Source organism: Phaseolus vulgaris, chromosome 3, assembly GCF_000499845.2.
Source record: "Phaseolus vulgaris cultivar G19833 chromosome 3, P. vulgaris v2.0, whole genome shotgun sequence".
NCBI lineage: Eukaryota > Viridiplantae > Streptophyta > Magnoliopsida > Fabales > Fabaceae > Phaseolus > Phaseolus vulgaris.
Window position 1 is genome coordinate 3,620,209 of NC_023757.2, and position 52,654 is coordinate 3,672,862.

The window sequence follows — 52,654 nt, forward strand, 5'->3', positions numbered from 1 at the left end:
CTAATTAAACTCACCAATGCTTAGATCAATAGCTTATAAATTTTTTTAGAAAATGCATATGGATTTAAAATCTTGTTCAAAATTTCCATTTCTAGTGCCTTACTTGAGAATGCACCATTATTTGAAACATGCGTGCCACATCAGTGATGTCAGTGGCAGTTGTTGCAATCTTCACAATGTCTGCTCCCGTTGCTTGTATTCTTGCTACAAGGTTACCAAGATCCTCAATTGAAGGAGTAAGCTGATAGTTGTGAGATGAAACAATGACCTTGGTTTTATTGAATGTCTTCCCACGTATAGAGTCATAGAATGCATGCGCTACCTTTAGAGATATCACAAAAGCAGGAAATGTTTCATTAAGTTTCATTGTTCAGACATTATATAGAAAATAATACGAAGACAGTATCTGGCATTCATCAAATGGGGAAAGTTTTAAATGGAGAAGAAAAACAAATTATTTTCCTTCAGGTCAACTATGTGATATTTCCAGACACTAATTTGATTATTCATATATTAGAAGTTCAAGCAGTTCACATCTGCAGTTGAGTTTGCTCAATGTCAGATGTCATCTTTCCGTTAGAATCATGCAAAGACTTCTATTTAACATAAAACAAGAGAAAACAATGAAAAGGCATCTTTGGGATTGAGAGATACATATATTTTCTTCAGCATAATGCACTGAACTAGTAATCTAAGACTGTATATCATAAGAACAGGATATGATGGTATATATAACAAACTACACATTACGCAATTACAAGTACACTGCAGTCATTTATATTTCATACTTCACAGCATAATATATTGGCAAAACTAATACTAGAATCAGACAAATTTGGTGTAGTAGCATTATCATATGAACAGAACCTATCCAAGGATTTGTTCGGTTCAAGAGAACTCCCAAAATATTTCTAAATATATTTTGGCTTATATTTTCAAGTGCATACAGTACAGTAAAGTTGTCAGTGGCTTTATATCGACAAAGGGAACACAACCTGAAGTTCAACGTCAATATAATCAGCTCCCAACTCCATGGCTAACCGTAGTGCATCCAACCGTTTGTTTTCATCACCGTCATACATTCCACCTTCCCACTTGGGCCTTAGAAAAGATACTGAATTTCATCATTCACAACGCTTAAATCTCCCAATTAAATCACACCATAGCTAATGGTCAACAAATTCAAATTTAAGCACACAACAATAGTAGAGAACAGCAGATGACACCTAAGAGAGATTACACAATATAGCTACATAGAGTATAGCGATAGTATTGCTATTTATAGATTTATAATAAGAAAATTTTTCACTTTTAGATTTAAAGTGGAGGAATTTCTTAGATCAAAGACAATTGACAATGTCAAGTATATTATCTCTTAATTAGACTGACAAAATTAAGAGAAATTACCATAGCCTTCAAGAGGAGAACTAAGTTAGACGTTATGATGATTCAAAATTCGAAGAGCTTCACTCTTCCAAGTTTAAAAGAAAGTAAAAAAAAAAAAAAAAAAAAAATATTTGTTAAAACAGTTACCTGTTTAGAAAAAACAATAAACAACCTTTTAGTATCAAATCATGTGTCTCTCATTAATCATAAGAAAAATGTAAATAATACGAAAATTTATAATAAATATTTGATGTTAAATTTGTTATACATAATATTTATAATAAATTTTTTGCTATTAAATTATAACATATTAAATATTATATTTCAAAAACATTAACAAGTTTTATGATATTTTATCACATCACTTAAATATTTTTTATTTCATACAAAACAATACTTAATAAGTTCTGTCACTAAAATTGGTCATATATTCTAAATTTTTGCTATTGAAGTGAATTAGCATTTAAACTCGTAAATGCATGGAATAACTTTTTTATATACATACAAAATATAAATATTTAATCATATAAATTGAAATAACTTTATCATACTCTTTCTTCTGACAGCATTTTATTATATTCTAATAATGAATCAAATTAATATAAAAATAAAAAATAATTTGATTTAAATTTAAAATAATATTATAATATAACAATAATATATTAAGAATATGAAGATTTGTTAGGACTTAATGTTGAAGATCCCATATCCACTAAAGATTAGAGTCTTTCATAGTATATAAGTGGGTACAAACCTCATTCCATAAACCGATTTTATGAGGTTAAGTTAGGCTTAAAACTCACTTCTTAACATGGTATCAGAGTCATTTTGAGCCTATCCTAGCGAGTATTTGTTGGGTTAAAACCCACTTCTTAACACTTAAAAAATCATCTTAATTTAAAAATTACAGTAACTATATTTAATAAAAACTTTTTTTTATATAATAACAAAGAGGATATGAAATTTTGGTGAACACATTTTTGTCTTCTGCTTATCCCGATAATTTATTTATTAAATTATTATTTTATCCCTATAGACACTTTTTAAACTTATATTTTTAAAACATTGATTCAAGATTCGATGGTTAAATCGAAATCGAGCCAGGATCAAACTAATATTAAAAAAATTATTTTAATAATAAAAAATGTACAAAATAGTATGATAAAATACAATTTCATAATCTAAAATAAAACAAAAATTTAGAGAATTATAACATTTAAAATAAAAAATTAAATAAAATATGCTATAATAATATACATGATAGAAATTTTAAGTTAATAATATGTATAATAAAAATAGAAAATGATAGACATTTTAGGTTAATTTTTATTCTTTTAAGAAAAAATTAAAATTATGATTTACTATTTTTTTTTCATCTAGCTTAACTTGTTTTTATCAAATTTTCAATTCATTAATTAGTTATTTTTTTTACCGAACTTTTGAATTATTTAAACCAATTAATTGATGAGTTTATCAGATTTTCGGTTCGACTAGTGAGTTTGGTCCCGTTTTCACAGCATAGCTTTAAATCACTCATTAAATTAATAACATTCTAGAAGCCACCCATTTCTATTATTTTACTTTTTTATGTTTAAAATACATAATAATAATAATTATTATTATTACAAAAAATTATGAGATATAAGTTCAAATTTGAGTGCACAATATAACTATACACTTATCATATTACTAACAATAGAGGTACACAATATAAATTTTAAATGATTATTTGTTTTTAGATGAAAAAAACTAACTTCTAAGTAAGAAAAAGAAAATACTCATATTTTTCGTGAAGGGAATGCGTGTGCCGATAAAGTTGACTAATTTAAGATTTATTCACAGAGAATCTTTTCATTGGTATAATACATTATCATCTAGTTTGTTCTTAAAATTCTTTAGGAATAAGTATAATATATCTATGTATTTTTTTTAATATATAGATTTTGGTCTAGTCCTCTATAATTTTGTATTTTTGTATTTTTTTTAATAATACTTTTTTTATGCAATAACAAATGATTGTTGTAACTTGAGATGTCAATATAGTTGAGATGTCAATATAGTTGAGATGTCAAGTTGCATAGTGATCGCCCGTCATGAAAACTTTTATTTAAAAAAAAACTTAAAATAAAAAGGTTGGAAATAGTTATAAACTTCAATTTTTAAGGAATTTTTTTTTTGTAAATATAAGCTATTTTCTCCAGTCCACAACTTATTTTACAAACATTTTTTTTTTCTTTTCTAAAAAGTAGCTTAAATATGAGATTTTAGCTTTTCCAAACAAGCTCTACCTAGATAAATTTAGAAGGCTAAATGACAACATAAATACTATTGAGACGTTTGTGCTCACTTATTTATATTTCTCTTACTTAAATATAAATAAATAAATTAAAAATATTTAAAAATAATTTTCATCTTGTTGCACGTTCACATTTCGTTTTAAATAGTTTCCTATATAGTTATTATTACAATAAAATTTAGTTCTTATATACGAAATAAATAATATTTTAATAATAACATATAAATCCAAATTGTATTTTAATAACTATAAACACATTCAAGACTAAATTACATCTTATTAATAATAACAACAACAACCTATTGGATAAAATTGTATTTTAATCATTAAAATTATCACCTCAAATTTTTGTATCAAACTAATTTGACCTATATTTAAAATTTTAAATATAATGATTTAATATTATATATATATATATATTATGTTATGTTAATTTCTTTTTACAGTCATAAATCTATGAATTGAACTAACCTATAATAAGCTGAAAGAATCAAGTAAAAAATAATCTTCATTCACACTTCTGATGATGAATAATTATTTTGAAAAGTTTTATTTAAATTTTAGGATTAAACTGAATTTGATGAAGCTTTTAATAACAAATTCATCATTCTGCCTTTTATCTTAGGATTAATCTGAACATTCTTGTTCGTTTAGGGTTAAGACTGTGAATCCGGTGAACTCTCCGCGCAGCCGAACAGTCTAAAAGAAGTTTGTTGAACAGTAATCGGCGCTATTATTCCGGCCGCCAAAAGCGCCGGCGAGTAATAACAAAGCATGGAAGAAACAATAGAGATAAGAATTGCAAACCTGTAAGTGAACAACAAAGGCAAAACGCGATGTTGAATGAGAGCGGTGAGATCTTGATAGGGATCAATGTTGCTCAAAGAGTCCAATCGAATTTCGGCAACGTCGGCACCTTCAGCCTTGGCTTTCTGCACGTCAATCTTCATTTTCTCAATTGTTTCCCCCATTATCGGGACGCAAATTAGGGTTGCGTTCTTGGTACCCGCCGATGGAGCGGTGAACTGGAGAAGAACAAGCAGATATCAAAATTGAAATTGAAAGAAGCGTTGGTTGGAAGAGAAACAGAAATGAAAATGGAGGAGTTACCATACCAGAACGTTGGGAGAGTCCATTGGAGAGAAGAGGATGAGTCTTTTGGGAAGGTTGGTGGCGATTTTGATGAGAAAATGAAAAGGTATATGTGTAGGGTAGTTGAAGTGTTTTGGTTGGTGGTAGGAGGAATAAAATAATATATTGGAATTGAATAATATTTTTTAAAATTTAAAAAAATTAAAATATATTAGTTGAGTTGTTTGGTTTAGCTTTTCTTCTTTGGGTCTCTCTTCTTCAACGTCCTCACAGCACAGGTTTGCGATAACCTTATCATGCAGGTAATCTCTTAACTTTTCATTGTTTGGTTCTTCCTCAACCCCAAAATTGGATCCATTTATTAGTTTCAAGAAACTCTCTACCTGGGTTTTGTAGACAAATTTGTATCACTCTGCCTAATTCATGTTATTTAAAGATCAGTTTAACTTGTTCATCTTCTAGCTTGTTATGCCAGAACTGAAACAAATTGATAACAGATTTGTATGTCATTACATATACAGAATTGAGAATGCTTGGTTGAGTGTTCTGTGGATTGGTTCCCTAGTAAACAATTTGGAGCCTCTTTAGGAGTATCTATGATACCCTGCATCATGAACATTTTTTAGTTGAGTTATATATATCATTATGCTTCAATTTTTTTAATTTCAAGGATTTTGGTGGCATTTATAACGTGTTGTTGCAAGTATTGATTGAGGTTTTGCTTATTGTGGTGTATTTCTGCATTGGGATTTGAAAAGGAAAGAATTTCAATCCAAGGAAGTTGAATTGACAGGAAGGGAAAGCTCTGCAATGGGATTTCTTCTTGGCTCTTTGATATTTGAGTTCCCTTAGTTGATATTTGCTGAGATTCGAGCACTTCCCTTCTCAGAGGTCTTTCTTTTAAATCAATTGATGGGTTATTCATGCAATTGTGGAACTCTTGCTGGTGTTGACAAATTTTGATGATATGTTCAGTCCCTGTAATTTTTTTGCTTATGCTTTGAACCATTCATAAGAACAATGGCATTCATATGCATGCATGGTTTTTCCTCGTGGTAAATGGATTTGGAAGCAATGTGTACAAAATCTAAGCATCTAAAATATTTTATTCCACTTGTCTTGAAATTTGAGTTTTGTTGATAAAGATGATTCGTTGTATGTTTCAAAATGTTTAGGAGAAGAAGGTTGATAAGGAGTCTTGTAATAGTTACCTTGTTCAAGGGAAGTTATTTCATTTTATTGATTTGTCCTCCCATAAGAAGTAGTGAGATAATGATCTCTTATAGAAATTTATACAGTGAAGTTGTAGTTCCACCATTAGTAACTTGATGGACAAATTCCTCCATAATTGTATAGTCATAAAATTCCACTATATCTTGTTTTTCTTTATTCAACTTATTTAAGAATATTGTCATGATGAGTTCCACGCCTTCTTCCACCTCACATTTTATTTTATTAGGACAATTTTTGTCCATATGACATTTTTCCCTTGTCTTAACTTTTGAAGTTGAAGGATTAGATATTGGAGATCCCACCTCGATTAGAGATGAAAATATTTTATAAGTCTAATTCAACTCCATAAAACCGGCTCATGGAATGAGGTTTGCATCCACTTATATATATTATGAAAGAGTCTAATCTCTAGTCGATGTGGATCTCCAACATTAGATATTTTTATAATATATATGATGGAACAAATATCTCCTTCAGGCAGGCATGCTTTTAAGACATTTAAAGTGACTATTTCTTATATTTTGTCTCTACCACATTATTTAATATTGTGATTCCACCAAATTAAAGCATAACCTTCAAAGTTTCTTCAAAGTTTGAGTAGCAATTTTAACATATTAAGTTTACTAAATCTATGGAAAGAAAATATGTTACACTTCTCTCTCCCATTCTATATATATTTTCTATTCTATATACATTTTGAGATTCAAAATACCATCAAATTTTAAAATTTTTACATTGTGTTTTTATATTTTCGCAATGGTCTTGCTTTTCTTGTTCTTGTTCTTTTCTCCAAAGCGATCTTCATCTACTATAGTAGGAGGGGGTTTATGAGTACATTATCATATTTTTATCTTCTCTCTCTATCATTCTTATCTTTATTTGGAGGTTTATCTTTCTCCCCTTTATCTTTCTTCCTCTTCTTATATTTCTCTTCTTTCAAGCTCCATTCTTTGTCTTTTTTTAGAGATCCTGCTTTATTGTATTCGTCTAGTTCCATTTGGAAGTTTTTTATTTGGAGATTCATTTCGATCTTCTTGGGGTTTTTTCTGGGAGAACTTGAGTATTGGTTAAAGTAACAAATTTCTCACCACTCTCCTAAGTATTTCCATTCAAAAGTATTTAGGCTTTTTCACTCCAAACAAAACAAAGTTTTGAAGGTTGTTGGGGTACTCAATGATTCAAAAAAAGTTCTAAAAATATGGTAAACTTTTTAAAGATATCAAATCATGCAAGCATACCATTAAATAAAATAGGAGACAAATCACCAAGCATTTACAATTTTTTTTTAAAATAGACAAAACTACAAGATAAAACTCAAAAAGAAGTTTTAAAGAAAAACTAAAAAAGGTAAAGAAAGGAAGTTAAACCAAAAGAGACATTATATAAGACATATAACTCAAAATAAAGCAAAGAAAAATTGTAAGAATACATGTAAAATGGGGTAAAACTAAGCAACTATTCCTTCCACAAGATCCATCTCTAAATACACTAATGAACATTAATCAAAACAAATAAATTATTAGAGACAAAACTTAAAAAATGTAAAGAATCAATTTGAGAATTCCAAGAAAATTAAATTATAAATTTATGTTCAAGATATTAGGAAAATTAAACTTTAAGACCTTTGTTTCCAATACTTTCAACTACTTCTGCGTAAATTTTGCTTTTGCTTTTAGGCTGGCCTTAGCATTTTCAGATTTTCATGTCCTTTAGTAACATTTGAATCTAAATATTTGTAAATCTCAAATCAATAACATTTTTATAAGTAACTTTCCAAAGAGATTTTAGCACTTTTATAATTTAGAAAACTAAAAGAACAAAATACATGCACTCAAAACAAGAAAATGTAGACTCAAAACTAGATTCCATACCATGACAACAATATGTTTCAACTAATATAAAATTGAAAGAGTACGAAAGCTTGATTAATGGATTAACATGAAAACAAAATCAATAACATGTATAAAACAACTAAACTATAAGAAATCATATCACATGTGAAAATGGGTTTGGAAGACAAAGGAAAATTCCATTTAAAAAAGTACTTATTGGATTGGCAAAGAGATAATTATGTGGGTTAGACAAGTGAAAGCAATTTCTAACAACCTCTTTTTTTATTAATTTGCCTTTGTTTATCTTTATTTTTAATTATTATTTTGAATCCTTGTTCTCTTATTAAAAACCTAAAATTCCTATTTTGCTCATATTTTTATTTATTGTTTAAAATGTTTCCTTTTTATTCTTTTATTACAAAAATCTTATAACTAATTTTTTTTATTAAATAATTATATATAGTAAGTTTATGAGGATTTGATACTTGGACTTCTAATCTGAAAGAAAATGGAAAACACAACAAGGGAGGGTTGAATTGTATTTTAAAAACCTTTTATACTTTTTTCGCAAATATCGTTTGTGTAGTTAGACAATAGGTTTAGAATTTGGTCAAACGAAACAATAAGAAATTTTACAAACTTAGTTTGAAAAACTTCACATTCTTAAGTTAGTTATAGGAAAACAACATGCTATGTACAAAAAGATGAATGAAAAAGTTTACGCACTATTTTTGTATTGGTTTGTCTGATAACACATACTACATTTAGTTCTTGATCAACCAGTCAAGTTTCACTAAGCAAACTATCACTACAAAGTGCAAACAAGTATTCTTGCAACAAGTCACTTCTGGCTGAACCTAAGTATTCTTTCAACAAGTCATTCCTGTCCCAACTCAAGTCTTCTTTCAACATGTCACTCCTAGCTCAACCTAAGTATTCTTTTCACAAGCCACTATTGGTTCAAGGCAACTAAATTTCTTCGTGATCAATAGATCACAAGGTTTACTCACTAGAGATACATTTACAAGGTTAAGCTTTCTCTCCTAGTTTACTAATGGTTGAACATAAACTATTTTCTGGTTGTTGAGTAACTTTAAACTCTCATTGTTGGTGTCTTTCTTCTTCTGCTATCATTTGGTGAGCTCTTACATTGAGAAGCATTAAATGCATAGCATGGAGCATTAAATTCTCTTTTCTTCTTTACGCAACCTCTCTAATAGTTGACATTACTTATCTTCCTCGGTAGTAGATCCTTTTACGCCAAAAAATGGTTAAAAGTGCACATCCTACAGGATAGACAACATTGAAACTAATCGTGTTAGAGAAGTTGGTGGTCATTTCAGCTTTAGCTCTTAGGAAAAACATAGAAGACATTCTTTGTTTCTTCATACTTAAGCATTAAAGTATTATTTATATGTGTCAATTTGAAGTCTTAGCATGTACTTATCGTCTGAATAATCTTCAATCAACTTATCAGATGAAGTAGAACTTCACTCTATCGTTTGTTAGACGAAGTATATGCATTTGTAGTCTTATTATTCTTCGAATGAAGCACATGCATTTGTGATCTAATCAACGTTTGTTAGATGCAACTACTTCAAGTATTTCAAGCTCCTAACTTGTTGTGTTTAAGCACATACTCAAAACAATTAGGGTGTTGTATTTTTTGCTTTAACAATAAGCATATAAACATTTATTGAAGTACGAGATTAACTTAGATTGTGTGAGTGTCGTCTGATGTTTTATGTGTGTTTCATTTGATCTTATATACACCTTATCGGACTTAAGAAAAACAACATACTATTGTACTATCTGTTAGACGAAACACTTGCGTCTTACATGATCTGTTGTTTGTACAAAGCTATCGTCTTATAGAAAAGTATAATTGTGTTTTACACTTAGTTATTTTTAGCATTTAATCAAAATCCTAAGGTGTTGAAATTTTTCCTTAACAACTGTTTTTTCATCTTTTTTAGGGCTTCTTATTTATTTTTCTCTCTCATTTTATTTTATTTTTTTATGTTTTTTCTTTCCTTTCTTGCTATCTTTTTTCCCTCATTCTATTTTGATCCTCACAAACCTTTTTGGGTGATAAAGGAATAAGAGTGACTTTGTGGTCTTGATGAACAAATGTGTATTTGTTGGTGTGACCATCATGTTGAGTTTTTTTTCAAACTATCACGGCCTTCCAAGTTACATGTGACTAGCCTCCATAGGAACTACATCACAAATGAACTTGTCTTCATACGTCCCAATAGAGAGTACAATCTCTACTTGCTTGTCAACCTTCAACTCTTCTTCCTTACTTAACCATTGCAGTTTATATGGTCTAGGAGGAGGTTTAGTCTCTAAGTTCATTTTTGTCACTAATCTGGTTCTAACCATATTTGTTCAACTCCCTTCATCTATGATCAATGAATACACATTTCCTCCAATACAACACCTAGAATGGAATATGTTCTCTCTTTGGCTACCCTCAATTCCCTTAGCCACTTCTAAAGATCCTCCTAAAAATGAATAAGTATCCATCTGACATCTCTACCTCCTTATTCTCACTCTTTTCTCTACTAGATGATTCAAAATTGGAAGATTCACTTATGATGTCACAATTCTCCTTAAATAGCACAATCAGTGGACATTATAAAGTTATGCCCTTTTCCCAAGAACTTGAAACATTTTATCTCATTACTTCTAGTTTTCTTTGGTTTATCAAGATACATGAAATAATTATTTTGACTGATGTCACCCCTTTAATTTTGTCACCCCTATGATATATGTATTTGTCTCTTCTTCTTTTTCTTTTTATTCTTCTTCTTCCATGCCTTTTATCTTCATCTTGATTAATTTCATTATTATTCATTTGATTCTCTAGTTGTTCAATTATTTCAAAAAGTTCTTTATTGTTTTCTCTCATTATTATTATCATTATTTTCATTTGTGTGTTCATAGCATCAATTAGTAACCTTTGAGCTCCATCAAGTTGAGGATTATCACCACCATTTTTTCTTCCCATACTTTAAATCAAATTGACCACTCTTCTCACATGTTTACATTCATGGTTCCACTCCTCGTTACAATCAAATTGGTTTTTTCTATAATGAAGCACTCTTGCCTTTTTGCACTTTTTCTCCACATAGGTTTCTTATAAGAATCAAACAAACTATAATCAATAATTCCTTTTAAAAGTAACACTGACAAAGTTTAAAACATAATTATAGAACCCAACACAAGAGAAGTAGTAAAGAACAATTTCACAACCAATAAACAAGTAAGACAAACTTGAATTCTTTGTGAAAATGAAATATATATATATATATATATATATATATATAATATACATACAACAACAAAGACACAATTGATAATGTAAAAAAACAAGACACAATTTGAACAAGAAGATTTAGTTATTTCAAGAACTTGATTATCACAAGCAACTAATCTTCTAAACCAATTTCCAACACTTTGTGTCTCTTGATCTTCCTTTTTCTTTTTTAAGAATAATTTTTATTTAGACTTGATTTAAATTTAAGCACCACAAGAATTAAAAAATCTTAATAAGATCAAATGTTTTATGGAAGAACCTAAAAGAAAAGTTCTCTCATATCAAGTTTGAAGTTAGAGGTTCAAATATTATTGAAGACATTTTGATATATTTTATACCCCTTTTATAAAGAAAACACTACAAGAAAAACATAAAATAAAAACCAACTTTAGAAACAAAAAATAATTAGTTGCTATACTAATAAATTTAGAGACCATTTTAAAAACTAAAAAAAAAAAAAATTCTTTCTAAATTAGTTTATATTATTGTTAAATGGTTTCTAAATTGGTATCTAATTAGCAATCAATGTTTTAACTACCAATTATTTAGTTTCTTAATTTATGAACAAATAGGCTATTTTAGCTCTTAATCTGGTAAAGGATCTAAAACCTGTATTTAGTTTTGGGTCTGGACTTCATGTTGTAAATGTAATTTAATATGATGTTGAACTCATTTTATCTTAATACATATAATAATACATCTTTTCTATATTATTATAATTTTAATATGGTGTTAACATAATACTTTTGAGTTAAATTACATTTATCTATTTGGAGTTAACATTTATACATTTTGTTTATGACAGAGGAGTTAAGCCTTTCATTTAGTTTCCAAATTTAAAGAATATGTTCTGAAGGATTTTTTAACTTTAAATAGCTGTCAAGCTAAAAGATTATATTCATCAACTAAATTTAAATTTAATTGAAATTTTTTCCCTATTACCGTATATTCATCAAATAAATTTAAATATATTTGAAAAATTTCCGTAACTTAAAGAAACTTATAAAAAAGAAATCAAAATGGTGAAATGACTTTTTCTTGAATGGATAACTCTTACATCTAACTTTTTTAAGAAAATAAAGTTTTAATAATTTTAATATTTTATTAACTTTTAAAATAATCATTCTAATCAAGACTGGGAATCAAATTATTTTTTTCGATACTGAAATCTATTTAAGAAACTAACAAGTCTCAGTATTTGTTTTCATACAAAGAAGTTAAAATTTAATCATATGAAAATTTTCTGTTGAAAATATTTACTTCAAATTTATAAAAAAAAATGAACCTATTATGATTTAATAGGAAAAGAATACTATAAAAAATAATTTAAACTTGATATATATCATTAAAAAAATTAACAAACAGAAACTAATTTTAAACAAAGAAAATAATTAATTAATTAAATTAGATACTATTTTACAGAATAATTTTTTTAAAAATCTAAAATACTTCTTATTATTAATAAAAAACTATAAACTAATTTTTAATTTATATTTAATTAGTTATTAAGATTTTAGCTATCAACTTTATAATATAAAGTAATTAATAATTAATTAGATATCAGTTTAAAACTATTATATAGATCTTTATTAACAATAAAAATTATTTTAAATACTAATAATTTTTTAATTTATAAAATAATATTTAATTTATTTAATATAATAATTAATTTTTTTATGAAATTATTTTAGTAGTGTATTAATAGAAATATTTGTGTACAGTTAACTAATTAAAATCTTCAAAATTTCCTTTTAAGTTAACTGTTAAATTTAAAAACTGCAATTATATAATAATCCTTAATTAGAAAAAAAAACATAAAATTCTACACCATCACACATATTCTAATTATACATATCATCATTATTCAAAAGATAAATAATGATTAGTTTGAGCATCTCACGTTACATGCAGCAAAGCCATTTTTTGGAAGAAAAGTTGAAAATGGAAATGAGGAATTTGTAACAGAAAGAAGGAAGAAGAAGGATGAGAAATCTCTGTCTTTGCAGGCCACAGGTATGTCTCAGAATTAAAGCACTAGAGTAGGAGTCAAGGATTTTATGGACCCATTACACCTTGCTTTGAGAAAAACACTGCAACTATAACACTTTTCTTTTAGCTCTTATCCATCATTAACAATGCCATCTTCAATTTCCACTTTTTTTTTTCTTCATTCTTTTAAAAACATTACTATTTTATTTTAATTTTTTATTTATTTAAATATAATATTTTATTATTAAAAAGAGTTGTAAAATAGAAATGAGAGAGAAATATAAGTGTCAACTAAATTTTATTCCAATTTTCCCATTTCAACCAATATTTCATCTATTTTAGTACCCTTAATATCTATGGCTTTATTTCTACACTAATTCTCTACTATCAATATATATAAAATTCTACCCTCATTAATTCAAATTTATCAAAAATCACAAAATTTCATGGATTTATTAATGATACTCTCAATTTATTTTGTAATTTTTTTAATAAACTTTGATCAATAAAAAATGAATTAGAATTAAGACAGCATGTTATTAACATTTCTAATCTTATAGAGTGGTAAATATATTTTTATTTACTGAACATAAAATATCATTAAAAAATAATTAAATAAAAATTAATTTTAGAGATAAAAACTATTACACTGATTAAATTAGACTAAAATCTTATTAATTAACTGGATAATAATTTAGAAAATAATTTATAAATTTTATTAATTAATAATAAAAATTACTTTATTTGTTAAAATTTAGCTATTTAACTAGATATAGAAATTAATTTATAACTTTTTTAATTAATAATATAAAATATTTAAAATATTAATAATTTTTTAGTTTATGAATATTTAATTAATATAATAATTAAAAAAATAATTTATATTTAATAATTGTATTGTAGTGTATTAATAATATGAAGGGTAAAGATGGGATTGTAGTTTCATCTAATCATATGAAGCAATAGCCTCGCTTCTTCTTTTTATCATTTAGAGCTTTTTATTTTATTTTGTAATATTAATCTCAAATGTTCTTAATCTTCAATGTCCTTCTTTCGCTCTTGTGTTCTTGTTTGGGATCTAAGGAACGATTCAAGTCGCTCTTCTACTTTCTCAGTCGATTATTTTGAATTTCACTTTTTCAAGCAAGCTCCTTATCCTCCTCGTCTCCCTTTATCTCTGGGTCTCCACAAAGTTCAGACTCGGATGGTATCTGCAGAAGACATTCCGACGTTCAAGTCAAATTTAATATTCGACACTCGGTATTCTAAGTACGGTATAATGATGTACCTAGTTCTTGGATTTTGTGCCTATTTATATGATTGTAATGAGCCTTTCTTATTGACCAGGTTAGAGAGCTAGGTTATGTTTAAAAATGTTTTACCTAGTTTTTTATTGCTGATTAGCCTCACTAATTTTGTTTAAACGTAATTGACTTGTGGTGTCGGTTGACATAATGACCGGATCCGAAACATGATCTCAATCATGCGGACCCTATCAATACCCTTTGTATTTGGTGTGAATTGAATAGAAAAATATATAATTTTAGGTTGTATTCACTTAAGATTTCTCGAAAGAATTTTTACATATGAAATTTTAAAAGATTTTGTAAGTAATAAGTGTTTCAAAATTATTTTAAAACACGTCTGTGATTAGGATTTTGTAATTTGAACTTTAAAGAATTTATAAAATATTAAAATTATAACTTATGGAAAGATTTTATAGATTTACAGTAACTCATGTACTTAAAAAGAATCATATGTATAGCCTTTTACTGTAAAATACTTTTTTATTTATTACCTGTGATGTAAATTTATGTGAATTAAATGCAAAATTGTCCATTATATACACACATTTTATACTTGATAATAGAATCGAATTGATAAAAAAAGTTGAAAATAAATCCAAATAACCGATAATTGAAAAAAAAAGTGAATTATTTAACAGTTAAGTGATCATTTGACATTTAACAGTTGATTAGATAATTGATATAATTTGTTTTTATGTTCTTTTTGATAACTTGATTAAATTTATCATATTGGCTGATGTATTTTTATGTTATTTAAATTAATATTAAAGTTTTACTTCATATTTGTTCGTATTATGTTACAAAAATATATTATTTCAGCTTTTAAGGATATTCAATCTTATAATTTTATTAGTTTATTATTTAATATATTTATCAATTTTTATAAATATTTTTATTTAAAAGATCAAAAGAATAAGTAATTTTTTAATAAAAAATTGAGTTAAAAATTAGAAACAAAAAAATCAATCTAAATCAAATCAAATTTGTATTTGGTTTAGGTTTTTTTTCTTTAAACATAATCAAACCGAACCGTATGTATTTTTTATATTAGATTTAGATGTATTTTTAACTAAAACATAATAATTGTTGGAAATAGTAAACAATTTTATTATTTATTAAACATTATTTTAAGTAGAAAAAATATTAAACTTGAAAAAATAAAGAAAATGTTTGTAGTAGAGCCTACATATTCCATAATTCAATGTCTCCATCAAAATTAAATTGAACTTTATGATAAGAAATTTGAAAATAACTAGTAAATGAGATAAATAACAAATAAATGACAAAGTTTATATTAAAAATATAAAACTAATACTAATTATTGCCCTCTTATACAACATTTCTTCACATAATCAATAATAACACTTTTTGCTTTATATTTTTTCGTTCTTGCATTTTGAATAATAAATTATCTTTGTTTACTCATGATTTCTAAACAATGAAAATATATCTATTGATGGAATGAGAAATTCACCATATGGTCAACGTGATTTTTTATAATCTTTTAATTTACAACTCTATAATTATATTCGCAATCCTTATTTTTTTAAAAGGATACAAAATAATTTTACGGATTTTTAATTTTATAATAATTTTTGAAACGTTTGTGGATACTCGTTGACACATGTGCATATTAAGAATTTTTCAGAGTAATTTTTAAATAGATATCCGTGTCACATAGATGATTAAGTTATTGAAGTTTTTTTTAAAACATAAACTCTAGTGTTTCTAGTTAACAAAACTTTTTTAAAAAGGTAAGTTTAAGTTTTTTTAGAATTCTTTTTAACACAAAGATTTGAAGTTTTTATTCAATAAAAATAATTCTTCAAAAGAGCCAAAATAACCCAAAACTTAGAATAGAAAACATGTATATTTTTATGCTATTCCTAATATTTATACTTTTACAAGCTTAATAAAAAGGAAAAAATTTCGAAATTATTCAAATGTTGATTCTCTTAAAAAATGTTTTGTCTTCTGCATTCATATTAGTTAATGATGTGGTGACTCGATGATCTTCTATGAGAATTATTGATATCAAGGTAAGAAGTGAAATTTCCAATGTATTTCCTATAACTCTCACTAAAAATATTATCACAAGTATCATGACCAGGTCATTCTTTAACAAAACCATCAATGTTGACTTTCACAACCAATGGTATCCTCTAGATAAAAGACGAGACCTAACTTCTTTTTGAAATCATGTTTAAATATCAAAGCTATAAATAACATGTTTTCTATAAAGACGAGACCTAACTTCTTTTAGATAAACAACATGTTAGCTATAAATATGGAAGTTCAAAGAGTGAGTAAAACACTTTTGAAAAACAAATTTTACAAAAAGCTTATCAAATATTAATATGGATGGTATTATGACTTCATAATCATTTTAACAACCATTTTTAAAAGTGATAACCAACAAAAAAAATTGTACTTATAATATACTATGACAATACATACTTTCAATCACTCATAACTACTCAAGTACACAAAGTTTATCCAAGTTATTCAGTTGAACTCTCCCTAAATTCAATCTCTTAAAGAAAAATATAAAAAGAGGCGATACAATAAAAATAAGTTGTTTGATTACAAGGTTCACTCACTTGAGTATATATAAAATAATGTGATCCTTGATTCTAAAGATACTATTGTGTGAAAGTTAAGAATTTATGATGAAGATCTCACTCTATTTAACTCATCTAAAAGACTAATTACTATTTCAGTACTTAAAACTTTTTTCACATTTATTTCATACACGTACGTGATAGTCTTTTTTATATGTGGTAATCTTTCTTTTACATGAAAGTTCTTCCTTACATAAATGTCCAAAAAGAACCAGTATAGATTGTGTGCTTCAGAACATCTTAAGTCAAAGCTTTTTCAAATATTCATGACTTTTTGCTATAAATCTTTGCTTTATAATATGAAGAGTTGGTGAAACTATACTCATTATCTCTTATATGCCTTTATATCGCTAATATCAAATTAAACTTTCACACATTGATCAAGGGTACTATGTGTCATAATCTTTATTGAAAGATATTTTTAGACAACCCGTAGAATTTAGATGATGTAACATTTCAATGACGTGTCTTGTATTGGACACATGGATTTATTTAATTGGGAATATGTCATATGTTGTTGACGCTTTTTTAGACTCCTATGTTTTTTTGCTTAACATTTAGCACTGCATGTGTTTACTATTATTTTATAAGTCTATTATTTGCTTGTGTCTAACACATTCGTTTTTTCTGATACTTTCTTCAAACATGGTTATATCAACTTATGTTCTTCAAACTTATATGTATTTTCATCTATTGATGAATTTTTTTAATGAGAGCAAAGCATCTTCTAACAATTTAAGCGTTTGTTCTTAAAGTAGTCATACGACGCTTTATACACTTGTTGTTGACTTATATATTCTTCTATGATAAATTTTTATTGCAAATTCGTCTTGAATCTTGTTAAGATCTTGTGTTTTATTTTTGAAAATTGATCATCTTTTCTTTCTATCTAGTGCTATTTGACATTAGGTATACACACTAGACACACACAAATTGCCTTGTTTGTTATAATTAAAACTTGGGTATTAATGGCAAGACTAAATATTGAGAGTTTAGGGGAAGCTGAATAAAATATAATTTTAATATTAATTTAATTTGTATCATTTGGCTGATGCTAATGACACTAATTAAAAAAAACAAAAAATTTGTGTACAATGTTTTATCTTCATCAAAATAAAATATAAAAAATTGAAAAAAAATTGTATTGGATGAAGAAGATGAGTGCGGATGAAGGAGATAAGGAGAAGAATGTGGATGAAGGAGATGTGTGTGGATGAAGACAATGAACATTGATGCAGGAGATGAGTGTGGATGAACAAGATAATTGTGAGTTGAAGAAATGAGTTTGGATGAAGGATATGTGCGTAGATGAAGGAAATGAAGAGAATAATGTGGATGAAGAAGATGAATGTGGATGAATGAGATGAGTGTGAAGAGATTTATACAGAAAGTGAGAGAGATTTTTTTTTAATTAAAGAGTAGTCATCTTTATATATATACATTTAAATAAAAAGAATGATTTGTTATTGCAAAGACACAGATTCATAATATATAAATTAACTTCAACAATAACTTAAATAAATATTAAAAATATATTTTATTAATCTCAATAAATATAGATAATTTTATTAATTTATCAAAAAATTAAAATATAAATAACGTCCATCTAATTATTAACATATTTTTTTCAGTTAAAAATAATAATAAAATATTATAGCATCTATTATGATGATGCTTAAAAATGTTTATTAATAATTAATAAAATTAAATAAGATAATCATACTATCATATAGGTCAAATTGATATTAACTTATTAAATAAAAATATATTTAATATTATTATAATTGGTTAAGTCAATTTCAATATATTTTTCTAGAAATATTTTTTCACATGCATCTACTTAACGGATGTATAGATTTTTTACAACATAATATTAAAATTTATAATGATTTTATATAAAATACATTACTAAAAAATTATAAATATTTTGTTTAACATTAGAATTAATTTAGCTTACTCTAGTAATATCCATTCACACTAAATTTTGAAAATTATATTTGCTTTTTCATGTAGTGGAAGTGTTACATTAAAATATTATATTGTTTCGTTTAAATATCTTTTTATTTAAATTCGATTTAATCATCAATATTTACCTCTCTTTCAAATAAAAATAGCTCCTATTTTTTATATTTTGTATCACTGCTTTTTCTTATCAAAATTCTATGAGATTCGGACACTTCTCTTAAATGACGTTACACGTATATGTGTCAACATTCGTAAGACATTTATCGGTGAAGTGTTCAATTCAAAAAATATTTGTTGGATTTCTGAAAATTCTAACACGGTTCTAACACAATTTTAAAAAGAATAAATAAAATAATTTTCTAAAAAATCAAATTTATTGTATAAATTTTTATTATGATTATAAAAATAAAGAACAAATTCTTTTGAACCAGTCATGAAAAACATCTTCCTGTTTCAAAAAAAAAAAAAAACTGAAACATACATATAAATATTTATTGTCAATTTATATAATTCATAATTATGTAATATATAGATTTGTGTCTTTACGTATCTTCGTGTCCGAATACGTATATCATGTCTATATTCTATATTCGTATAGTGTCCGTATGTCTATGTTACACCAAAACCCCTTATAAACCATACTTATAATTGAACACTCAAATAATAAAAAAGTTGCAATACTTTTATTTGGGAATATTTATCATTCACTTAAGCTTTAATATTGATTAATTACGTAAGATTTAACGGCTAAATTCGTACTCATCATTTTCAAATCCCGCAAAAATCTTCTCATTTATTACGTTGAATGATTAGGCTAAATAAATTGTTTGACTATGAAACCATGGTTGCCTCAATCTTAATCTCCACATAATTGACAGTCTAATCAAAACCTGTTCTCACGAGACGACGAACAATTCAATGGAGTTTTCCTATCTAGAGTTTTCGGTAAAAAGTGGTACTTTTGGTAAAGAGAAAAAAAAAATAATAAAAGAAAGTGAGAATTCAAATTACCCTAATAAAGAAAAGAAAAGCAATGAAGAAAAGAATTCAATTTACTTTTATTATTTTCTAATTAAAAGAATTACAAAACAAATTATATATAATCAACTATTGATTAACATAAAGTTTATTTTGATGTTTAGAAGTGAAAAATGCAAACAAATAAATTTAATATATTTATTTTATTTTATCTTTTACAATACAGGATTAAATTTTAAAAAAATATTGTCATAATTGATTATGAGATTTTCTACTATTGTTTCATACATAAAAATACTACAAAACATAATATAATTGATTATTGATTATGTTATACAATATTTTAGCCATAAAAATATAAATTCAATTAAATATAAATATAATAAACACTAAAATATCATTAAATAAAAACATTTTTTTAAAATCATTAATTATTATATTAATTAAGTTAAATATTAAACAAATTATTAATATTAAAATTACTTTCTATTATTAATAAAAAAATTAATTTTTAATTTAATATATAATTAGTTATCAATATTTTAAGTATCACATCTATCAATTTTACATCTATATTAACTAGTAGCTAAAACCATACTAAATAAACATCAATTTATAAATTAGTTATACATTTTATTAATAATAAATTTTAAGTATCTTTTTAATGATTTTTTTAAAGTGGAAATTGTATCATTTGTTTTCTTCTTATCCCACACCTACCAAATCATGTGTCTCTGTAATTTTTTCTTTGTTTGTTTATCTTCTCTTCTCTGGTGTTTGATCCATGGCAGATGCAGTGGTAATCTCAACATTTGGTATATCTGCGTGGGCCAAAGACAAAACCATCATTATCAATAAAATGTGTTTCCCATCGTAAACAAACATTGCTTGAAAACCAAGACCCAAAATCCTTTCTTTCTTCTGCATGAAAATCACCCTTCAACAGCAACCAATCTCTTTATAAAACCCTATTTTTATCATTAATTCCCATTCCCAACCCTCCCCAACACCCACCTTCAACAACGTTGTTTTTCTCTTCCCCACCATGTCTAAAACCAATGTTCGAAGACATGCTCTCGAGAAGTGCAGGACTGTGAAAGAGACGCAGAAAACAGTGAACCACAACTTCTTCACCAGAAACCTCAAGAAAGTCTACCCCATTGGCCTTCACAAAAGCACTTCTTCTTCTTCTCTGTCTCTCTCTTCCATATCCTTGTCTCTGTCACAAAACTCAAACGACTCTTCTCAGGCTGATTCTTTGACTCCTCTCGATGACAAGATTTCTCTGGCTCTGCGTTTCATTTCACCTCGTCATGCAAGAGAACCTTCAACAGCTTCTAAGCCTCTTCACCACCACCAACCACCAACTTCACCACCCACTGAGCCCGGGGAGTTCAAACGATGTAACTGGATCACCAAGAACAGTGGTATCATCACTTTCATTTCCAACTTATCTTTATTTTATCATTTTCATGGTCCACTCCAGTTCACATAGTGCATGTTTGGATACATACACACAGACACAAGTGTTTTTTTAGAAACTTTTAAGAGCTTTTTTTTTTCATTAAAAGTTATTTTGAATATAGAAAAAGCTCTCAAAAATACTTTTATTTTATATCCATAAAATTTTGGGTTCAAATCTTGTCATACATTATTTTATTTTATTTTATTTTTACAACTTTGCAAATTTTGAATTAATTTGGTTGGGTTTAGATTTCAACATGTTGAGGCCTTTTTTTTCAATAAAACATATAAAACTTCCAAAATCAATTTATTTATCTTCATATTTGGTGTGAAATTGTGATAAGTTTTATTCTTTTTATCTCTTTATTCTTTAAGTGATTATATATCTCTTTATTCTTTAAGTGATTATAAAGATGGTTAAATATGTGTTTTCCAAAAAAAATAGTTTTTATCTCTAATTTTAATTTTAGAATTTTAAATGAAAATTATTAGAATGAATTTATATAAAAATATGTCAGAAAAAAACTCACAATAATTTATTTTAATAATTTTCTTATTACAAATAATCACGAATTTCAATATTTGTATGATAGATAATTTTTTTTCTTTCTTATAACAAAATATATTTAATTTTTATAAGAAAAATTTGATGAAGAGAAAACCTAACAATGAAATGTGACAATAAATACATTTTTTTGCACTTTGGTCTTGTCACTTCTTTTGACTAAAATGTCTAACCATTTTGTTGGGGGATACGATTATTTGATGGGATAAATAAAACAAACAAATTTAATCTGAAAGCAAGTCCTTCTACCTAAAGCTCTATTATTTTATAACCAAGATTCAACAACTTCAGTAGAATAGGTTGTTTTCACTTCAATATCAATAATGTAAAATCATGGCTACAAATTTGGATATTTTTTGCTGCTTAGCTTAATTAATTGCTGTTAGAGGTGATAATAAAATTGCAGCACTGTGGTCAACAAAGTCACAACATTTTATTTCAGTAGAGTGGTTGAAGTGTAAAACACCAACTTAGCCCATGTAATAAATGTAGCAAATATTGTTAGAATTAATTATAATAAAATAATTACCAAATTATACCACTTATTATGCTAGTTCTCTACAGTTTTGAATTTTTTGTCTCCACATTTAGAGGTTCTACTTCCATCTATTTAGTTCTATCTAAGGTATGTTCGATTGCCAAGAATGAAAATAAAAAAAATAAAAAAAATACTCATTAGTTTGATGAGAAAATGTGATCAAAATAAAGAAAAAAATGTTATTTACAAAAATAATAACTAACTAAAACTAATTAATTGCAAATTTATTTATACATTAATAGTTTTTTATATTATAAAATGTAAAATACTGTTTACGATAAAATATTTTTTTTCTAAAACATTTCACTTTAAATACTAAAATAATGTTACTTTGACACGAATATGATTAATTCTTATAATGATGAGTGAGAAATAATTTAAAAAACATCATTTTTTCGGTGTTTTTTCTTCATGAGTAATGCAAAATAAAATAGGAGAGAGACTTTACGAAAATTGACAATTTCTGTCACTTTCTTTGTCACTCAATTAAGAAAATTGCTCTTTGCACCCTCAATTTTCCACTCTATACTTTTCTTTCAAATCAACGTGCTTAATATTTTATTTTTTCAATCATACTAGCCAATTTTACGAAAATATTAAAGAGTTAATGTAATTTTTGACTGAATATAGTATATAAATTATTGTAAATTTATGATATTTGAGTACATTCTTGGGTAACTTTTTCATAATAATGGTCCAAAAACATAGAATTGTGTACATGATTTCCTGGCAAAACTGATCTAGGGTTTTTATACGCAGATAATGCTTACATAGAATTTCATGATGAGTGCTGGGGAATTCCAGCCTATGATGACAAGTAAGTTCTAAGAAGTGAAAAATACTCTCTTCATTTCAATTCCTGTTTTTTTTACTTTATGTATTGGTAGTATGATTTTCAATTAATAGATAATGTAATTTATATGGGTTATAGAATTTATTAATTATTAGTAGAGAAATTTAATAAAATTATCTAAAATCTTAGTCAAGAATAAGAATAAATGGATATTTACTAATATTAAAAAATAAATTTTAAGTTTAAGTCAACTTTTCAAAACCAATTTATAAGATGAGGTTTACACAATTATATATATTATGAAATATTTCTATTTATAGTCGATGTGAGTCTAACTCAACTTTACAAAACCAGCTTATAAAATGATGTTTCACTACAAGAAAAAAAAAAGTTTTAACGGAGGTTATTTAGTAGAGGTTAATATAACCCTAGAAATTGATTTAATTAATAGAGATTTTTTTAACCTTAGTTAAGTTCCAAAGGTTATTCTAAAACCTCAGCAAAATAACAGAGGTTTTTAACCTTCGGTACATTTCAAAGGTTTATTTTAAAACTTCAGCAAAACAATGAAGGTTTTTTTAACCTTCGTTAAATTCCAAAGGTTTATTTTAAAACCTCAGCAAAATAACGGAGGTTTTTAACCTTTGTTAAATTCTAAAGGTTTATTCTAAAATCTCAGCAAAAAAATAGAAGTTTTGTTAACTTTCAGTAAGTTCGAAAGGTTTACTCTAAAATTTCAACAAAAAAACGGAGGTTAGTTTAACTTTCATTAAATTCCAAAGATTTATTGTATAACCTCAATAAAAACTCCAAATTTTTTAAAATTCAATAAATAAATATAATTAAATCTATTTATAAATAAATAATTAAAACTACATAGTTATAATATATTTTATAACTAAATTCTCTAAAATTTTGAAAGTATAGCTTTACATTACAAATATACACTACAAGAAAATCATGAAATAGAAACCAATTTTAGAGACAAAAAATAATTAGTTGGTATAGTGACTAAATTAGAGACCATTTTAAAGACTAAATAAATTTTTGGTTTCTAAATTAGTTTCTATTATTGTTAAATGGTTTCTAAATTGGTATCTAATTAGAAACCAAGGTTTTTGCTACCAAATTTAGAATCTAAATAATTGGTAGTTAAAACCTTGGTTGCTAATTAGATACCAATTTAGAAACCATTTAACAATAATAAAAACTAATTTAGAAACCAATTTTTTTTTTTAGTTTCTAAAATGGTCTCTAATTTAGTTACTATTGTAACTAATTATTTTGGTCTCTAAAAATTGATTTCTATCTGATGATTTTCTTGTGGTGATATTTGTAATGTTTCAAATATTTATTTTAAAAACTCAGTAAAATAACCTTGGATAATATGTATTTCAACAATTAATCTTGAATAATAAGTATTTCAACAATATTTGCATATTTTGTATGATTGATGGTAGTTGATTTATATAATTTCTAGTTTTTTTTTTGTTACGAGCTCATACTTCAAAAAAACCTGATTTGTTTTGTTTTAACTTTTGATGTACATATTTTAGTTTTAGTTATAATTGTTAATATTTAATTCTCATAATTTTGAAATATTTTAAATTAAGGTCTTTATTTTAAAATGTATCTAATAATTAATTCACTGTGAAAGTGAGATGGTAATAAAATTAATTTCTCATCGTAATATGTTCTTGCAATCTTTAGCTAAGAACACACATGACTTTGAAACCCACATCTGATAGATAATGAAATTATTTAGGATATATAAAACAATGATAAACACTAGTTGTTGTCGAGTTAGGTAACAGCTTGTGACTCAAGTTGGGAGAGTAAGGTGATGGAATAAGCAATATTGAAGTAAGAAGAAGGTAGTTCCTTATTTAATGTTTTTCCTCCTTAGATATAATAAACATAAGTGTGGCTGAATTGTGATTCCTTACTAGGAATCTCGTCGGCAACCAATAAGTTTGTGCTAGAGAGTAGTGTGTATATGGTGGAAGAGTGAAGTCAGGAAGATCATTAGAGGTGGTGGGAAATAGGGTTGAAGGTTATTTCAAACGGTAAGTCATCTTACAAAATTTTTGAAACTCATAGTATTTTATGGAGGTTCTTAAACTCATGGTATTTAACGGAGGTTTTGAGACCCATGATATTTTACAAAGGTTCTTAAACCCCATAGTATTTAACAGAGGTCTTGAAAGACTTTTTCTGAGGTTTAAAAAAACACAGGAGAATACGTTCCTCAATGATGGTTTAGCGGGAGAAACTGCAACCATAGATAAATGACTTAATAAATGTTTTAACCTTGAATAATGTAAAAATAAACCCTCGTTAAAATCTCTTTTTTTTGTAGTATTTACATTAACTTATAGACTATGAAATACTATTTATAATCGATGTGAGATTTCCAACTACTGGTGCTACTTGAGATCAATTGAAGAACATATAAACTTTAAAGATTAAATAATCTTTGCCAAGAATAAAAATAAAAAGATATTTACTAGATTGAAATTAATAAAAAAAATATAAATTTAAGGATTAAATATTAGATAATATTAATTAAGATTAAAAAATAACAAACCGAAGTTATAAATACGTTACTCACTATAAATATATAAATAAAGACACTTAAAGATTTGAGTTCATTTAAACACTTTTGAACCGGAAAATTAAATATATTATTAATTCACAATGATTCTCTCTAAATTTCTTAATGCTAATAATTATATTAGTATAATGAAGAAGACGTGTGGTTTACTTGACCTGATGATTGGGTAAACCATGAAACAGCAAATTGTTTGAGCTGCTTGCAATGTCTGGATTGCTCATGGACTACAATTGGACAGAAATTCTGAAAAGAAAGGAAACTCTTAGGTATCATTGTCTCGCACAAATTCATAATTCTATGCATCAAAGTAACATTATAATTCTGTACAATGTTTGAAAATTGACACAGAGAAGTTTTTGCTGGATTTGATGCTAACACTGTTGCCAAAATGGAGGAAAAGGAAATAGTTGAAATTGCATCAAACAAAGCACTTTCTTTAGCTGATAGCAGAGTCATGTGCATTGTAGACAATGCCAAATGCATAACAAAGGCAAGTACACAAGTAACACAACACATTTTCAATAAAATGTTCTTTTCAAACTGAATGAATCAAATTATTTTTTAGAAAGTTAATAAAAATGGTTATAGGATGGTTGTATAGAAAGAAATGGCTGTGAACCTGTCCTTACTCAAGAAAATTATATTTGTTTCAATTCCAAATCATTGGAGAGCTAAAATTTTCACTTTATCAAACACTTTCAATCATCTAAATGCAAATTTTGAATACTTTCAACTTCATGGTAGCTGACTTAGTGGTGTTTATGACAGATTGTTAAAGAATGTGGATCATTCAGTAGTTACATATGGGGTTATGTAAATCATAAACCAATAATTAACAGATACAAATACCCAAGAAATGTTCCATTGAGGAGTCCAAAAGCAGAGATCCTTAGCAAGGACTTGGTGAAACGTGGATTTCGGTTTGTGGGTCCTGTGATTGTGCACTCTTTCATGCAAGCTGCAGGATTGACCATTGATCATCTTGTGGATTGTTACAGACACAGTGAGTGTGTGAGCCTAGCAGAAAGACCTTGGAGGCATATCTAACACTTTTTTGAGAATTTATTGCATTTTACAAGATCTCAATTCATGTTCACTTAACATGAAATTGAGATTTCTTAATTTTTTTTACCAAACTGAAAATTTTGATTATCTGTCATGAGAAGATCAGTTGAACTTACAAATATGCAGTGATTATGAATCATGTAATAACTCTTTCATGTCAATCAAATAGAGACATGAACAGTGTATAGTTAATATTTTGGACACTTTTTTCTTCCTTTTCATTATCATGTCCCTGTCACTAAATTGGAAAAGGAAGTACAAATAGAGTGAGGCCAGAGGGTATAACTGATACTATTTGTGTGGTATGCCAAGCAAATACAAATAATATATAACATGATGAAAGAAGTTTGTTGAAAGATATTTGCTTATTGTTCATCCTTTTGTAGTTTCTTTATTATATATATATATATTACATTTTAGATATATAATTCAGGGATTACTACCTACTTATCTTATTATTTTTCTATTTAAAGTGGTTTGGTAAGAAGAAGATAAAAAGAAAGAATTTATGAAAATAAACCAAATCAAGGTTTTTTTTATTATTAATTTTTTTTTTCTAACAAAAATACTGAGAGAACTTTACTTAGAAACATTCAATATGTCTTTTTATATCTAAATATGATTAATAGTTCCACTGTTTTTTTTTATGATAGGTCTTATGAATCTAGATTTTATCTAACTTGAGAGTTTCTTTCCATGTAATTATGTGGAATATGCTTAGTTAAATTTGGCGTAATTTATGATCCATTATCGTTTATGTTTTTTTAGACCTAGAGTTGACCTAAGTAACCTCTTGTTTCATATAATCTACTATTAGAGAGTCACTCAACAAGACAACCCAAGTGGTTGTCCAAACACTAATTTAATGATTTATCGTATTTTGAGTGGAGGATAATTTGGTGATACAACTAACTTGCATTTTGCTTCTAATTCAAGATTAAGGAATCAGTTGTATAATAGTAAGATTATAATTGATTACTTGGTTTTAAATGGGAAAACTAAATGGGTGTCATTTTGTAAAGAAATAATGTGACGTTATGAAGTGATGTTTTGGGGAAGTCAAGTGTACCGCAAACTCCTTTTTGCCAAATATTGTAGGAGGAAAATAGGAAAAACAGCAAAGGTTGAATTGTGTTTTAATTAATATTTAATTCTTTTTGCAAATATCATACGTTGAGAGATGTTCTGATTATAAGATTATAGGTGTAATTGGTTTTAGAAACAATTGGTTTTAGAAGGAGGGTTGAACGGAGTCTCAGACTTTATTTTTATATTTGGAGACTATAAGATTATAGGTGCAATTGGTTTTAGAAACAATTGGTTTTAGAATGAGGGTTGAACGGAGTCTCAGACTTTATTTTCATAATTGGATTATTTAGTAGATCGTCTAGTGGATTATCTAACACATTCCAGTAGATCATCTAACAAATCTTTTATTGGAACATCTAACAGATTGTCTAACAATAAAATTTAAAGTATTAAAACAACAGGAGTAATAAGATATCAACACAAGAAATTTATCCTGGTTCACCTAAATCTGGGTTATGTCCAATCCCCTTTAGCAACTACTTAAGAGTTTTCACTGACCAACCGGTTACACGAGTATTATCACATCTCCAAGTTACAACGAGTATTCTCACATTTCAAGGTTACAACTAGAATTTATTCTTCTCCAGGTTACAACTACAATTTCTCTCAGTATTTTCAACAAGATCACCAATATGTATTTTGTTGCTTGACTTTGTCTTAATTTTGTTCTTGAGATTCGACCCCTTCATATAGCTTTATGCATTTGTTCTTTGATACTTGAATTGTAATTTTGGATATTATAGTATCTTCATCTTACTCGTGGTAGAGACTCAAAATTGAATTTACAATCTTGTAATTTTTTTTTATACTTCAAATCGGTTTAAGAAGCTAATTCAAAAATACAGTCATAATAATAAGTGACACTAAAATAGAGTGCTTGAGATTTTCAATTTATTCAAATTAAATATATTTAAAAAAGTTAAGAGATATTCACAATATATTAAAAAAATATACGCGTAACAAGTTACTTTTATGTTTTTAATATTTTGTCATTTATATTTTATTCTTTATATTCTTAATTATTGTTAAAGACTTCATCAGACAATAATCTATCAAACGTTTAAAAATTAAAACAATTTAAAATAAGATGAATGTAAATTTAATGTGGTTAAATAGCTTAGTAATTGTGAAATTATCCGTATAATTTAAAAGAAAATGATTTCATTCTACATCCCCATTAAATATTAATATTTTAATCATTTTTAATTTTTAAAATTATTTTAATATATTATATTTTATCTATATTTTATCTATATTTTTATTAAAAACATTTTTTAACTGGAGTAGGATGTGAAAGTGAAAATGTCATCACAATGTGAAAGGAGCCGGGAGAGATGGTTGGCGAAGTAAACAAAGTGAACCTGTTCTAACTGTCAACCAACTGTCCTTCGTCTTCTCCGCCTTCGTTCTTCCCTTCTCTCTATTTCCCTCCTTTTCAATCTTTGACATTCACACTCTTTCTTCCTTCTTTTCCTTCAAACCCTTCCATTTCCTCACAATGCCTTCTCCCTTTTCCCCTCCCACCACGCTCTCCTTCTCATCGACCGTCGCTTCCCGCCGCCTCTCCTCCTGTCGGTGAAGTCGAGGATTAGGGAGATCTTCATGCCCGCCCTCAGCTCCACCATGACGGAAGGTAAAATCGTCTCGTGGGTCAAGTCCGAGGGCGATGTCCTCTCCAAAGGCGACAACGTCGTCGTCGTTGAGTCCGACAAGGCCGACATGGACGTCGAGACATTCTACGACGGCCTCCTCGCCGAAACCGAGGCCGAAGTTGCCGAGGCCAAGGCCCTCCAACTGCGTCCGAACCTTCTCCGGCGCCGTGACGGAGGTCTCTAACGCGCCGCGGAAGGCCGTGGGGAGTGGTCCGAATGGGAGGATTTCTCCTGCTGACGTGGAGAAAGCCGCCGGAGTTACACAGTCGGAGAAAAATGTTGCTCCAGCGGCAGTGGCTTCATCTCCGCCAAAAGATGCTTCTGCTTCTCCGGCGGCTCCGGCAGCCGCCTCAGCTCCAATTCCGGGTCTAGTGTTGTGGCCTTTACGACAATGCAATCTGCGGTTGCGAAGAACATGGAGGAGAGTCTCTCTGTGCCAACTTTCCGTGTTGGGTACCAAGTGGCCACTGATGCACTTGACGCTCTGTATGAGAAGGTATGCTTTTTAAGTGTCAATTTTTCAATAAATTTGAAAGTGAACTAAACTCTTAATTCAAAGGAAAAAATAATTTGATCAAACTTTTTTCATGGGTTAAATCAGCTTGCAGCTGCCTGGATTGCATGTATGATACAACACTCGTGAGACTTTAGTGATATCATGAAACAGAATCTATTGACAATCAGTAAAACACGATAAAAGGAGGTAAGAATGTATAGTTTGGCTGTTTACATGTATGGTATGCTCATAAAAGAAAGAGAAAATAACTGAATTGCATCCACGATCAAGTTGATTTTGCTTGGATCATAGGATCTGATTCAATAACAGAAAATGTTCAGACAGAAAAGGATCATATTTGTGACGAGAAAATTTTGGTATATACATGTTTAAGGTCGTGCAACCAAACAAACCCTTAGTTGATTTTAACTTACAAAAAAAGTTTGAGTCGTTTTATGGTCTTAATTCTTTATATTTTCTTCTCCTTTAAATGCTCTTTTAGAAGTTTATTTTAACTAAAGTGTTCTTCTCGGTCTTAAGATTTTAAATTACATTGTGATTATTGAATTTTTTGGTTGTAATTTGGTTGTCGTGTTATTGTGTATGAGGGTGTGGTTGGTGTTGCGATGTGATTACTGAAATTACAATCAATTACAGGTGCAATACTCGGGCTTAAAAAACATAGTATTGGCACTGTAATTGCAATTTTATTGAAACTGAATATGGAGTTTCAAGTTTTATAAATTTTGCTTTTGCTGCTGTTGATGTATTTTCAGGTGAAACCGAAGGGTGTGACAATGACTGCAATACTCGCCAAGGCGGCTGCAATGGCACTGGTTCAGCACCCAGTGGTGAATGCCTCTTGCAAAGATGGGAAGAACTTTGCCTATAATAGTAACATTAGCATTGCTGTTGCTGTGGCAATCAATGGTGGTTTGATTACCCTGGTTCTTCAGGATGTAGATAAGGTATGTGATTGGTGAATTGGAGAATTATCCTGAATCAGAGTGATATTCGCTGAATATAGAATTGTATGTCAGTTCCCTAATTAATTGGTTGGTTACTTGTTTTGTTACAGTTGGACTTGTATCTTTTGTCACAAAAATGGTAAGAACTAGTGGAAAAAGCTCGTTCCAAGCAATTGCAACCTCATGAATACAATTCAGGTTTCTTGATAGTTTGTCTTTAGTATTGTTTCTCTGTGGAACTGGAATCTTCTAATCTATAGATTTAATTGTGATATTTGATATGTCTTCAGGAACTTTCACACTTTCAAATTTGGGAATGTTAGGAGTTGACAGGTTCGATGCCATACTTCCTCCAGGCCAGGTGACCAGTGAAATCTTGAATTTGTGCTATTAATTTAATAGACTGAGACTCTGTATCAGTGGCAACTTGACCTTTGATTTATTTTTTTTTCTGATAAAACTTTTCCATTTATGTTTAGGGGCTATCATGGCGGTTGGCACTTCAAAACCTACAGTTCTGGCAGAAAACGATGGCTTTTTTAGTGTAAAAAATAAAATGCTGGTGAGTAGCATAATTTTTTCTTTAAATTTCTTTTAGGTTAACATCGACAAGTTTCTATAATTTATAATTAGGCACTTATCCTTAGGTGAACACAGAAACAATGTTTTGGTTTTATGCAAAAAATAGTCATATTTTTCCTGAATGCACAATACTTATCATATGTGAAGCCAAGAAATCTTGCATAACATTTGTTCTGGAAAAAAACTATATTAGTCAGAAGGCATACCCTAACCTTAATTTGCATTTGCATGCTGTTATCCTGAAGGATTAACTCTATGGACATCGTATGATATTTAAATTATTAGCTGGACCTCAATCATAACTGTGAAAAATAAGATACTTTTTCTCTGAAGTCTCATTTCTTAGACTCCAAGCTGCAACCATCATATATAAAAAACATGATCTGTAGCTTTCCAAAGCTCTTGCAATTGTATCTGGAACTTTTCCATTTTCTCCATCATAAAAGCTATCACCTTTGTGAACTTTTCACTGGGCTTCTATCATGCTAGATGTCAGAAACTGTAGTCTCATGGCTTAGTTGGTTCTTAGTGGCTAAAGATGTATCTTAAACTACAGCATAGGCCGTGTCATCTTACTTGACGAACAGTAAATGTCAGGACTTGATTTTTGTTTCTTGTCAACTATTGAGTTCCACTATTGTATTAATTCACATTGATGACATACCTCTAATTTCCTTTTTTATTAAGAAAGGGACATACCACTAATGACAAAACCTCTCTGTATAATGTTTCTGTTCTGATTCTTTTTACCCAATTCACTGCTAACAAAATTGAGGGCTTCACTGGGATGTGAAGATAGTAATTATAGCTTTGAAAGTCTATACTTAAAATTATTTTGAACGCTATTTATTTGTCATAGTCAATGAACAAATATGTCCTTCTGAAGGTGGTTTTGGAGCATCTCAAGTTTTTCTTTTTCATCCTTTAAGTTAGTATTTCAAGGAAAATTGTCTTCTTGAGCCAGATCATGGTTTCTAAAGGCAGCTAGTCTATTTTAGCCCCTTACTCTTAACTGAATATAAGGAAAACAGAGCTATTTTGGGTATTTTTTCCATCAAAGTCTGTAACTCTAATTGTGTATACTCTCTTAGTAATCGACAATAGTGTTTGCCGTAGCCAATATGTGCCTGCAAGAAACTTTGAATCCTTTCCCTACTTGTATGCATAGTTGAATGAACCTTATTAAAAATTCTGAAATTTATGATAGCAGCATTTCTTTGAACAAGAAGATAGAGCAGTTTATCTAATCCTACGCAAAAGGTTCCTTGTCTTTACCGTAGTGCTGAATGAAAGTAACATGTTAGCTTAACAGGGTGGGGTCGAATAGAATAGAGCTTATAAATACTTTGAAAGTTTTTCGTAAGACAGTAGAGGGTAGACAGTTTGTATAACAGTTTTCGCAAATAACTTGTGAAGGATAGTAGAATGCATATGAAAGTGTAATAGCAGAAGCACAAAAACACTTCCTTTTTATATTAATTCACTCTAACATTGTCTATATCTAGTTCTCCTTTACAACCTTTAAGTTTCACTAATCAAACTGATTATAAGTATTTTTTATGTTAATTCTGGCTTATACTGAGTACAGAAAGTAACTTCTGGCTGTTACTTTATCTCATCCTCAAATAAAGAACACAAGTATTACTTAAGAATGGAAAATATGAAAAAATGTCTTGGAGACCTTAACTATCTCTTAGCTAATTCATTCATTTGTATGGATTCTTACATCAATAACATACAAAAAGATGTGATGATCCACACATAGATGTCAGATAGGTAATACAAAAGATGAGTTAACCTATTCTAGTAGTTAACCCGCTCACATAAGTTAAGCAATTATGACAATATTATTTTTTACCAAGTTATTATGGTTTTCTCAAATATTCTCTTACTTTCACTCTTCGCTACAACAAATTGTTTAAGATACAAGGAAAACTCTCAAATGAGAAGTTATACAAATAAGAACTCGTTTTTGTGAGATAATTTTATAGAGTAAAGAACTCGTCAGTCACTCTTTAACATTGGGTATTATTTGGAACACATGGAACTACACTTGCTTGCGTCTCTTCAAGCAAAAGTTTATTAGACGACTCATGTACACATCATTGGCATCTGTCAAATGAAACATATATTAAATAATGTTTGCATCTATCCAACCATACAATTTGTGTGTGATGGGTTAGTTTTGGATCTCTTGCGTCTGACATGATCTGATACGCGCATAGTTATATTTTATACTTAGTTGTTTAAGCATGCAATCAAAGTAAAATACAGTCTCTAGAACTTGGATCTAACAATAAATGTCTAAAATAAGATCAGTGTGACTTGTATCTTGATTTTTGTGTGCCAAACAGAGAAGAGGTTGGTAGTCCTTTTAACTTACATAGATCTTTGGTGCATTCAACTTGCTATGCTTAAAATACTTTTCGTTCTGAATATCTTTTTCTGGTACTAACAACACCAAACTTAGCATCATGGTCTATTGTGTCAAAGACCTCCTTGGACGAGTCAATCAACTCTTAAAGCCGGTCTGCAAAATTTGAACATGAAGTTGTGTTTGCTATAATCTTTGTCTTCAGTTTTGAATCTTCTTTAGATGAACTTCGATGGCGTAACTAAGACTGAACTTTCTTTATCAGGTAAATGTAACTGCTGACCACCGAATAATCTATGGGGCTGACTTGGCTGCATTCCTTCAGACATTCTCAAAAATCGTTGCAAACCCTGAAAGCCTAACATTATAGGCCTTCAATTCTTTGACATAATTATACGTGTTCATCCACAGGGGATTACAAGATGATCATTTTCACTGAGCAGCCTCTCTGGCATAATGCCTCATATGCTGTGTTTATCTTGTACTTTTTGTGACATTTCCAGGGTCTTTCCCAAGGCACATTTACATGATTTTCAAGGGGAGGAATATTTTGTGTTTTTTTTTCGGTGAAGGAAATTCTAAACGAAAATCTATGGTGAGAAATAAAGAAACCTAGGATTCTTTTCATATCTTGTTTGCAGTTAGATTCTAACATTTGGTTGGTGTCAACACATTATTTTGTCACTAGGAGAAACAAGTTGAATGGCTCATAATGGGACTATTGTGATTTTTTCTATGTGATAATGTCATGTTGGCAGCCATTGCATTCCACACCTTCATAAATGCACCACCACAAAAATTAAATTTCCAATTTTACCCTTTACATCTATGTATTTTGGATTATTCATTCTGGGATATATTTTCAAATCTAGAATTACATCAAAAAAAATGTGCATTCCAGAATATATTATAGAATATATTATATTACGGAATTTATTTCTGGATCCAAAATTATATTTTAAAATGTATAAATACATTTAAGATTTAAGGTTTAAGATTTAGGGCATTCATCTATTTAGAAGTAAAAATATTATTATAATAAAGAAACTAATATCTAGAATAAAATTATTAGTAATGACACAATTGTATATATTTTTTAACACAACTTTATAAACGAGTAAAAAGATAAATATGTATTATTTTAAAAATAATCAACCTGGAGCAGGTAATCTCAGAGACAAAATTTCAATTGAGCAAATCAGATACATTTTTTATTCCATCATCAACTCGAACTAATCTAATTAACAAGTCCTGTTTGGATAAGTTAAAGCAGATCAGGCTTCACAACTATGCTAATTCTATTTTCAAATAGTTGTAACTTCCATTTCATTTTACAATATTTTTTGAGTACATTGTTCAAGCAAGTGCTCACCAATTGTTAGGCATGTTTTTTTTTATATGCGACTTGCATTAACAATATTTGTGATAAAAAAAAAACCTAAATTAATGCTAATTTAAAAGTTGGAATATTTAATTAATATTTTTAATAATAAAAATATCAAATTGAATAAATTATATACATATTGGCAATAAAGTTACCCTAAATTTTAATGTGAATTAAAAAACAAATTTATAGTTTGTCGATGTTAAAACCTTTATTAAAAGTAAAATACCATTTTTATTTAATTACAATCATTATTTCTAAAAATCAATAAAGTGGTGATTAAAATAGTTTTTATTTTTAAATCAAAACATTTAGAATTTATGAAATTGACACCCTTTATCCAAATGACGGACAAGATTGAATTGCTTCAATCATAAAAATTAAATATCAAATTGAACTTTTACGGATAAGACAAAAATATACAAAATAAATAAATAATAAAATTAAAGAAGTCGTTAAGAAAAGAAAATGAGTGTAAAGGAGAGATGTCCCTTTTGTCATGTGAAAAAAAAAGTTTATAAAGAAAGTTAGGTTTTTGGCAACAAATTCAACCTATTTGTCTTCGTTTTTAATAAGAGTGAGGCTAGAGTTTGAAAAGGAAAAAAGCTAGTTTGTATAATATATTCCATCATGAGTTTTTAAAATGCGTTTTATCAACGTTAAGACAACACTCTAGTATCAAACTCTTTTAATGAGACACATAAAACTAGACTCTACGATCATTAATTTTTTTTATGAGATTTCATCTTCTTTTATTCTGGTTTTGAGAGTAAATAGTTTTTATCAGTCTAGTAAATATAACATAAAAAAATTGTCTAACATGTTAATTTGTGAGACCATCTAGTATATTTAGTATAGTTAAACTGTCTAACATGTTAATTTGTGAAACTGTTTAACATTTTAAAATTGTAGACTTTGATTTTACTGTTTTTAATACCAAGATTGTCTAACAAGTTTAAATCTGAGAGAGCAAATAACAATTTTAATATTATAAAACCTTTTACTAGATTTTAATCTTAATAAACCGTTTAGATTGTTTATGTTTAAGTCGTAGATGAAATAACTTGGTTAAAGACTTTAAAACATCTTATATTGTTTGTTATCATCAAAACTCGTTAAATGAATATTAGATAATTTAACATAAACTAAATATTCTTTAATAATTTTGAATTACAAATTAAAATTTATAAAACATGTCTAATAAAAAATTTGGAAAACATTTATTTGTATCTTCGATCTTGTATTCATTTAAACTTAAATATTTAATATATAAGAGTGTTTCAAAATGGAATAAATAAAGTTGTTGAACTAGTTTGGTCTATTAAACTATAATTGAATTGTATTGATTTTATTATTAATAATTCACCTATATTATACTCTCTTTTTTTCTTTAATGCGTGATTGTATTTAATACATAAAAGGATAATACTACAAATGTACTATTTAGTTTCATATATTTTTGCATATATTGATCAATGCAATTTCTTAAATTTACTCTTATTTCGTAAACGGTTTTGTAATTTATCACGGTTACGTGAAATACTGAAGGAATATTTATATTATTAGTCTATACGCAGTGTTTCGTACCCAATTACACATTAAAATCAATAAATTAGGACAGTTCTTTAAAGATTTGATAATTTATATTTTTAATAAATAAAACTAAAACACACATTTAATATTTAAAGCTTAAACTTTAAGCAATGCTAATATGAGAGAAAAATATGCTATCTACGTCTAATGATTCTGATTCTTTAATTACTTAATGTGTTTAAAGTTAAGATGGCAAAGAATGGGAACCTAAATTGGACATCTATTATATAACGGTGTCTTTATTTTTAATTTTAGAAAAAGTGTTGACTTAGCAAGTGATTTATTTTAAATATTTTTTTTTAAAAATATTCAGATTTGTTTACCATAAAAAGTACTTTTTGATGAATATTTTTCTCCTATAGTTTTTATGAGAAATAATGTTGGAGATCCGACATGGACTAGAAATAGACTAGAGATGTAGACATTTCATTATATATAAGTGAGTGTAAACCTTAACCTTATGAGTCGGTTTTATGAGGTTGAGTTAAACTTAAAGTTCACTTCGTAATATAGTATCAGAGTCATTTTGAGTCTATCCTAGCGAGTGTTTGTTGGGTTTATCAGGCCATCCTATAGGGCCTTTATCGGACCACCTATAATATGTTATCTCACGTACGAGTTGTCACTCTCAGCGTGCGGGGTGCGTTGAAAATCTCACATTAACTAGAGATGAAAACATTTCACTATATAATTATTTTACTTATAAAAAATAAAAAACCATTTTTTATGTTTCTATTTTTCAAAATGAATTTATTCAAACATAATAAAATTCATAATTAGATAGCTTACCAAAGTCATCAATCATATTTTTACACTTGATGCCTATTTAAGGAATCAAGCTTAAATCTTGTAAAAACTTTATTCAAAATGATTAACTAAATTTTCATGGACTAATCTTAATAAAATTAAGATATACTTCATTCCACTAATATAGTTATTAAAAATATCGCTATAGCATATTTTTACAAAAACAAATAATAAAAGATTCGCACAATATTATATCATTAATAAAAAAATCCAATAGATAATGTATTAGTCAGAAACTTTGTACTTACAAGCCGTAAAAACAATTTGTCTAACTGTACCGTACGGTTATTTCTGTCATGTATCCCTTAATATAATTAATTTTGATTAATTTATATAATGATTAAAACAGTCATTATACAGAAATCCAAAATATAAAGTTTAATTCAAAAGTGACTTGCATTCTTTAATTTATAAAATGATTACAATAATCATTGTATAGAAATTTATTTAAAATCCAAAAGTGAATTCAAAAGTAACATGCATTCCCTTAATAAAAAATCTGGAATTTATCTAAAATCAAAGATTAATTCAAAAATTACATGTATCCCTTAATTTATTAAAATCCAAAGTAACTAAAAAATTTCATGCATCCCTGATTAATTTATAAAATAGTTATATAGAGAAATTTACCTAAAATCCAAAAATTAATCTAAATTTATTTATTTTTCTATTAAATATCAAAAGTCCATAAAGATGAAAATATATGATGGAGATCCCACATCGACTAGAGAGGAGGACAATTCATTGTATATAAATGGATACAAACCTCAATCCTATGAACCGGTTTTATGGGATTAAATTAGGTTTAAAATCCATTTTGTAACATGGTATCAGAGCCATTTCACATCGACTAGAAATAAGGACAATTCATTGTATATAAATGGGTTGAGACCCTATGAACTGAAATTATATGATCAACCAAAATTAACAGCAATCAAAAAGCTTAAGCACTTAAAATGAAGTCTGAAATTTTTCGAATTTTTTTAAGTCCAATAAGTGAGAACTTTAGGTTTTGGCCGACCATAATCACAATCAAGATTAATTATTGGTTCTATAACAAAAAAAAATAGTAAATAAAATAACCAAACTTCACATAATAATATTAACACAAAACAACATATAAATCTCTTATAATAAAAAATAATATTGGCCCAGAACACAAACCCGTAGAAAGTAAAAGAAAAAAAACGGACATATTAATCATCAACACCATACACTAAAACGAACTTCTTCAAACGAAAAATCGTCTAATAAATTACAATTAGTTAAAATTATTTTAAAAAGCATTTTAATTTGTACATACTAAATTTAACTTATTTAAAAAAATAAGTCAAATTTAGTTTCTTTCTTTCTTTATAAATAATCAGTGAAAAGTTTAGGTGGTGGTGGTGGAAGGAAAAAAATGAATCACTCTTCTCTGGGAGTTTCATTCAGATCCAAGCCCAAATTCCCAACGCCGCTTTTTTCTTTCACTTCCTGCCCAATCTGCTCCTCCAGCGACTCCGCCCACCGTCCCCGGGATGCCTCGCCGCGCCTGAAGTACTTCACCGCCGTCTTCATGCGGCGGAGTATGGCAGAGAATTCCTCGACCTCTTCGTCCGTTACGTCGCGCGCCTGCTTCTTGACCTGGCTGTCCGAAACGGCGTCGTTGGGGGCGTGTTTCCTTTTCTCACTCTCATTCAACATTCTAACCAAAATTCGGCACTTTGGTTTGAGACATTGCTCAAGTGTCTCAAGTGTCTGTCCTTAAATTAGACCAAAATGGGGCGGTGTGCCGTTCTGTTGAAACTTTTTATGTCGGTAAAATATGGAAAAGAAAAAAAACACGAATTTGTAATTATTTATTTTATTAAATTTTTTAAATTATTTAAAAATTTAATATTTTTTAAATTATGTTAAAAGATATGAAATCATTAAAAATTTAATAAATATTTTTTTAATTGAAAACTTCACTAATACATATTATATAAATAACATACGAAATTGTGTATGATATATATGTCGAATATAGTATATTTAATAGGAGTATTTCAGACAAGGATATATCCAACACGAGTATATCATTTTAAGAGTATATCATTTAAAAAGAGTGTTCGAATTTAATAATTAAAATATGATTTTTAGATATTTTAGCAGTTAACTATGAATTGTTTCATTATTAAATTAAAGTATTAGGAATTAATTTGAATTGTTTATGAATTCAGAATATTTTTTTAAAGACTAAATAAAAAATGGTCCTTGAAATATGCTCCTCCACGGTACCGTCTTTTCGTTGTCCATTGAGAAGCCAACACGTGTATGGCCAATTCGTTTTCTCAACAGGTGATTCCATGTGATAGGCGTGCCACGGTGTTGCATGAGATGACGTTGAAATCAGAATACGATTACGTAATCATGATTGTTCCTTGCACTTACCAGCAACTTTAGTGTAGTGAGACACTCAACACCACTATAATATATAAAATCGTTTAATAATTATTTATCAAAATATTATTCATTAATTTAAGTATTAATATTATTATAAAACAATGTATATTGTAAAGGAATTACCAAATTATAATTTTCTACTTTTAAATATATAGTATATTTTTTATATAACATAAAAAAAAACTATTCACGGTTCTATAAATCTAATAGAAAGTTATAGAAAGTTTCTAACAAGGATACATTCCAAAATACAATTTTTCATACAAAATATATACATACATACTAATATTTATAAAATAAAAGGTAAAGTACTTATTTTTGTTTACGTATATAATAGCATATTACTGTATAGAAAATTAATTTATATCACTTAGATCATCAATCAAACAAAAGAAAAGAAATCTTTATTACCACATATGTGTCAATACTTAATACACCGTCTAAATAAAAGTTCACATATCATCCCAGATTTGTGACCTCTTATTCATACATACATATTATTAATAACTTATTCTACATGCATATTCTATTTGATAAAAAATCACAATTTAATTACTAATATTATCATTTATTACATTTAATAACATTCACCAAATATATTGATCATCAATATAATAATATGATGAAATATAAATAATTTTTAGCATTTGGAAATATTTAAAAATATCTTTGTTAAAGTTTAGAAATCACTTTCTTGTGGAGCTAACACTTGGCTCATCGGCGAATTACACGCATGTTGCAATTCGTCCTAGCCATAATTCTACTTGACCAACCAAAGGCATCAATACACCTAACAAATTATAGTTTTCCAACAAACATAGTACTCGACAAAGACTACACCACTGTAAGTTTTTCATAAAAAATGTCTTGCTTAGTGAGAATTGACTTGCCCATCGACTAAAGCTTTCAAGTTTTCAATTTAATTAATTTTGCTCAACAAGACTTGACTCATCCAATGACCAAACCACTTGAAATTTTTATTTAGAGCTCGCCAAATGAATTTGGCTCAACTACCAAATATCTCAAATTTTTAATTAAATGAATTTTGGCCAACGAAAATTTTGCTCATCCAATGACTTTGCATACTTAAAAAATTTCATAGAATAGAGCAAGTTTTCTAATTGGTTCAAGTTTTCACTTATTTTTTATGTCTAATATTAAATATTTTACTTCAAAATAATCACAACTTGAATCAATTTATCTCAAATGCAATATTCTAACACAAAATGGATAAACACACAATAATTTCATTCATTTAAATCAGACAATCATTATATAAAATCACTTATTCTGACATTGTCACATTCGCATTCAGATAATCTACCTTAAGGTACTGTCAAAACTTAATTAGCTTCTCTTACTTACAATGCTTTCTATTCAAAGAAATTTCCAAATCCAAGCCCTAAAACTATTCAAAATTTAGGGATATAAAGCAAAATATCCAAACATAACAAAAATTTATTATGAGCTTAAGCAAGTTGATAGTATCACTTTAATCAACTAACCCACCAAAATTGATGGTAAAAACATAAGGAAAAGAAGAGAACAAATAATCTTTATAGTAAACAAGAACTTATTCTGTTGGAAATATAATTGAATAGAAATAATTCATAATTCCTCTCGTAGTACTATGAGGTGCGATCAGATTCCGAAAGAGATAAGATATGGAAAGTGGAATTAGAAAGAAGTTAGAAGGAGAGAAAAGAAATGTCTTTGTGCATAGTGTGTGTATGTGCGCACGCGTGCAAGTTCTTGTTTGTATGTGGGTGCTTGCATGTGTGCATGCGTGGGTAGATGCATGCGTACATGCAAACATGCATGCAGATGAACGTACTAGCATGTGTGAGGGTGTTTTTGTTTATGTGCCTGCTTGAATACGTATGTGTGGATGTGCATGCATGTGTGTGCGTGTATGGGTGCATGCGTGGGGTTGGGTGTTTGCACAAGTATGCTCATACATGTACGAGATGTGTGTGTATGCTTGTCTGCACGTGTGTATGCTTATTTGCACATGTATGCGCGTATATTTGTGTGTGTTGAGTTGTTTCATTATTCTTTATAATTTTTAAAATTTTAGTGTGTTGATATAGTGATAAACAATTTATTATTCTGAAAAATATATAAAATTTTATTGGTGTTTAATTGAATTTGTGAATTTTATTATATTTTTTATGACTTGAATATATCTTAATAATTCATTAATATTTTAAGATTTAACATTAGTTGTTATGGTAAAAAACTCCATGTAAAAAATGTCTAATATACATATATTAGATGAAATTATACTCAATTTTAGTGAATAGATTGTTTGAAACTAAACTATTTAACTGTAACAAAAAATTCAACTCATTTTGTATCAAGATACAATTTAATCGATGGAGAAATTTGGATTTAATCTTAATTATCAAATTCAGATTTTTAATTCTTTATCTCCTTTCCTTTTTCCTTCTTATTTTCTTTGATTATATAATTAATTAATTAACACTAATAACGCAAAGTTACATAATTTTTTGTTGTAAAACATAGACGCTACTTACGAGGCATATCAGAATCAGACACAATCACGTTTTAGATTTTATGCTTTCTAAGTCTCTTCAAGACAATAGTCAAACAATAATATTAATCAAAATATTAAAAACACATAATAAAAGTTCTACTTATATATTCTACAATAGACAATATATTCCCGAACAATGTAAAGTTTTGTTATTTTATTATTCAATCACATGGATCGTAAATTTATAAATTTTATAATAACCATTTTAAAAACTACAGTTGTGTGTTCTCCATGAATAAAGCTGAAGATACTCTCTATATATAAATTATAAAACTTCTAACTTTCTTCAAACAACGTATTCAATCTTTATTTTTTTAATATATCTTATATCGGATAAATAAATACATTTTTTAAAAAGTATTTTAAATATCTTTGATTAAAATATTTAATAATAATTTTAATTTTAAAAATTTAGAAAAAGGAATTATGCAATCATTTTTATGATTTTAACAAAAAATAGTTGTACTATATTTTTAGCCATGGTAATTATGTATATTATTTACCTTATGAAACAATAATTAATATTGTCGGTCTTAACCACATCACAAATATTTCAACCCCTTAATTACTTATTTAAAAAATATAAGCCATTATTACTTATGTTAATATAAATTGTAATACTTTAAATTTTTAAATAAAATTTAATTAAATATTTTTAATACTTCTTACTTATCCTTAATGGTCTTTTTAAATAATGTTTTATAGTTTTCATTTAATGTTGTTGGGCTTGTTTATCTCTATTAAATATTATGAATATACGTTTTATTAATAAATAGGAAGAAGATAATTTTAAAAGTTATTAATAATGAAAGGGAATTTAATATTTTGATGATATTGTTTTGAAAATTTCACAAACTAAATTAAATTATTTGTTTTTATTAATTTGTGATTTTGTTTAAAGTGTTATATTAGAAACATGAGAAAATAATTAAGTTATTCAACGAACTGTTTACTTTTGTACGATAACTTCAAAACGAAAAGTTTAATAACATAAAATAAAAGATTCTTTGTGTAAAATTCAATCATAAAAAGTTTATCAATTCTTAATGACTATCTCAATAACTTTTATGATTTTTATTAATTATAGTATAAAATCGATCATACTGACACTTAATAGAAAGTAAACTCAATAAATTAAAAAGAAATAATTTTTTTTGAGATGCTATTATCTGAAATGTTAACAGAAAAATAATATGCAAAGATAATAATTAAAATTATTTTTCTTGTTAAAATAGGATGGAGATATATTAATAATATTAAATATATTTTTTTGAAATTTTTAACTTATCCCAAAAGGTTGTTTTTTATTTGTTTGAAACCACACCGACAAATTTGAAGAAAAGGTGTTTGGTGTCAAAGGGCGATGATACTCGGAATGGATAGGAAAGGAACGTGGCTGAAAATTTAAAGCTATTATTTTAAGCTAAAATCAGAGCTATTAAACAATTAAAATTGAATATAGTTTGAACTTCGTGTTAATGGCTATAATGCTAAGTTCTACAAAGATGAGGGTTTTTTCCATAATGAATAATTAATAATATCTTAAGAAAAAATTATCAATAAAATTATATTAAATAAAAGGGTAAGTTACTGACAAATTATCTATAAAGATTGTTATTTCATCTGACTATTATAAATAGAGTTTGTCTATTAAATGACGAGATTATGCATGTATCATTATTAAATAAAATGATATAATCAATATTACATAATTAACTTATGTTTAGCATATTATATTTTTGTCTTTTACATGTAAGATATTTTGAATAAAAACTAAAAAGATATTCCTGCAAAATTATATTCATGCTTATTGTACACAATGACCTATAAGAATTCCTCATTCTTCTACCATATGAGCTTTTTTTTTTTTCTTTTGAGAGGAAAACTTATATGTTCTTGCCCTCCTCATTTAAGAAATTGCCTAAATCTTCAAAATATAAGAAAAATATTGTCATTAGTTGAATAATTTTATTTCTCCCCATATATTTTTGTGTTATTTTCCTTTCTTTTGGTGATTATCTGTGTTGAAGAATATTTTCCCTATAATCCTTTCTATGCTACTATTATCACTTCCTTTTATTATTTATCGTGCAGGTGAACTTCACAATTAATCCCAAGAAGCTCATTCCAAGTGAGCTTTTGAGATCTCTAGCCTTAATGATGGTTGTCTTCTTAGACTCCCAAATCTTAGGCATGTTGTCCAACAACTTTAAATTTATGGAGAAACCTTTCCTAAGGGCTTCTAATCCATTTTTGAAGAATATGCATTATTCCAAAAATGTCGTCCATGTTTTCTTCGTTCTTTGTGGTGAAGCATTCATATTAATGAGTAAGGATGGTAACTTTTCGAAGTTGAACATCGTCAATCCCTTAATAATTAACCACTAAGGAATCCCATATCTCCTTTACAGTCTTTGATCTGAACATTTTCTTGTATTCATTCTTAAGAAGTGCATAAATGAGTGTGTACATTGTTTTTTTGTTCAGCTACATCTTGTTGACTCAACATTAAATGTGTGCGGCTTCGTTCTTAACACTTCTGGAGCATGGCAGAGCTTCACGGACCTAGGTAGGTGGCTTCTTTCTTCCTTTTGAGCAACGTGTAAGACCTGACATAATTGGTTGACTTCACAATGTTGACATCTTGCTCTCTTTTTCCCAGAGAAGTTGTTTGGATGAAGTAGCTTTTCAACATATTCTTTGAAACAACTTTTATGTTGACATGGCGTTGCGAGATCTTCTTGAAAGAATGAGAAGTGTACATTTCTTGCAAGCATAAAACAAGTATTTGTTAAATTTTGACATGTTTCATGAAATGCTTCAAGCTTGCATCTATTAAACAAAATTTAGTTATCGTTTATTCAAGTAAAAGCTTATTTGACTAAGTATACTCAGTTGTTTCTGTTCAAGCAAAATCTTATCATGATGCATGTATGCAACACTTGCATTTGTCAAACAAAACATATATTAAATAGTGTTTGTTTTTGTCCAACCATGCAACTTGTGTCTAATGATCTAAATTGGATACTTTGTGTCTGACATGATCTATTATGCATAAAATTATGTTTTATACTAGGTTATTTGAGCATACAATCAAAATCAAACATATGGACTATTTGACTTAGATAAAACACAATAAAATTAAAATATATCAAATAAAGAGATAATCACAAGTTAATAATTAGTTCATTATAATAAGCATAAGAAAATCAACTAGAAATGAGAGAATAAAATGGAGAAGAAGAGATTATGTTCCCACGAGAGAAACAAAGAAGTCACAAACCAAACTAATCAATTTAAGGTAAGAGAAAAAAGACATGAAATCAATACAATAAGAAGGAAAGACAACAATTAAAACATCTTAAACAAGAAGACTATGCAATAATGATAAGAGAAGATAAAACTGACTGAAGAAAAAATATACCCTATTGATATATAAACTTCATAATTATAATAATTTGAAGATTATTATTATACAATACTTTTTACCAAGAAGATTCTATAGTCATCATCATAAATTTATCATAAATTTAGTCTTAGTTTGAAGAATATAGTACTTTCAAGAATAGATTCACTATATGGGTTATCTAAGAGGTTGTTAAACACTTTTCTTTTACTAGTGATTGATGCAAACATAAAGTTATGATATACTAAATTACTTTCGAAATTATCGTAATTTCACGTATAATATCAAGCTAAATATTAAATTGTATAATGTTAGAAATTTTGCTACATTTCTTAGTGCTAAAATACTGTAAGAGGTTACATTAAACCAATTTTGTCACGTTCTATTCAATTTCTTTATATAAATGAATTAGAACTAATTTTAGGAAAAGAAAACTATTCTCCAATTTAAAACAAGTAAAATATTTGGAATTTTAAAAAGTTGTAAAAATATTGATCTCATAGGAAAATTTTAATTAATCAAACTAAACAATCTATTAAACTCAACTATTATCTTATTCTATTTCACCAATATTCTGAAACTAGAAATAGCCAAAAGCTGAAATACTAATACTAATATAAAATGAACGGGATATTATCTCGTTTTGGCTGGAAATGCGAAAAGACAAAAAAGCCTTTGTCTCAGCACAGATTTACAAAAGCTTAAAAAAATAGTCAACAATCATGTACTATTTTTTTAAGAAATTTTTCTTTCTTGACTTGAAAATTTAAGGAGTTTCAAGATAAATACAAGAAATTTTTTACTAAAAAGCTCTATGAATAAATAGACAAAAATTAATTATTGATGGTAAATAATTTAAAATATAAATTAATTAGTTAATGTTAGATATTAATTTATAAATTAGTTTATAATTTTTTTATTAATAATAAAAATTATTTTAAATATAATAGCTGATTAGCTTATAAAATAATATCTAATTTAGTTAATATAATAACTAATTATTTTTTATTTCTAAAATTAATTAATATTTAATGTGTGAATTTAAATTTAACAAATGATTTATTTAATGGTATTTGGAATTGAAGTTTAAAATTTGAAAAACAGAACAAAAATAATTAAGATTAAAATTATGTATCTGAAAACTAGTTCTCAATTTTAAACTCTTTTAAGACATATATAACAAACAAATATACTGAATAACACCTATATAATTCGTTCTAGAAATCACGCAAGCACATTATTTGAAAGATAATTTTAGGACTCAGAAAAATATAAAACACAAGGACGAGGAATAAAAACAAACAAAAAATGCCAAAATAATGTTTGTTTCCTTCTATATTTTATTTTGTACATTTGCTTCTAAAAAATACTTTTATAATAATAAGACATTTATAAGAACCATTATACAAAAAAAAATCAGAAGAATTATTAACATGAAAATTGTGTAAAACTTTTTTTTATATATACAAAAAAAAAAGGATGAAGAAGGGACGAGGAGATTTCACGAGTAACAGTGTGAGCCTCCATCCAAGCCTAAGATTGGATCCTGCCGAGAATCACGCCACGTTTTATTTTCTATTAGCCAAACATAGTCACACCGTCAAGTTTACGTCTACTTTTTTAATTACTATTTTATTATACTATTTACCTCTTTTATTTATTTATTTATTTTAATATATAACACATTTAGTATACTTGTTTCTATTTTTCTTCATATTTTTTTTTTCAATTGATGAATGCACTTACAAAAATTCAGAGGTATTTTCACCCTTGAAAATGTATTGATCGATCATCCTTCTTCAACTTTCGGAGGTAAATGCATCTAAAGATATTTCACAAATGTAATAATAAGAAATAAGTGTTAACATTATCATTTAAGAACTTACTTTTGTTATATAATATTAGTGGCTAAATTAATTAAAAAGTAGTACTTAAATTTAATATATATTTAAATTTATTTTATTTTATTACATAATGAATATATGTATTCTAAAAATTAGTTGATTTATCGAAGTTGAGTTGGAACCGTCCGAAATAGATGATCGAGCTTTGCGTTGAGTTAATTTTTATGTTGAAGGGTTTTCAGGTTAATAGATGAATCACCGAGTAAAAATCTACCAATAGAAGATTCTCTTACGTTTAAGTTAGTAAGAACATAGAGAAATGTAAAAGCATTTAAGTGAATGAGATTGAGTTAGTGCTCCTAGAGAATAAATCTAAATTTATAGGCTTTTGAGCCAAGATTAATATTCATTCAGGTCATTACCAAATATTAAGCTCATTAGCTTGTTACAATATAAATCGGTTTTTAAGTAAAAATGAGTTATTCGGATTTGTAGGTGGTTTTATCATATTCTAAAAAGTGGATAATATTATATCACTATTTTTTGTTATTGGATAGTAAACAAGCCCCCCAAGCTCCTGAATCCAATTTATAGAGTGATCGGGCTTTATTTTAAATTGTTTTGATATGTCCTTATTTACCACAGTCAAAATAAGTGAAATTAGATGAACTAGATTCAACAGGTTTTCTAAAGTTATACATTTTTGTTGAATGCACCTTATCTCTGCCTTTCTTTTTTAGGAATTTACCAAACTTTCTAGTTAGCATGTTCAATGTCTCTGTGTCACTGCATTCACTGGAGTCTTCCTCACTTTTCTAGACACAAGATTTCAAAGCTATTCCTCTGGCCTTCTTATCTATACTTTCCTACTTATTTAATTTGTTCATTTCAATTTCATGGTCTCTTAACTTTCCAAACAAAGTAGCTATTGTCAGTCGTCAAATATCGTGATTCTAAAATAGTCATGACCTTGGATTTCCATGTTTTGTCCAAGCACTTTAGAACCTTGATATCCAACTTTTCTCTGTCAAAGGTCTTCCCCAAGAAAAATAAGATGGTTTATAATACATGTAAACCATTTATGCACATATGTAATTGTCTCTCCCTACTGCATTATAAAGATTTCATGCTTTTGTATCAGGGCATGTTTTTTTTTTGTCTCTTTTTACATTTAAAGTTCCTTCATGAGTTACTTCCAAAATGTCTCACATCTCCTTAGCCGATGAAGGCTACGATACCCTAAAAAATTCATCCATATTCAATGCAGAGGTTATAATATTCTTTGTCATGCAATCATATTGAGCCTTTATATTTTTAGTTTCAGACTAGTCAACCCATGATTTTTCAACAAGTTCATCATTTACAACATGCTTAGGCACAAAAGGACCATTATCAATTGCATCCAAAATACTTTGATCAATTGATTATATAAAGATCTTCATTCTTACTTTCCAAAGTTGATAATTCACTCCTCCAAACATGGGTGGTTTGTTAATAGGGGCAACCTCAATGAAAGACAATATATTCTCAATTATTTTCAAAAAACCAAGGATCAAAACTTGAATAAATTTCAAGAATCAACTCTAAATTCCAACTGTTAGAATGATAGAGTGAGTTTAAGAGGTGAGTGAATTGAACTTTCTTGAAAATGTTGTTTATAACAAAACTCTTAATAATTAAGAGATTAAAGTATTTGCGGATAACAAAACAACAAATTAAAATTTGAATTAACTAACATAAATTTGAAAAATTAACCAGTTAAATTTTATTTAGTCAAAATATCAATTTGTTAAAATTTGTAGAACACAAGAATCAATTTAAGAATTCAATGGAAAAACATAAAGAGAGAAAAGAAAGAGGATCACATAGTAATTTTTATACTAGTTCACTCTTCCACAAGTTGCATCTAGTTTTTCAGCCACACCAATTGAAATTCCAATGAGTCACAAAATCTTTATAACACAAGGCTCTCAAGAGCTCAAGTCTTAAATCCTACAAGAGTGTTATTTAACGACACAACACACAACACTGATAAGAAAATAGAAACCCTATCTAATTTCACACGACAATACAGAAAAGATTCAAATACAAAACAACTACACCTGAATTTTGTTGTAGAAACAAATAGGTTTTGGAAAACTAAAATAAATAAAAAAACTATTCAACACAACAAAAAATGATCCAAGAACTTACCAGATTTTCTCCAAGAATCAAAATGCAAATTTTGAAAGGTTTTCTTTCACTAACGGGATAATTTCTTTGTCTTATCTTATTTTTTTAAAATCTTGATTTCTATTTAAAACATAGAAGAATATAGTTTTATCTAAAACTAAAATTGACAATTTTAATCGATTAAAACTTTGTTTCAATATGTTGATTTCACTTAAGGTGAAAACAATAGATTCATTTAAGTTTTCAATATGTTAAATCTTCACAGACAACAACCTTATGAAAACTTAAGAATTTTAATCTATTGAACCTATGCGTTTAGCATACTGAAAAACCTTCACAAAATATTTGAAGTGATTTTAACTAATTGATTCGATAAATCATCTAGTTGAAATATTCACTTCAGTATATAAAAAGCTTCAATTAGAATATTTCAACAAATTAAATTATCAATTCAACATTAAAATTCTCTTAATATTATCAACAATTTTCAAACAATTTAAAACATTTTGAAATCATTATTGGATCAATTAAACTTGATAAAAGACAAATACAAACTCCTACATCATAATCAAACTCACACAAACTAGAAAAATAAAATATTCATCCTTCATGAAAGAAAGTAATAAGTCTTCACGAACATTATTGATGAACTGATCCACTTGCAACATATTCTTCAACACTCAAATAAAAATTTAGAAGAATATAAAAGTATTTAAGTAGGTGAATGAGATTGAGTTAGTATTCCATTAACAATAAAACTTTACCCACAAACTTTTAGACTTAACTAATATCCAATAAGGTAATTACCAAATAATAAACAAACTAATCTATTGTAAAAAAAAATCAATTTTTAAGTAATAATTTTTAGTAAATCCAAATTACTCAGATTTACTAGTGATTTTATCTAATTATAAATATATTAAACTCCTATATCTCTTATTGGAGTAAAAAATATAAAAAAAATATTTATTTATTTTGAAGTGCCATCAGAAGACCTTATAGGCATAAGATGGCTGAAATGGTTGAAGCAGGGGTGAGAAGAAACGTGAGACGCAAACGCAAGATGGGCCCAGAGAGAGAAACATAAGAAAGAAACAAACACCGTGCTGCCCCCACACACCATCAGATAATTGCCTCCATTCCCCACACCATCACATGCATTCCATCACTCCCTCCTTCTTCCACGTTGCTTTTTCACGGATACATCTTTTTTTTTCTTCTTCTTTTATCATTAACAATTTAATTCAATTTTACTGTTCTAAAAATATGTTATTAGCTTTAAGAAATTATTTTTTGTTTTTTAATTTTAAACCTTAATTTCAAGATTCTTCTCGTACTATGTTAATGTCAAATTTAAAACCCATTACTATCCTTACATTATACTTCACTGTTGCCATAATTTCCGCATAGAGTAACAAACTCTTTATAACAAGACAAACTTTTCATAACTTCTAACATATTTGTCACATGTTCAGAACAGCTTGCTATTTTATGAAACTAGAGATCTTTTCACATTATAAGTAGACACTACAAAGTGTATACAGATTCCATTCACTAATACAATTTTTTTTTATATTAAAAAACCTTTATAAAGTTTTAACTAATGGATTTGGACATTTTTTTAAAATATGTTATTGTTTGATTTTGTCGTCAACGCAAAATTGTTATTTTTATTGTTTTTTTTTTAACTTATATTGGAGTGAGAGAGAGTAAGTTGATAAATGGGTTGATGATGAAAAGACAAAAAGAAATTAATTAGGTCATTTGCAAAAAATCAATACAATAATGTACTTAAGATGAAAATAAAAAATTTATTGTAATCACTTAATAGAACAAATTTTTTTAATAAGTACTTCATTAAAAATAGTGAAATCCATACGTACCTATCTTCACTCCTACTCAATTTAAAAAATCAAATATTATTTTTACAAATACTTGTATTTAATTAATGCAATTTCTTAACAAATAATATCCATGAAAACAAATTAATTTGGCATCCTTATAAGTAACATTCATTTAATAGGCATAGTCAACACAGATCCAGATAATATTCATATAACAAGTTCACTTTTGTAATCCCATTTATTTAATAATCATAATCTTAATTATAATGATAATTACATGGCTATAAAATGATAAAATTATGGCAAAATTTTCTTTATTTTCAAATTTAACCACATTTAATAAAATATTTTTCAAATTTATAAAACATGTATTATTTTTAGTACATTAAAATATGTTTA

The 52,654-nt window shown here is 27.4% G+C and overlaps 2 protein-coding genes, 1 long non-coding RNA gene and 1 pseudogene across 6 annotated transcripts in view; 3 read left to right on the top strand and 1 right to left on the bottom strand.

Moving 5' to 3' along the window:
• The window catches only part of LOC137806311 (bifunctional 3-dehydroquinate dehydratase/shikimate dehydrogenase, chloroplastic-like), a 15,690-nt gene extending 10,761 nt beyond the window's left edge, over nt 1-4,929 (bottom strand). For 2 of the 4 annotated variants that reach the window (XM_068606349.1, XM_068606348.1), the window contains exons 1-4: nt 4,798-4,929; nt 4,490-4,707; nt 996-1,101; nt 104-322 (exon numbers count right to left, since the gene is read on the bottom strand). In XM_068606349.1, the coding sequence (XP_068462450.1) occupies nt 104-322; nt 996-1,101; nt 4,490-4,707; nt 4,798-4,818 (564 nt within the window). In that variant the 5' untranslated portion in view covers nt 4,819-4,929. Of the gene's footprint in view, nt 1-103; nt 323-995; nt 1,115-4,489; nt 4,708-4,797 lie in introns of all 4 variants that reach the window. The other 2 variants (XM_068606351.1, XM_068606350.1) reach the window with 2 other exon arrangements.
• A 9-nt stretch (nt 4,930-4,938) lies between these two features.
• Nucleotides 4,939-6,017, top strand: LOC137806312 (uncharacterized). Its single transcript, XR_011080327.1, has 2 exons — nt 4,939-5,076; nt 5,533-6,017. It is a non-coding gene; the product is annotated as an uncharacterized lncRNA (long non-coding RNA).
• A 14,975-nt stretch (nt 6,018-20,992) lies between these two features.
• LOC137806313 (uncharacterized) lies at nt 20,993-27,416 on the top strand. Its single transcript, XM_068606352.1, has 5 exons — nt 20,993-21,448; nt 23,348-23,405; nt 26,178-26,261; nt 26,344-26,485; nt 26,764-27,416. The coding sequence occupies exons 1-5, from the start codon at nt 21,067-21,069 to the stop codon at nt 27,040-27,042; spliced, it is 945 nt and encodes a 314-aa protein (XP_068462453.1). The 5' UTR covers nt 20,993-21,066; the 3' UTR covers nt 27,043-27,416.
• A 2,179-nt stretch (nt 27,417-29,595) lies between these two features.
• LOC137806314 (dihydrolipoyllysine-residue acetyltransferase component 4 of pyruvate dehydrogenase complex, chloroplastic-like) lies at nt 29,596-35,044 on the top strand (annotated as a pseudogene).
• Nucleotides 35,045-52,654: the final 17,610 nt, after the last annotated feature.

Coding starts and splice junctions, on each gene's coding strand:
- LOC137806313 (XM_068606352.1), top strand. CDS start 21,067: ATGTCTAAAACCAATGTTCGAAGACATGCTCTCGAGAAGTGCAGGACT. Junction 26,262..26,343: donor AAAAGAAAGGAAACTCTTAG/GTATCATTGTCT, acceptor AAATTGACACAG/AGAAGTTTTTGCTGGATTTG. Junction 26,486..26,763: donor ATGCCAAATGCATAACAAAG/GCAAGTACACAA, acceptor TGTTTATGACAG/ATTGTTAAAGAATGTGGATC.